At 37.7% G+C, this 72,089-nt stretch overlaps 2 protein-coding genes, 1 long non-coding RNA gene and 1 other non-coding gene across 6 annotated transcripts; 3 read left to right on the forward strand and 1 right to left on the reverse strand.

The window, feature by feature from the left end:
• Window positions 1-13,188: 13,188 nt before the first annotated feature.
• LOC124857757 (proteasome maturation protein-like) lies at window positions 13,189-25,716 on the reverse strand. 2 transcript variants are annotated; one of them, XM_047349175.1, is made up of 9 exons: window positions 18,882-18,961; window positions 18,352-18,410; window positions 16,494-16,577; window positions 15,171-15,278; window positions 14,755-14,852; window positions 14,563-14,623; window positions 13,958-14,059; window positions 13,747-13,840; window positions 13,189-13,485 (listed from the first exon to the last, which is right to left on the reverse strand). In XM_047349175.1, exons 3-9 carry the CDS (start codon window positions 16,542-16,544, stop codon window positions 13,418-13,420), a joined length of 582 nt encoding a protein of 193 aa, XP_047205131.1. In that variant the 5' UTR covers window positions 16,545-16,577; window positions 18,352-18,410; window positions 18,882-18,961; the 3' UTR covers window positions 13,189-13,417. The 2 variants fall into 2 exon arrangements, with proteins under 2 accessions (XP_047205131.1, XP_047205130.1); XM_047349174.1 differs by lacking the exons at window positions 13,189-13,485; window positions 13,747-13,840; window positions 13,958-14,059; ... (1 more) ...; window positions 14,755-14,852; window positions 15,171-15,278 and adding exons at window positions 22,988-23,118; window positions 23,203-23,406; window positions 23,486-23,539; ... (1 more) ...; window positions 24,882-24,982; window positions 25,604-25,716 and having other exon boundaries at window positions 16,488-16,577; window positions 18,882-19,052.
• On the forward strand, window positions 15,425-15,496 carry trnac-gca. Its single transcript has one exon. It is a non-coding gene; the product is annotated as a tRNA-Cys (tRNA).
• A 5,318-nt stretch (window positions 25,717-31,034) lies between the features above and the next one.
• On the forward strand, window positions 31,035-34,266 carry LOC124858339 (B-cell receptor CD22-like). Of its 2 annotated transcripts, none has more exons than XM_047350337.1 (7): window positions 31,035-31,113; window positions 31,304-31,687; window positions 31,875-32,177; window positions 32,252-32,509; window positions 32,611-32,686; window positions 33,221-33,260; window positions 33,361-34,266. In XM_047350337.1, exons 1-7 carry the CDS (start codon window positions 31,050-31,052, stop codon window positions 33,568-33,570), a joined length of 1,335 nt encoding a protein of 444 aa, XP_047206293.1. In that variant the 5' UTR covers window positions 31,035-31,049; the 3' UTR covers window positions 33,571-34,266. The 2 variants fall into 2 exon arrangements, with proteins under 2 accessions (XP_047206293.1, XP_047206294.1); XM_047350338.1 differs by having other exon boundaries at window positions 32,614-32,686.
• A 1,231-nt stretch (window positions 34,267-35,497) lies between these two features.
• On the forward strand, window positions 35,498-36,959 carry LOC124857699. Its single transcript, XR_007035656.1, has 3 exons — window positions 35,498-35,753; window positions 36,703-36,770; window positions 36,867-36,959. It is a non-coding gene; the product is annotated as an uncharacterized LOC124857699 (long non-coding RNA).
• Window positions 36,960-72,089: the final 35,130 nt, after the last annotated feature.

Consider the following 72,089-nt stretch of genomic DNA (forward strand, 5'->3'; position numbering starts at 1 on the left):
GATATATCAGGGGTAGAACAGTCAGTCGAGGATAGGCTTGGCTTGGCTTGGCATGGCTAACTCATCCAAACAGTCGAGTACATGAACAGGCTTGGCAAACAGTATACTCCAACAAGGAGTAAACAGAAGCGTATAAATGGAGTATGGCACAGGTGATGACAAGGAGATGGATAAATATGGAGCAGGTGGACTGAATGAAGCTTATTATGGGCTGACTGAGGCAGGGAGTGGTAACTAAAACATGAATGAACTGAACAGAGATGCAAGGAAACAATCTAACCAAAGGAAATCTTACAGATGTAAGAAACCAAACCTAAGGACAGAACTAATAAAGCAAAACCAGAATACAAACAATCTTGAGCAAGATCCAAAAAAAACTCAAAAACCTAAGAATCATGACACCAGAAACGCATCACAGAAGTAAAAAGATTGCTGTTCAAACCCCTTTCGACACCCTTTAATCATTTTAAAAGTAGAGGGCGCAGTCAGGCGTGAACACATCCTAAGGAGAAACAAAGACGGTAAAAATCAATGAGACGTGCTTCTGCAAATAAACATAATAGACAGACTGTAGGAAATTGAAGCAGACTGTTGTGTCTTCAAGGAATTGAGAAAAAAAATTATTTCTACACTTAGCAAAATGGTTTAGGTCTTAGAAATCCACTATAATGAAGTAACATCATCATGAAACCAACAGATCCATAAATGATCCTTTAAACTAATTAAAAAGACCTAATAATAAACCTAATTGGTTATGATAATACAAAGGGACTGTCTATTCTGCTTTACAGTAGGATGGACAGCTCCTTCTATTAAATTTACAATTCTTTATTAAAACGTTCATTTAATTTGAATCCTTTAGTTGTTTATGCACGCTCCAACCAGCATTATTCTGTGGAGATAAGCACGGCTTATTGCCTACAAATCAAATCAATGTAAATTATAGTAGAATTACAGCTCACCATGCAACACATTTATCATTCTAAGCATGTATGTATCATCATGTCGTTTTTAAAGCCGTACACTAAGTAAAAAAGAACCATTATGTAAAAACCACCATCTGCTGTTTAAAGAGACACACGAGATTTTACATTAAAGGTCTCTTATCTTCTCCTCTATTTGTTGAATGCCTTGTTGTAGCTAAATCTTCATTTGAGATGACCTTTTCTTCCAATGACTCACTGGCCTCTTTTTCTGCTCCTGGTGGGATGAGTCAGCAGGCAATCACTACTAAATTGCTCCAAATATCATCCTGTCATCAGAGACAGCAGCTTCTCTTGGGTTTGATGTAGGATATGGAAAAAGAAAATAGTTTATAAGTGTAGGGGGTTGTTTTTCACAGGTGTGATTTAACAACCCTAATCAGTTTACTAAGCGCATAATAATCTTTTATTAAGTTTGAAATTAAATAATAATCATAAAAGACTTATTAACCTTCATAGGGATTTTGTGTTGCTACTTTAGATACTGATGGAATAAACCTAAGATGAACAGCATCAGTGTAAAACTCTGCTAAAAACTCAAGAGCTATATCTCATCTGAACAAATAAAAAAATCTTCCCTTAACCAAAAGTAATAAAAATGCAGATGCCTGGTGATGAGGTTCAATGTCCCTGTTTGGAAAAACCTCAGCTGGTACACCAATATAAACAAGTCATCCTAACTGTCAAGCATGGTAGTAGAGCAATTATGATTTGGACTCTTTTTGCAGTGAGTTGACTGTGAACTCCTTCATATATCAAAGTATTCTAGCGTCAAATATTGCTTGTTCATTTTTAAAGTTGGAGCTCAATCTGACTGCAACAGGATGATGATACAAAGCAAATACAGTGGCTGAAAACAAGAATCATAGTTCTGAAGTTACCCATCAAGTACAGACCTCAACCTGATTGAAATGATGTGAAGGGATCTTAAGAGGATTGTGCATTATTAAATATTCACAAACCTTAATGAACTAATGCAGCATATTGAGCAATAATGGCCAATAAAGCGCCCCTGTGGTTCCGCTAAAGCATTGTGAGTTATTAGTCTTTGACAGACTGTTTGAGCATTTTGGGTAGGGTTAAACAATAATGAAACACAATGCAAAGCAATGTGTTTGCTGTTTTTGCTTATTTGATGTTGCACTTAAAAAAATGTCAAGACCTAATAATGAGCAGGTAATATTCATGTCATCCGAATATATAAGGACTTCCCCAGTTTTAATAAGGGCAAATTGTGATGGTTGACTGCTGGGTCACAGGATCTTCAGAGGCTCCCAACACTGAGATGTTATAGATATGCAGTGATGATAGCCTACTTAGAGTCCTTCAAGGAACGTTCTGTCTTTCTTCTGAAACTTGCTTCATAATTTACAAGTCAATCTTTAGATTAAGTCATTACTGTCAGTCAAAGTTTGAGCCCTAGAGATAAAGCTAATTTACAGGGATTTTACATTAAACGTGAAACATGACTTTATAAACGATGCTGCAGCCGATTCCAAACAAAGACAGTTGTGCTGAAACAAATACAATGTGCTAATCAACTAAATATAAAACTGTGTCATCAGCATACACATGGAGACCTGCATCAGGACACGTATGAGGCAAATCATTTATTAACTAAAAAGAAGCAGACCAAGAACTGATCCTTGGGGAACACCTGTTTGAGTTTTTCAAAGCCATAAATTCTCCCCACTTTTGACAATGTAGAATTGATGGTTCCCAAGATATTATTAAATGAGTGTAAAACTATCTAAAAAAAAAAGTATTTTGATAATTTTTTAAGAAGAATATCATGGTGAACGTGTAAAATGTCTTTACCCTCATAAAATTATGATTTAATCAACTCAATAAAGAATCATTTAGCAAGCACTGTAGGACAAGGAGGACAAAGTGCCTCATATGCTGGATTATATCAAAGCCATATCAAAAACAGATAAAATATAAGTTTATATCATTCTTCAGAGACAGACAGAAATTTATCCACTTCTTGTTTTGTCAAAACAAAAATATTGAATCTGTTTTTCAATCAGCTCCAGTATAAATTATTGCTATGGTTTTGCTGTTTTTCAAAAGTATTACATGCTAAATTAGAAGCCACAGAGATTGTTGCTTCTGTTTTCACTTTATGGTTGCCCGATTAGGTTTTCTATGAAAGTGTTAAGGATTCTTTAATCTTCTTTAATCAATGAAGGTACCATCGCTCAAGTGCAACCTGATATGTTTTTTAGGGTAAGGGTTCCAGGAGAGATGAACAGGAACTGAGTGTACTGTGATATTATTATTAGATTGGTTTCTTTACATGGGGCCTCTGAAAACCAAGAGAGAGTTTTAAAGGGATTCTTTAAGTAAAGTAGGAGATAGCTAAAGTCAGAAATTAAAAAAAGAAGAAAAACAGTCATCACGCACCACAACTGATAAACTGATGGTGAAAAACAGAACAGAGACGACACACCACAGGGGCACAGGATCAGTTACACTGAAACCCTCTCAGCCAGCCATAACTAAGCCAAATCAACAGACACATGAGAAGGGCTATGGGAAGCGTGGGAAGATCCTTACATCTGTATCTTGTCGTTTTCTATAATAAAATAGGGTATTTGAGGTTTATGACTTTACAAATGCATAAAACACCCATTAATGCACTACAATATCTTGTTAAAAAACTGTCTCTGGCCATGAAATGGAAAAGACATTCAGGGCTGTTTGTTCATGTATAAAGTCCACATTTGAACTTTACCGCCACATTAAGCAGCATTACTAGACTGCTGCTCTGGGACATATCTGACTTGATCCAGTGACTGGCTTTATTTACAGTCCTCAGCTCTCCACTGAATTTAGAAAATCTGCTTTTAGCTTTTTGTGCTACAGTGTTCACAGATCACACAGAAAATCAATTACTTGTCAGCCTGAAGTCAAATGGTGGCAAGTCTTTTTCACAGGTTCGGCACCTGCTCAACATAGATATATGTTGATATATATATATATATATATATATATATATATATATATTATTGATATATTATGCTCACAATCAACCTAGATATAAATAAGCAACTAGGGCATGGCATGGCATAACCTACAGTCATCCTAAAAAAGTAGGATGCCTCATTTGATCATTTCAAAAGAAATAATTGAATATTTCCTGCAACTGATATTTTTGTATTTATCTCTAACAAAAAAATTAATTAGAGGCAAGCACCAAAAGGTTACCTAGCTTTCTCATTAAATTAAAGAAATAAACAAATATGTATTCTACCTGAGGAAATAATTAGGACATTCTGCTTTCTTATTGCTATTGTTGCCATATTTGGCCAATATAACTCCTCTTGGTGCCATCTAATAGTCTCTGACATCAGTCTGAGGAAAAATTGCCTCATTCCTCACTTTCAGCTGTGAGATGTTTGAGCTGTTCCCTCATTGAACACCCCGATTCACGTTTCCCCAAATTATGGATTCTATGTTGGTGTGCTGTACCGGTCCTGCTAAAGCAAAGTATCCATTTACCAGGAAACCATCAGCTCTGTTTTACACAATTTCCTGCAATGCTGTATTTGGTTTATGCCAAACATGTCCTTTTCTATGGTGTCCAGATAATTCAAATTAAGACTCATCTGTCTAAAGAGCAATTTTGTTTTTAGAAAGCAATTATTTCCTTCTCACACACCTACGTGTAAAGGCACATTTCCTTAAGGTACTAGAGTGGCCAGTTTATAGAAAATAACTTATTGATTGTCAAAGCAAGTATGAAGCGCCCCCATGACAGGGACGAATTCATGAATGGGCTGAGTGAGGCGACCAATGGCAAACGACTTCATTTTGTACCTGAAAAGTTGTTTATGAAACATTCAAAACTACAAAGATTGGAAGCTATTACATATGCAAATGGTAGAATTGATGTCACATAACTTGTTTTTTTAGTGAAGTTGAAAGTCCTCAAAAGTCAAATTCACTGTTGGGTTCTCCTCTCTCTGTTGCAGAATAGTTTCCCTGCACCTCTCCATTACTCTCCATCAGTCACTGGCTCCTAACCCGACTCTGGGCTTTTCCAGGAAGGGAGTTGTTTTTCAGCATGGAGATAGTAGACACACTCTCATGAGTTTCTTTATCATGAAATGAATTACATGGCTGGGTGTCTGAACAGCTCTCTGGAGAGTTTGGAGGCTTATGTTCAATAAAGAGAGTGATTTTATTGATTACCCAGTGGAAATGTGGCTTCTGTAAAACTTTGTCTTCATGCTCACTTGTTGGCTCTTTACCAACTAATTTGGTCTTTGTGACGGTTCCTTCTAGAACACATTCAGTCCCTTCCCACAACTTTTCTCCTTATCAATCAGCTGTCTTCATGCAACTAATACCGACATTATTGTCTTTACAGTCTTTTCCCCTCAAGAATAATCAAATTACCTTCAGATGGATCGGGAATTCTTTAAAAATGATCTGACTCACCTAATGTTCAAGGTTTCTCCCAGCCATCCATATATTTGACTATAACTGCTTTCACGGTGCTATCATGTTACTGTTAGTACACGCCATATGGATCCATTCTGTCCTCAGAGAGGTATACTTAGAGTGATATCATCAAGTGAGCTTCTCCTGGATGATCAAAGCACGATTATTCATTTATATACTGGATCTGAAAAGTGCTGCAACCTGAGACCTTAAAGGTGTCTCACAGCTCCATGACATCACATATCCACAACTGTGAGCTATGACCCCATTAAAACCATCACTGACCAATACGTTCCTATGAATAAATATGGCTGAATGGCTAAGTTTAACACAAAAAAAATATTACAGCATAAATCCTTACATCGTACATGTTGACAGAACAGCAATAACACTTCCCATTCTGTGTCTTTCTCTTCTTACCCCCCTTTCATGAATGATTTGTCTCCTCCACGGGCCAGGAGTTTCATAAGGAGCTGCTCACAAATCTGCAGCATGTTAGCTCATCAACCACAGGCTACAAAAGGAGTAGCTTAATACTTCTTTAATTCCTCTGTGTCTGCTTGTGAACTTCCTGGTTCATACCACACTAATAAGCTTCTTTCACAAAACAGTTCTCTCATAAACCCGTAAAAACTGCTCCTGGCCATTCTTAAATCACTGATCAATTTAAAAACATCACTGAACCAAAGGTCATGTGGAGAAGAAGTCTGCATGGTTGACAAAGAGGTGTACATATAAAACAAGCACCAGACATCTCCCATTTTAATGGGTTAAACCATGGATCCTGGCCCTTGAGGACACGCCATGGAGACCCCTGGGTTGAACACATCGGTGGCGATTGTCTCTTATCAGTTTTGGCCTTTGTTCTACCTTGGGTGTCTCTGAAGAAACTAATAATACAACGACAAAGAGATTCTTCATAAGACACATTTTTAATGGAATATTTGTTATATTTGTGAAAATATAAAAATGTTAAATTCTTTAATGGTTTTTAGCATCAGACCTAACTTAGAAATAGACAAAACAAAACAAAATAGGAGCACATGGACTGGTCAAACTCTGGGATGAATATTCTGCACCAGTGTTTTTTAATCCTGGGTCTCCAGGCACATTGCCCTGCATGTTTTAGATGTTTCCCTGACTGGCATGAACTGGCATATTTTGCTCCAGAAATTGTAATAATCTGAAACTGTTATCTCAAGTCTGCCAGCGGGATACGGCCTAATGCCATCTATTCATGTTGTCTCAATTACAGCCACACATGTTTTAACACAGAGCTTTATTGGGTCATAAAGATGGCATCTTCTTTTGTAAAATAGGATAGCTCACAGGCAGAAGGATGTTGCCTCAAATGCTTGAGGAAGTAATTTAATTGAATTGTTAAAAAATTAACTATAATTTGAAAGGAAAAACATGACTAATCACAGGGTTCCCACACAATTTTGAATTCAAAATTTATTTTTAGATTGAAATTTCTGGATTGTTTGCTTAATTTGTGGTCTATTTTTTAATTTATAAACACAAAAGCTTATTTTTCTTCACTTTGTGCTGTAATCAAGCTTTAAATGCAAAGTAATAATGCTGTTAAAACCGCTGACAGCCACTACACATATGAGGGATTGCTGAAAAGTCAACCACACACTGCAAGCGACTGTCCCCTGTCGCTACATGCTTATCCAGGATGAGTGAAGGCTGCAATTCTGTGACCCAATGCAATCTGCTGGGGTTCCTTGAATAGAAAAACTGTTTAACAAATTTAAATCATAAACTGAACCTAACTGCACTGTTTGATAACAGGGATCAACTTGGAATGTATGTAATTGACTTGGAATCTAAATGACTGGATGGAATTAACTTTATTTTTATTGTAATATGCCTTAAGGCGATGTGTTGTGAATTATATAAATATATAAGTATATAAATAAACTCAGTTGAATTGGACTGATTGGCTCTGTTGAGAGAATCTGCACAGCATTAGTTGACAAAGGCTTTTTTTGTTAAAGTAAGCCAAATCACTGTAGATATGAGGTGATTAAAGACCCATTAGTTGGTTTCATCAGGATACACAGTTCCTAACATGTCAGACAAGACAAAACTGTTAATTTTTCCATTAATTAAAATATGTATTTTATTTATTTTGCGAGTGTGTAATCATCCTGTTCAAGCTGGTTCAGGTCATAACCTTCATTGAGCTTCGGAGTGGTACGTAGTGGCACTCGGCCGGGATGAGAGTCAGCTCCTCTATGTCTGAGGCAGTGATTCTCAAATACAGGAGTTCAAGTATCTTTGTGTCTTTTGCTCATGAGTGAGAGTAGGACGGAGCAGCAGATAGATGGACTGGAGTCTCGTCTACAGCAGCACTGGTGTGTTGTGTTGTGATGTAGGAAGAGTTGAGACAAAAACCAAAGTTCTTGATTTACCCAGCTGTCTACATTCTGATTCCATGAGATATGAATCATGACAAAAAGAAGGAGATCTCGAATACAAGTGGCTGAAATTTGCTTTCCTGCTCAGCCACAGGATTCAACCTTTGAGATAGGGTGAGGACCTCCGGGGGGATTTCAAAGCAGAGCCGCTGCTTCTCCCTATTGAAAGGATTCCCTTGAGGTGGTTTGGCGCATCTAATAAGAATGAATCCTTAACGCCTCAATTTAATGTCCCATTAATAGGAGACCCTGACGTTTACCCAGACCTGGTTGGAGGAACTGTATATACCTTCTGACCAGGGAACACCTTGGGCTCTTGCTCCAATGAGATGTCTGGGCTTCCCTCATGACCTGCTACCTCCATGACTTGAGCTCGGAAGAGATAAGCAGAACACAGTGGATGAAAGAATAAAGATTTTTCTAACAAACTCTGAACACTTTTATTTCTGCTTTACTCAGACTTGAAATGTTTAACAGGAAGGAAAAATTGAAGCAGCAAAGTGTAGCAGCTATGTGCAGGATAGGTCACTGAGTGAGCAGGAAAGTTTAGCTCCATATTTCTAGAGTACAAGACACTGACCTACATCTGGGTCTTGCCAAGTGAGCACTTTTAAACACTGACAAAGCCTATGTTTGGAGGCATGTGGGAGGACAGTTTGAATATGAAGCTGCAGGAGTTCAGGCAGAAGCTCCTCTCTCTACATAACATCATCAGCACAACCTGCGTTTTCTGCCCACTTTTTTATTTCACTTGTACCACATATAATGTTTCTAATTGCAAAATCATTACGTTTAGTATTCTGTTTTGTAAATTTGATGCCTTCAGTACTGTATTTTCTGTTTGTTTGCTCTTGCTCCCCAATTGACTACGATCAGGCAACACCTTTTGCCTCGCTGTGTTGAAAAGCTCTCTTAAAGAAACTTTAAACTCCTTTAATTCAACTGACAGCTCCCCTTTTTGAGATACAACAATGCATTACAAAAGTATTTATGCCCCTTTAACTTCTCTACATTTTGTCATGTTGCAACCATACACTTCAGTGTATTTTATAGGGATTTTCCGTGATAGACCAACACAATGTAGAGCGTCATTGTAAAGGAAATGGAAAATTATACATGTATTTTATATATATTAGTTTTTTTACAAAGAAAAATCTGAAAGTGTGGCATACATTTCTATTCCCCTCTATATACAATCTAGTGAAATTGATTTCAAAGGTCACATAATTGTAATGCGTGATTTATTTTAAGTATAACAACAACTGTTCTGTGAAAACCTTCGTGGTCTGTAGAACAATAATGAACAAACAGCATCACAAAGACCAAAGAACACACCAAACAGGTCAGAAATTATGTTATCAAGACGTTTAAAGCAGGTTTAGATCATTTAACAATATCCCAAACTTTGTTGGAGAAAGCAAACATATGGAAGAAAAGGTTTCAGTCAGATAAAGCAGAACCCATGAAATGGACTTAACCTGAACACACCATCCCCAACATGAAACATGGTGGTGTCAGAATCACGCTGTGTGGATGCTTTTCTTCAACAGGGACAGAAAAGCTGGTTGGAGATGATAGGAAGATGGATGGAGCTAAATACAGGACAAAACCTATTAGAGGCTGCAAAAGAGTCAGGTTTCATCTTCCAGCAGAATTGCCTAAACATACAGCTAGAGCAAAGAGGGAATGGCTTAGATCAAAGCATATTATTATGTTAGATGGGTCTTTTCAATGTCCGAACCTAAATCAAATTGGGAATCTGTTACAAAGCTTGAAAAATAGCTTGTCAAATAGGCTCTCCATTCAACTGTACTGATCTTTAGCTATTTGTAAAGATGAATGGGCAGCAACTTCAGTCTATAGATCTGCAAAACTGGTAGAGATGACAAGGATCACTGTCAGATTAAAAGTAGCTTTGGAAAATAACAACTTTTAAGCAGGTATTTAACATACTTTTCATTGGGCCAGCATTTTATTAAACAATTGTCTTTTTTCATTGATCTGATGTAATATTCTGATCTTAAATGTTATATTTTCATTAGCTGTGAGTGGAAAATCATCATAATTAACAGAAATGAAGACTGAAATGAATTAACTTCTCAATAACATTCCAAATTATTGAATATGACTGTACATTAAAATGTTTTGGTTTTATCATAAAAAATGTAAAGACGTTTCGAAAGTATAGCCTTGCAAGGCGAGGAAGTAACTCCTGTTAGAAAATCAGAGACAAGGCAGTTTAAAGTTGCAGGTATTGATTTTAAACAGCAGACTCACATATAATTATGGGTATTTTTTAGCTATGCAATGATTCTGATTAGTTCTATATATTTTTCTTTATGATTTGAAAAAGTTACCACCGTTTTTTTTGTTTTTGTTTTTTTGACCTGAACTAAAATCTGAACTTCACTGAGTAGAAACCGATAAACTTACAATACTTTTCTGGGATTATTGACTTTACATTCTGAGAACCTAAAAAGGCTGCTTTAGCACTGGACTCATTTCCTGTAAATTCATCTGAAAGGGGATTAGAAAAGACCTGAGAGGTCCAATTAAAACAGCCTAATGTGGATTGTTACTGCCATCTTGTGGCTACAAAGTAAACTGTCCCATTCACCCAAACAAAGATTTAATTGATAGGAAATATAAAAACAGGGAGTTCTCCACCCAAACCTACTTTGGAAAATGTACTAAATTACTAAGTTGTTTACTTTTTGTTTACATTTTTATTTAAGAGGAAAATAAATGTACCAATATAAGGCTGTAATACTTTGTTGTTAAGAAAAGTTTGATACGAATAAAGAAAATACCTATATTCTTTTTTGAGGATTTTACGATGAGATGAACAAACTGGCACACGTCTAAATAAAACAAATACTGACGTTTTTGGATATTATTCTAATATTTGGAAAAAACACAAACCTTTGGTCATTTTTCTTACACATTTAAATAGTGACAGACAGTAGATAGATAGAACCCATTTAATCTGTTCAGTGCATCAGTCCATCCTGCTGCAAAACACCCACACAAACATAATACTTCCTCCCTTGTACACCGATAATATATTAGTACTTAAGTGGTTATTTTATTCTAAAAAAGTTCGTTCGTTTCCACGCTTTCCGAAACGAACCCGCCACACACAATATGGTGGATGAGCTTACGTATGGCTTCTACGCACTAACGTGCAACTACTTTTACATATCACAGTTCCCAGCATGCTTTGTAACCTAAGAACAGGCGAACCTCGTGAAAATCGTGTGATTCTCATCATTAGAGGTCGTCAGTGTCCTTTTAAAGGAAATAAGTAAACTACGTTTGTGAATAACCTTTAGAAATGTGCTAAAAGCCTGAGTAAACACAGTGAAACCGTATGTTAAATATTAGTATGAAGTCGCCTCTTTATATATCTGTCAGTAACACTGAACTCACGGTTGGTCCGAAGGTGGTGAGGTTTCAATTGATTGCTACAGTGAGTAACAGAACTTCTGCGTTTCTTCTCTCCCCTCCCTCACCGCCGGCATCGACTAGCCTTTTAACATCCTGAAGACCGCCGTCTTCCCTTTTATAACAAAGATTACACCTACCGGTTGTGCTGTAAAGGCTGATGATTTGGAACAATATATATTTTCATTTTAATGTAAACGTCTAACAATAGATTGATTAACTTTATTTTAACTACAGAAAACACACATCAGTGGAGTTTATAAACCCAGTTAAGTAAGCCTCACAGCAAAAAAAATGTATGTCAGTAACGGTTGTAATTTAAAAAACTACTTAGTTAGTGCCTCCATACCTACCATGAGTTAACGCCTGGTGCGGAGGCTTTAATTGCTAACTTGACAGATTTGAATACACCATAATACTTTATTTCAAATTTCATCAGTTTGGCCCCATTGTCAGTGGGCCAAACTGGTGTAGTTGAAAAACACAGATTTATGTTTAGTTTGTTGCATAATTTGCTAAATAGTATGCATCTTGTCTTTGAAAACTGCCAGATTCTGATCTTTGACTGGGTCATACTACCATAGAAAAATGCTCCAATGTATCTCTGGGTGTATGTTTAGGGCCACTGTTCTCCTGGAAGGCAAACCTCCACCTCACTCTCAAGTTGTTTTCTTGCAGGAGTTTCTTGTATTTAGCCTTATCCATCCTCCCATCAACTTGGAACCGCTTCCCTTTCACTGCTGAAGAAAAGCTTCCTCACAACATGATGCTTCCACCACTGTGTTTCACCCTGGGGATGGGGCGTTTTGTTTGATTTCATCTGACTGGAACACCTCTTCAGTGTTTGCTGTCTCCTCTTTGTGGCTTTCTTTCAGTAATAGTTTTCTTCTTGCCACTCTTCTATAAAGGCCAGGTTTTTGGAAGCCATGACTAATAGTTGCTCAGATTTTTCCATCTTAGCTGTGAATCTCGGCAGCTCCTCTAGAGTTGTCACAGGCCTCTAGCCTGCCCCTGTTTAATCCTCCCTCTGAAGGTTTTCATTTGCATCATTCTGTCTCCATTTTTAGAACTGATCTCTGTGAAATGTTCAAAGCATTGGAAATTGCTCTGTAACCCAACCGTGCTTTAAACCTCCCAACTTTCTCCCTGATCCGTCTGCTGTGTTTCTTGGTCTTCATGACGCTGTTCGTTCTCTAATGTTCTCTAACATACCTGCAAGTCCTTTACAGAACAGCGGGATTTATACTGAGATGAAATGACACATGTGTGGAGTCCATTTACTAATTAGATGACTTCTGAAGGCAAATTGTTGCACTAAATTTTCTCTAGGAATATTTGAATAAAAAGGCCCAGATACATATTACCATCACACATTTTAGATTTCTATTTGTAAAATAAAGAAATAACTAAATCATGCATCCTTGTGCTTCCACGTCACAATTATGCAGTCAGTTGTGTCGGTCCATTACATAAAAAACGATGTGGAAACATTCAAGGGATGTCAATACTTTTACTCCACTTCATAGCATATGCTCTGAATATTGAAATAAAAAACAAAAGCAGTACATGTGAACTATGTGAAGCAAGCTAACGTAGCTTGACTTTACTCACTACTTTGAAATGTATTGCATCTCCTATTATATATAATAATAATAAAGTGATATATTAAATTTTTCATTTCATCACTTTTGTCTCCAGATTACTTACAGCTGTTTAAAGATGTTAAAACTTTGTTTCATTGTTTCTGATCGGATTATAAAGTTCTGCAGAGAACGGTTGACCTGATTAGTTTAATTTTAATGACTGCATAGAATTCTAGATAAATAATAGGAGCCAAAGTTCTGCTTCAACAGTTTTATAGTTAGAGAAAGGAAGAAGCCACATCATGAAGAACAATTTTATTTATTAGAAACATTAACCAGATTTAAACAACAAAAAAAGGAGCAATGAAAACAAGTGACTGCTCTAACTCACTGTCTCTGTTTAATTCACATCACCACACGTTCTGCCTACCACATAGCTGATAACCTCTGTTCTGGAATGGATTATCAAATGTATTTGGAGAAAGTAACCTAAGCATGTTTCGGGTTGGGTTTTTTCCATGTCCGGCAGCTTTTACAGCATTCCTAGTTTGTATTCTACCATCATGTGAGGCTCCCCCATCACTTCACTCTGGGCTGGATCTGCAGAGAAACCGACACAGACTGGTGGTCAGGCTTTATGTTAACACTAACCAGCGAACAAACAGCTACGCTTAGGCACAGCAATGTGGCCGATTCTGAACAATCAGCATAAAGCACATGTCTTGATTTTATTTGTTTCATCCATATAAGAATAAGAAGCAATCTCTTTCATAGTCAAGTCTTTATCAGGGTAACATTAGATTATATGTGATCATGTAATCATAGGTGAGGCCAGCCTAAAGAGAGGGATGAGGCTCTCACCGCAGAGGATGTCCTCAAAGCCGATAGACTCATCACTCCCTCGCAGGGTGTCGAGAGCAAGGTTGGAGCTTGGTAAGAAGGGCAGACGCTGGATCTGGAACACAGAAACATTTTCTTTAGGACAGAGAGACAAGACCTAAAACTGAAAACAAGGAAAGAAAAGCAGGGAAGTGAAAGGGAATGGGCTATCAAGGTCGTGGACTGTCCCTACCTGTCTGGCTGCCCTGTACTCCATCTGCAGTTTGAGTGGAGCATGAAGACCCTGGATGTTTCTGAGCGTAGAGAAATTCATCTTGTCCTGGTTTAGCTGGAACTGCGAAGTGAGGAGAGACACCACAGTAAGCATCCTGCAGGCAACTGTACCCTCTTATGGCTCCCTGACACATAAAAGTAAATGCTACAAGAACAATGTTAATTAATTATATCCATAGGCCTCAAACTGTGGTACAAGAACCACTGGTGGTACACCAGTTGCATTTAGTGGCACTAAGATGGAACAGTTAAAGTATTTGCAAGATAAATGCAAACAAAGGGATGTACTTAATGACAGTGAACCAAGAACCATCATCCAGTATTAGTGTAGCATAAAAAAAAGAGATTATAAATTGTGTGATCATAACTATGATCTACATAAGTGGGTATCACTGAAAACATATTTTCCCCTCTGTCCAGTAATTTAATGCTCATTCATGAAAATATATTTTCCACACATGTACAGACATTTGCTGAGCTGTCTATGAGTGGGTCTCATCCTTGGTATCTATAAAAGCTTGGAGCACGAAGATGACATTAAAAGACACAAACTAGATAACTTACATTCTTTTCTGACAACTCCAGTGGGTGGCTTGGAAGAAGCTCATTCTTTATACTTGTAAAGCTGTCAGTGAAAGCCGGACAAATAGTTAGAACCATAGTGAAATCATCAGCTTAACTAAATATGATAGCTCATTTGGCAGATACAGTAAACACATTAAAACACACATAAACACATCTCTCACAGTTTCTTACCCGCTCCGCAGAGAGTCCTGCAGCCCATAGGCTCCCTGTGGACACAGTCCTGCCACAGGTACACTGTCTTTGAGCTGAGAGCGGAGTCCGCGGCTGTTCTGTGTCACACACACATATAAAACACATCCGGCCTTCATATCTGCTCATAATAAACTAATGCGAACTGTATATAAGCACTCAGAGCCGACATTAACTGTCAAAATCTAGGAAAACGTAGATGCTAACATAAGCGCTAATTTAGCATTAGCTCGAGTGACTAATCAAATTCACAAGTCAGTTTTAGAACACGACCAGGCAATACGCCACATTAAAAAGAAGATAATACTAAAACATATACAACTTATTAAATAAATCAGTGGACTAGAATATGTTTCATAAAGGAATTTAAAAAATATGATATAAACATGCTACAATACCATTTTGTCTCCTTTCGTTACACTTTCCCTTTGATAGGCTCGTACTTCCGCTTGCGTCGTGTAGTAAGACGACACATCCGGTGCAAACCCCGCCCCTACAATCTGCTCCTGAAAGTATTAAATATTGCCACGATATGTGGTGGTGCCGTCATCACACGCTCTTACTGTGTTAAATGCCATTTCATCGCCATATATCCACCACCGTGCCGCAGCTTCTATCGATTAATAACATGGAGGCGACATGTTAGCTGTGTGGGGGTATAGCTCAGTGGTAGAGCATTTGACTGCAGATCAAGAGGTCCCCGGTTCAAATCCGGGTGCCCCCTCTTTTACGTTCAGGTTTATGTTTTGTGACTACAGAACCTTTAAAAAGTATTTGGAAGACTTAACAAGAATTCTTCGTTATTAACCAAATATAATCTTTGAACATAGACCACATGTCTACATATCTGGACACTCGGTCCAAGTCTCCTCAGAACATAATCGAGACACCATTATGTAACAATGTGCAAATCTCTTTCACTTTCAGCCTAAATGCTGTTTTCAACATTCATTGTCATTGTTGTACATCTAACTAAAAATGGTTATGGAGAAACAGAATTAGCAAAAACATGAAACATATGCGAAAACACTACTAATTTACACTAGGTTAGGTTTGGGCCTGAATAAGCAGCCCTCCAGTCCAGTTCACAACCTGCAGAAACAGAATCAGGCTGAATTGTCTATTCATATCTTTTCAGCCATCAGATTCAAACTGTTGAGTCCAGCGTCATGGAAATATGCAAAATCTCAAAACTTAAGTTTGAGGAACAACCTGCAGACAGGTTGTAAATGAGTCATTTGCAACAACAGCACAGCAAATCAGGTTATGTGGCAAAGTTGAAAATTACAATTCCAGTGTTACTGAGATGCTTATGTGATATAAACTAAACAATACCTAACCACTGGCTCACTATATATTTCACCATAGAGACATTTACATCCTCAACTGGCCTCAGTGGGCTGTGGAAAATGGTCCTCGTCGCCATCTTGAAATTAATCTGCAAGATGTATTTCTCTTCTGTCACCACCAGATGGTAGTGTAAGTGTTAAAAGTAAGTGACTTATTCTGCCATGTTTGTAAATTTGACTGCGTCAATGTTATCTTTGCCTGTGGTTTTTCTATAGCAAAAATCTAAATACACTGCAAATGTGATGAACAACCTTATTTACAACTTTTAGATGATGGATTTAAACCAGTGTGATCACACATGATCACATTTGTCAGTAAATACTCAATATAGTATTTAAGACATAGCTCAGATAAAACAGCCACAATTTTACCATTGTTGATTTTATTCTGTTGGTCTTGACTGCTTTCAGCTTCCAAGTCATGTAGATCTACTATCGACATAGACATTGGATGATCTGTTTGAAATAAAAGAAAAGACTGAGAAAGAAGAATGAGATTTGTATCCTAACATTTGAGAGAAAATAAATGTTGTGGGGATACTAACAGAATCATTCCTAAAACTGCTAAACAAATGTCAGTATAATTTATCATCAATATATACTGCTCAAAAAAATACTTGGAGTTATATTGTGTTGTTTAAGTGTTCCAAGTAAATCAAACTTCTGAGAAATCAAACTGTCCTCTTAGGAAGCAACACTGATTGACAATCAATTTCACATGTTGTGTAAATGAAATAGACAACGGGGAAATCTTTGGCGATCAGCAAGACACACTCAATAAAGGAGTGGTTCTGCAGGTGGGGACCACAGACCACCTCTCAGTACCTATGCTTTCTGGCTGATGTTTTGGTCACTTTTGAATGTTGGTGGTGCTTTCACACTCGTGGTAGCATGAGACGGACTCTACAACCCACACAAGTGGCTCAGGTAGTGCAGCTCATCCAGGATGGCACATCAATGTGAGCTGTGGCAAGAAGGTTTGCTGTGTCTGTCAGCGTAGTGTCCAGAGCCTGGAGGCGCTACCAGGAGACAGGCCAGTACACCAGGAGACGTGGAGGAGGCCGTAGTAGGGCAACAACCCAGCAGCAGGACCGCTACCTCCGCCTTTGTGCAAGGAGGAACAGGAGGAGCACTGCCAGAGCCCTGCAAAATGACCTCCAGCAGGCCACAAATGTGCATGTGTCTGCATAAACGGTTAGAAACCGACTCCATGAGGATGGTATGAGGGCCCAACGTCCACAAATGGGGGTTGTGCTCACAGCCCAACACCATGCAGGATGCTTGGCATTTGCCAGAGAACACCAGGATTGGCAAATTTGCCACTGGCACCCTGTGCTCTTCACAGATGAAAGCAGGTTCACACTGAGCACATGTGACAGACGTGACAGAGTCTGGAGACATCGTGGAGAACGATCTGCTGCCTGCAATATTCTTCAGCATGACCGGTTTGGCAGTGGGTCAGTAATGGTGTGGGGTGGCATTTCTTCCATGTGGTACCCTGACTGCCGTTAGGTACCGAGATAAGATCCTCAGACTCCTTGTGAGACCATATGCTGGTGTGGTTGGCCCTGGGTTCCTCCTAATGCAGGACAATGCTAGACCTCATGTGGCTGGAGTGTGTCAGCAGTTCCTGCAAGATGAAGTCATTGAAGCTATGGACTGGCCCGCCCGTTCACCAGACCTGAATCCGATTGAGCACATCTGGAACATCATGTCTCGCTCCATCCACCAACGTCACGTTGCACCACAGACTGTCCAGGAGTTGGTGGATGCTTTAGTCCAGGTCTGGGAGGAGATCCCTCAGGAGACCATCCACCGTCTCATCAGGAGCATGCCCAGGCGTTGTAGGGAAGTCATTCAGGCATGTGGAGGCCACACAAAATACTGAGCATCATTTTGACTTGTTTTAAGGACATTACATCAAAGTTGGATCAGCCTGTAGTGTGTTTTTCCACTTTAATTTTATGTATGACTCCAAATCCAGGCCTCCATTGGTTTATAAATTTGATTTCCATTGATGATTTTTGGGTGATTTTGTTGTCAGCACATTCAGCTTTGTACAGAACAAAGTATTCAATGAGAATATTTAATTCATTCAGATCTAGGATGTGTTATTTGAGTGTTCCCTTTATTTTTTTGAGCGGTGTGTTTTTTAAGACATACACAATACATGGAAACTAAAAGAACATTCCTAACAAAAATGGTGTGATAAAAACATATATGTAAAAACCTTAAGAGCCCAGCTCAGAGGTGTGACTGCAGGCCAGAAGTTGCCACTCCTCCATGTACCTGCAGGCAAAAACATTTATGCAAAACTCTACTAAAGGGAGCTTTCACACCAGAGCTGCTTTTAGAATTTGTTTTCCTAGATAACCTTTCTTATTTGGGTAGATGTGAAAGGAGTGGACCAAACCAGCAAAGCGTATGCCCATCTGAGAAAAGTTAAAAGTCTTGGTTCGCTTGGATGTGAACCCTATTAGCTTTACAGTGAGAAAGGAAATGAACTATATGGTGAACCAACGAGAGTATGTAACATATGATTTCTAAACAAATATGTGACCTAAAAACCTATATGAGTAGCTGCTGGAACTGTGTGATGCTGCCAAGGCAGTTTGGACTTCTTTCAGAAGTGAACTGAACTAAATAAGGAAGGGAACCTTTTGTTATTCCAATCCCCCGGTCATCCTGGTGTGAAAGCATCCTAAGTATTACAAAACGATGTAAAAATGCACATTGAAAAGAACTGTCTGAAGATCTCACTCCTCAAAGTTAAGACTGTTAGTCCAGGCCAACAGCTCATCCAGCTCCCAGTCCAGTATTTCATCATCTCCTTTCTCTTCGATAGCCTCCATCACTTCCTGAGCTGAGCTGCTAGCCAGGGTTGCCAAGTGAGCCTGATCTGAATGAGCCTGCAGGCAGCCGTCCCTGTACCTTTATGTAGCAGGAAGATAAGAAACATTTACCTCTATTAGACTAAGGCCCGGTACACATGTAGATTTTAGAAGAGACATTTTTCTACATCTGCACCTTCCGGGACTTCATAAACAGAACATTTAGGGAAAAAAATAAATAAATAAATAAACCTGCTTCTTTAGATTTTCAAAGGCCTGATCTTCAAAAGGTTTGAATGTACAAAAGCACACACAAACCTGTTTGCGTCTGAAAAGCTGATCTACAACCCAGGTGCTAATCGAATTGCATGTGTAAAATCAGTAAAACAGCCACGCAAACATTTTAGCGTGTTTACCTTCATAAATATGCAAAACATATGACAATGACCCATTTTATGGGAGGGGGAAATGCAAATATAATTCCTTACCACCCGCAACGCGATTTATCAAACCTGAAACGGATTGCAGTGCTGTTTTTGCGTCTAGATTTAGCATGTTTGAAATGCGGGTGCGAACTAGGACGGAAAATTATTGAAACAATAAAACACGTACATCGTTAAAATATTGGCAGAACAAACAAAACGAATTCAGTGAAATCATTGGAAAATATTTTATTTTTATCTACATAAATGTACAGTATAAATTCTTTGCAGGAAAGTAAGGTGACGTTATGTTTTAAAATTAGCAACGCTATGATAAACTGATTAACAGATAAACCAACTCCTACAACAAACAATTTTTATGTTGCTAATCTTACTTTTAGGCTTAAATATTGTGGCTGTTTATGATAAACTCTGAACTCTTCAAACTATATACTGTAAAAAAAAAACGAACACAGTGAGTCTCTGAAAATAATCTAAAGTTCAAGGGAACTTCAGATTATTTTCATCTGTCATGTAATAAACTATGGAAGCAAATCGTTACCATATTTCAAATGAAAAAGCATTTTCAGAAATGCTTTTTCATTTTAAGATTGTGGCTGCATTGTTTGCTCATAAATTAAATTAGTTATCAATAATCCTAATCAAAAAGAAAACAAAGCCGACATTGCTTTTTCGTTTTCGTGGTCTGCCCGCAAAGTACTGCCCAGAACTCGAAAATGAAAAAGCATTCCGAGCTGCGGGCGCAGCAGAGTGACGTCAGCAGCCGTTCTTCCTCAGCTCCCTGCTGACCGAGCTACCCAGCTTGTTCGGTAGGGGGCGCTGTGCATGTCTGCATTGCATTACATTGCAAACGTGCCGAGAAATTGATTGAATTGCAGCAGGGCCGAGCTCAATTTGTGGCAGTGGCAGGCAGAACTGGTAGTTCCGGTGGCAGCCTTATGGCCTGGGACATCCAGCGTGTTTTTAAGCATTTATTTATATTTTTCTGTGAGTGACAATTCAGAATAGCCGCTCATGCTCTATAATAAACCAGCTGTTTGTGCAATAAATTTTCGTCATCCTTTCAACACGTCACACATACACATAGTGCTATTTATTTTCCATGTCAAGTAAATACAATCACCTTATGTTATGGGACTAAAGCTGTTTATTAAATAATAATCAATAATTAAATCATTATTTAAAGGTAACAGGCTATAACAACAATGACATCACGTTTGCCGATAATCAGCATTGGCATCACTTCCGGTGGCAGCTCCACAGACACTATTAACAATAATGACAACCCATTTGCCGATAATCAGCATTAGCTTCCACAAAAACAGCGGCAACCGCATTGTCAAGCTTTTACGGCCGGTCTGGCACCTTCTGGCATCCTCGCGGAATCCCCTGCCACCCTGCATTGGCTGTGGCAGCTCCAGTGGCAGCTTCGGTGGCAGGCTGTGGCGGAACTGCCACAGCCTGCCACCGGAACTACCAGTTCTGCCTGCCACTGCCACAAATTGAGCTCGGCCCTGCTGCAATTCAATCAATTTCTCGGCACGTTTGCAATGTAATGCCATGCAGACGTGCACAGCGCCTCCCACCGAACAAGATGGGTAGCTGAGGAAGTGCGGCTAATGACGTCACTCTGCTGCGCCCGCCGCTCGGAATGCTTTTTCGTTTTCGAGTTCTGGGCAGTACTTTGCGGGCAGACCACGAAAACGAAAAAGCAATGTCTGCTTTGTTTTCTTTTTGATTATGGCATAAAATGTGCAGTCGTGAAGAAGAAATGCAAATAGGATGATTGATTACTAATTTTATTTATGGGTCAAATAATGCAGCCATATTCTTAAAATGAAGAAGCATTTCTGAAATGCTTTTTCATTTGAAATATGGTAACGATTTGCTTCCATAATAAACATGACAGATGTGTCTTTTGTATTATTAATATTAATTGGCCAATTTCAAAGATGCAACTGTTGCCAGTTACATCCAGAAGTGAACAAGCTCATAATGTTGCAACGCAACAACCCCTGAATGTTCAAGCGCCACAACTTTGTTCACTTTCCTTTAATCCAATGGGGTCAGTGGCAGCCAGCCAGTAGCACACGCATTTCCTCATTTAAATAGGACGGTCAGCAGCTTTTTCACCTGTTATCCATTGGCCAGGCACAATCTTAAATATTTTTTTTGGAACCCCTCATTTGGGATCTTTGAAGATTAGGCCCTAAGTTTCTTGTGTTAAAGTGTGGACTTAATGTCTTGAGATTTTTAAAAAGATTGACATAGAGGATCACTTTGCACAAGCCTTTACTTTACAGAAGTAAAAATGTGTTTTGAAGCTGCCCTGTGGTTGACCTCATTTACTTGGTATGCCAAGAATTGCGGTCTTTATTTTAAAACCACAAATGTTCGTCTGACAGATCATAAGCAGAGTTATTATTTTATATCAACATAAAAATTCATTTTTGCCGTGTTATTAGAGATGTGAAAAAAGGGTTCTTATTTTAACCTTTACTATAGGAATGATCTTAGCACGAGACAACAGCATTCCCATCCACCCCCTCATGGATATGATAACAGGATTTGAATCAGTTGCAGGTTAAAGGTTTGCTTGTTATTTCTGTGTTTTATTGATTACATGTTTCTCTGCTTCTTCATAGCATTCATTTCACAAGTTATTATTGATAGATTAAAACTGTCCTGCTTTTAAAATATTTTAAATTTACAACCATCAGGATTAACTTCATGTATACTTGCTAACATCTCAGCTGTTTTGTGAAGATGTTCAATCAGTCTCAAATGAATAAAAGCTAAGATTTTGACACAGGCAGGACATGAGGAGGTCCTGGACTGTCTGAAATGTAACCCAGTGACATGTTTTACTTCTGGTAGAAGCAGACAAAGTAAAGAACTGCAGGCAGAGATGATTAGAACCGAGAAGAAGCTGGACAAGAGTTGAGCCCTCCATGTTTGACATGTTGTCTTTTCTTTTTTTTTCTAAACCATCTGTCCAAAGGACATAATTCCAGAAGTTTGTTTTTAAAGATCAAGGTCTTTCTCCTTCCATTACTTTCATTCAAGCCATACAATATTCAGTCCGTAATATTACATTTCTCCGAGGATTCTGACTACTGGGTAAAATTTGCTGTGACATCCAACGCAGATTAAATTGGCAGCTGTCTTTTATCTAGTGAAGAAGCTCCCTCACTTTCATGTTATGAACTTAATTATGTGGCTTAATAACTCTTCTCAGTCTGATGGACATTGCTGATGAATTTCAAGCATGGCATTGTGTAAGCACACACCTGTATGGTTCAGACCTGGAAACTGCCAAAACATTTCGGCTTTTACATTAGAAAATCACACCAGTTCATAATTGATTAAAATACTTTAATTATTGATACTTTGCTGTTATTTACCCACCTAAATCCTACAAAAGCAGCCAGGGTGTACTTGTTTTTCATACACAGCTTTTCTGTTTTTTTCTCTATTATTGTGTGACAAAAAACAGAAAATAAGTTAAACTGACAATCCCTTTGGAACCCAGTAAAGTCCAGATAGAGAGATCTGAAAGAGGGTGCACTTTGTTTTCACTACTAAAACTCACATCCGCTTCAGCCACTCAATCTTCTTCCTTTTCTTCCATTTGATCACATCCTGTTTCCGCTGCAGCTTGGACGGATGAAAGTCTATTCTTTTGTCGGCACAGATCTCTGTCTGTTCATTCCAGCCGACCACCTTTTCAGAGCAGTGAGGTACACGAACATTGCTATTTCATTTGTTTCAAGTAGCTAAAAGTGGAATTTTCTCTAATTACCTCACCTTGCAACAGAATAGCCTCCAGTTGTTATTCTCTACACGCTGGTACCAATCCGATCGCCCTGTCTGATTCAGAGCTGTATCACTTTTCTGAGCCAAAAGCTTCTTACGCCCGAGCTGATGGTAGTCCCTCGGGCTGCTTGCACATACATCCACAATGGGCCGATAGGTGAAGATCTTGTAATAGACCCTGGGAGGAAAAGTGACCTGAAGAAAAAGTAAAAGCTTAATTTTTTTTACCAATTTATAGAGCTTTTTACAATTTCTTTCATTCTTACAATCTTACCCCTCCAAGTCGAAATCGGATAAACACCCCTGCAGCACTGTCCAGCAGCTTTGCCTGTAAAACAAAGTCTGATTCATATAGTTTTGTGTTTGATTAAAATATGTATATTTCACTGAGCTCAATTTTTTTGGCTACCTCTCGAGGATTAACAGTTCGGAGGACTGTCTGAGGATTCTGTTGATTGCAGTGGGTGATCAACTTCTGGACATGCCTGAAGACCTCTCTGCACTGCATTGTTCATAGAATACCGCACATTGCAAAAGTATTCATATCTCCTCATTTTTTTCCCCCCATGTTTCAAGTCACAGTCACATAAATTGTTGCATTTGCATTTGTTGTTAATGTGATAGAACCACACAAAGTTGAATTGAACGATTCTGAAGTGGAAAGAATCTGATTAGATGGTTTTCAAAATGTTTTACAAACAGAAACCTTAAAATATGGTGTGCATTTTTATTTAGCCCCATTTACACTGATTTCCCTAAATAAAAGCCAGTGCAACAAATTGCCTCTAGAACGTCTAGTAACTTTGGAGAAAATACAAAGATCAATAAGTCATCCAGGACAACTGGTTGACAGATAACTGTTGATCATGCACTCCACAAACATACCATCTCCATAGTGACGCGTGGTGATGACAACATCATGCTGGGTGTTTTTTTTATTTAGCACAGATGAGGAGGTTAGTCCGAATGAACGGGAAGATTAATGGAGCTTAATGCAGGGCAATACTGGAAGAAGGCTGCTGACGACTTGAGACTGGAAGGGAGGCTCATTTTACAGTAGGGAAACCAGTCTAAACAGTAAGCCAGAGTTACAGTGGAAATGGTTTAGATTAGGATTGACCAGTGTCAGTCTCTAAGAACTATTATCTTCCAACTTTTAGAAGCATCCCTTCTCCAACACACCTGAATTAAATGGCTAAATTCCCTCATCAGCATTCAGTCCTTCAGCTCTGCAGAGGCCTGGTAATGAGCCATTCATTAGATTCAGGTGAGGTAAGAAGGGATGCATCTAAACGTTGCAGGATAGTAGCTCGAGGACTGGGCTCTAATGGGCACCTCTGGTTTTTACCATCGAATGTGCCTAAGCTTGAGCTCTTTTGCAAAGCAACATTTTTAGCATCCAGATGTACAAACCTGGTAGATATACCACAAAAACACGCTACCATAGGTGCAGCAAAAAGTGGTTTTACCAAGTATTGACTCAGGCGGGCAAAATAAAAATGCACTCTAATCCTTGTGTTGATCTGTCCTGTAAAATCCCAATAAAATACATTAGGATTTTTGACTGTAAAGCAACAAAATGTAAAAGAAAGAGTTAAACAAATATAAAAAAGTTTATTGTATATATACACACAGGCAAATTAGTTCCCCACAAAGACTGTAGAACATACCACATATCTTCTCCAGGCCCTCTGAATAATTTTTGCTGCTATTATCTGCAGAGCGTCCTGTCGGCCATCCTGGGCCTCCTCTTCCTGTAAGCTACAGGTTTCTAGAGAAACAGGAGGGGTATATTTACACAAGCTGCTAACTTACAAGGCCTGGTCTTTTCATAAGCTTCTATTTAGTTGGAAGATTTTGCAGTGGTTATAATCACAATAGGAAAATCTTGTATGCATATTATGTTTTCTTTTAACATCTTGTTTATGAAATTTGTCGGGAAATTAAACATACAGTAGCAATGTTTTCTCTGCTTCATTTAAAAAACTGCTAAAAGCCTTTTTGAAATAAGCAACAATATCAGACAAAATATACAGACTCTCAATAAATATGCCCAACATGAATGAATGTTTTTCTTTTATTTCATATAAATACAAAATATTTAACATTAAAGAAACCCTTGCATTTATTCAAAATAAACTAACATTTCTAGAGATGATAAATGTTATATTAAATGTGATGTGTAGAAATGTGACATTGTTATCAATATTATTAATGGTTATCTTCCCAAACGCAAAAAAAAAAACAACTAAATTACTGCAGGAACAGTTTGGGATTTGGCTTGATTAAAGAATGTAAAAGTAATTTTTATAGGAAACCTTTTAGGTAATTAAATAAATCACTTTTGGCAAATGTTTCAGCCTGACATTTTTTTTTTTTTATATCGACTCACCCATGAAAACCGCTCTGAGGCATCCTTTCTAAAGCTGTCATTTACTAACAAAACACAGGACTTCCTCACGGGGTGAAAAATATAAATGACAGAAGAGAGCATATTTTAAATCTAATGGTTACCTGGCAACAGGGCAAATCGGCACGACAGCTGGAAGTTGCTGAATACGTATTCAGTGGAAAACATTTTCAAAATTAAAGCAGTTATTTGACATTTGCACAAGCTCTCCTGTTTTATGTCGGTTGGGATTCTTCAAATATTCTATTCACTAAAATTCAGATATAAGTAGAGAGGTTATATTCTTCTATTTCTTCAAATTAAGTTCTTATGCCAAAACTATAGTGTATTTAAATAATTTGCCCAGATAATGATGTCATGGCTTTATAAGCTTCTGATAGGTTAATTAACAACAGTGATGGTGAATAGAGGCACTGGAGGGGATGTATTTTAAGGCAAAATTCCAAACACACTGCTCAACAATCTCCTGGATCAAAGACTACCTGACAAACAGTCCACAGTTTGTGAGACTGAAGGGTTATGAGTCTAACGAGGTAGTCAGCAGCACAGGAGCACCACAGAGGACTGTACTCTCACCATTCCTTTTCACTCTGTACACCTCAGACTTTCAGTACAAGACAGACTCCTGTCATCTGCAGAAATACGCGGATGATTCAGCAGTCGTGGGGTGGATCAGAGATGGACAAGAAGCTGAGTACAGGAAGGTGGTGGACTTTGATTAGCCTGTTGTGGAGAGTGTGATCTCTTCTGCCATCATCTGCTGGGGAAGCAGCATCAGAACCAGGGACTTAAAAAAGCTCAACAAGCTGATAAAAAAGGCTGGTTCTGTTCTGGGGACTCCTCTGGAACCTCTGGAGATCATTGTGGAAAGAAGGATTCTTCATAAAATGAAGAACATTATGGAGAACCCTGAGCATCCTCTTCATGAGACTGTCTTACAACAACAGAGTGTCTTCAGTCAGAGGCTTCTTCAGATCTGCTGTAAGACGGAGCGCTACAGGAGATCCTTCCTGCCCACAGCCATCAGCATCTACAACGGCTCTTTGAAGAAACCTGCATAATATAAACTACAACAGCATTTAATTTCCTTGTGGGATTAATAAAATATTTTTGAATTTGAATTAAATTGAATTCCTAGTTTGACATCACCTGCTGGAGATAGGCACCAGCTTCCCCGGGACCCACTATGGAAGAAGCGGTAGAAAATGACTGACTGACTGAATTCCTAGTTTGACATCAGACGAGATTAAGTGAATTGTGTACCTGCATAAGTCTAGTTTATCTATGGGTAGAATTTCCAGATGCCTGAAGGCAGGTTAATTCAATAAAAAAAGGAAAGGAAAGGAAAGTACCAGCCGGGGCTGCACGGTGAAGCAGTTGATAGCATTGTTGCCTTGCAGCAAGAAAGTCCTGGGTTCGACTCCCAGCCTGGGGTCTTTCTGCATGGAGTTTGCATGTTCTCACTGTGCATGCGTGGGTTCTCACCGGGTACTCCGGCTTCCTCCCACAGTACAAAAACATGACTGTTAGGTGAAGTGGTCTCTCTAAATTGCCTCTAGGTGTGCATGGTTGTTTGTCCTGTATGTCTCTGTGTTGCCCTACGATGGACTCGCCACCTGTCCAGGGTGTGCCCTGCCTGTAGACTGCTGGAGATAGGCACCAGCTCCACTGTGACCCACTATGGAATAAGCGGTATAGAAAATGAATGAATGAATGAATGGAAAGTACCAACAGCATGAGGATGTCCAGCCATCATATAGTTTAGGAAGGACACCAGGGATGTGTTTAGAATTGTTTTTATGGTTGACACGGCAGGGGCAAAGGTGGGAATGGGGTGACACATGTAAAAGACTCAAAGTTAATATTACAAGAAAGTGATTTGTGAATCATGTGGTATTATACTGAAAGTTGCTATTTTATGGTAAATAGAAAGCCAGATTTAACAAAGCATTTAGCCAAAAGTAGGCTACTTTTCCATCAATCTCCATTAGAGATGATAATTAGATTTCAAACTGTCTTAAGACATTCAATACTCCAGAGAGACTGAGATTTTTCAAACATACTTCAATGCAAATATATTTAGGTGAACAGCAAAATATTAAAACAATCACATTCACTTAAAAAAGCTTTGGTAAAATGCTCTCATTTTAATCCGTGTCTCTGCTTACGGTGCTCTTTTTAGTATGAGTTGAACAGTTAAATACGAATTGCTCCATAGTATTTTTCAATATTACTACATTTTTATTTACCCAGGAAAGGTTTTTAAAGCTTTTACTACAGTGTCTTGTTGAATACAACAAATCAGCTCAAGACAGAAAGAGTTATAATAGACACCAGTGTGTAAAATAAAAATTAATACAGCTGAAATGAAAGTGATAAAAAGAAAATCGTATGAAAAGTATGAAAATAGGTAAGCAGAACACATTAGACTATATCTTCATGAATATTGATCATTGTAATAGACATCATTAACAGTATTAGTGTCATTTGGCCAAAACATTTACATATAGACTATGTAGAGTATTTAAAATTTGTTAAATTCACACACTATCATGGGCTGCATCAGACTCAATCGAGCTGAACAACTCATCAGCATCCTGTGCTGAAGTGCTGCACCAATAAGAGCTTGGCCAGGGTATAGTCTGTAAACTGAAACTGGCAACATTAGTATAAACAAGGAGTGAATGTGATTTAAGCATTTTTTTTGTTGTTGTGATTTAGCTCAATGATGACATAAAGGAATTTCTACTCGTGAAAACTCGAATGTTGTTGCGGCTTTACTTTCGTCATGTGGCTCCTCCATCCATATAGATATGCCTTCAACATTTTCACTCTTACATTTTGACACGTACCTTACACAGCAGAAAAATAGTCGATAGAATAATCCACAACCTCAATCTGCTTCCCAGTTTTGAGTTTATACGCTGGACCTTTTGCTCACACATCGCCTTGAGTGTAAAGAAATAAAAATAATTCCTCATAACCCTGTCCTCTCTGGCCATTTTTTAATAACTTTTGAGTTTAATTTAACTGTGGACTCCACACGGGAGAGACATTTCTTCACAACGCTGTAACACACTTTAAAGAATCTGTTTCATTTTTTATTTTGTCATTATCACTGACCAACACAGTGGAGGGCAGTAATTTCATGTTTTTCCTTTCACAAATTGATTTTCTTGTTCATGGTATTACTTACTCATTACGCAGTACTATAGGCAACATAGCCCCCTGGAAAATGAATGTAATTATTCAGATGAGGTTGGCTCCCTGGTTTAATTTAGAGCCGCATACTTTAAAGCACAATGTTACAAAATTAAAGAGAAAATGGCTCAGTATAGCTAAAGAAGACCAGCAAACTGCTGCTGCTGTCCTAACTAGTTGAAGTTGGCATACAATTTGTTACCTCAAATTCAGAAGCTAAAGAGCTGTTTTACAAACCACCTAAACTGCAATAAGTTAAATTATTTAAGTACCACACATTCAGGCTCTCTGCTTGTAATAAACTGTAAAATGTAAAATAAATGACACATGGAGTTGAAACAAAAATTCAACATGGAAGACTCACCACCCCGTCTCATCCAATCACTCCTCACTGGCTGCTCCAATCAATGGCAGGTCCGCACTCCTCCTCAGCCAATCATCTCCCAGGGCATCACTTTTAAAGATCCTCTGCATGGAAGACGCCGCTTTCTGCTGAGCTTCACCTCCACCCCTTCTTCACCATGGGCTCCCAACTCCTTCCAAGATCGGATCCCAGGGGGAAGACGTACCTAATCATAATCATAAGATGTTTATTCAAACTCATTTTCATCCTCAGCGTTCACGTCTCCCTCAGGGGTCTAAGCGCCAACGAAATAATCTTTCATTAATAAACTCTTTAACCGTCTTCCTGTTGTTTCTCCATTATGTGAGTCTTTCCAGGTTGAATTGTATAACAACATAGAAATTTATTGATAAAATTGCTCATGTGTTGTGTTTTTTTTTTATGTAAATGACTAAGTAGTGTTTGCTGGCTAAGAGTTAAAAATAACAATAATCAATGTGTTGTGCAAAAAACTAATTATGGTTTTCTTTTCCAAATATTATCTTTCAGATATTTGATAGAATTAATGTTTTTGTTTAAACTGTTTAGTAGCTGTCTACACATTTATTCTGTTATAAAAATAGTTTTTGAGATCTAATCACCAGTCACACTGAAGGCAAGTATTTGTGAAAGTTCACTTCCTTCACAGGAAAAAGGAAGAAAGAAAAATTGGCTTTTAGTTTAAATCAACTGTGAAAACTTTTATGTTATTAGTATATTAGTTTACAGTTATTTTTACCAATGTTTCAGAATGTTGCTTCTAAATTGGATGGGATTTTCATCGTGTTGATCAGATTTTTCTGTTTCTTGTCCCATTCTGCAGCTTGTTCTGCCACTACACCTGACTAGAGAGCTCCATGAAGCGCCAACTTTGTTGTGTTTTGAAACTAGAACAAGTGTTCCTGTTATACAGTCTAAATTTACTCAAATGACAAGTTATATTAAAAATAAAAGAGCTCAGATGACAGAAATGTGGAAATGAAGTCATAGAAAACTCAACTACTAATACAACTGTTTTATAACAATACAAAACAAAGTAGTCTGCATACAATAACATAATGATAGTTATTTATAACATCCCAACTCTGAGCCAAAGTTAGTTTGTTTTATGGAAGTGTAGATGTAGACGGAGGTGTCAGAAAATACTGAGAAAAACTTGTAGTAAAAATAGGATAGTGATTAGTTGGTTATGCTGGTTACTCATACTGATGGCTGCTGCCTGTTTTTGTCAAATTAAAGATCTGAATTTTTAACAGACGACTAGAAAAACGTACAGAACCAGCTTCAGTGTTTTAGAGCTGCATTCAGAAGATTCCATCTGTCGTTCATCTTAAAATAGATTTTCGTGAGTTATTTATTTAGAATTAACCTTTATATGATGACACCATGATGTTGAAATGAACGATGAGTAAAAAGTGACTTCCTCTTTCCTGTGGTCTAAGAGAAGTTGGTACAAGTCTTGTTGCCATCCCCAAATATTTTCTGGGAAACAGAGCAGGAGGTGGTCTGATCTACTGCCGACTAACTAAAATTAATTGGTTTTAAAACTAAACTCTTTCTCTTTTTGCTGGACATTAATTGGTAAGTTAATCTTTCATATTTATGTGTTTTACCATTATGACAAACACATTATGAATTAGAGATTTTATTGTTTGGAGGTTTATCTATTCAGGTGTTTTAAAAAGAAAAACTTTTTTAAGTATTTATTTTTGTAGATATTTTCAGACATTGGTCTTATTTTTTTTTTTATTCTAACTTCTTTTTTTATTTTTTATTTTTTTGAAAACATTGCTGTTTTATTAAGAGGAATCTTTAAACCCAGTGAAAACTAAAAGGAAGAGCCTGATGGCAGCTCTGTCTGAGAACGTGTTGACAGTCAACATGTTACTGATTGTCTTCTTTCTTCCAGGTGAGCTGTTTGTTCACCTCCTTTCATTTGGAGACATCACATAAATAGTTTCTGAAATATTTGATCCTGATATTGTTTAAAGGCTCCACATGTAACCTGCTGCAGCTGAACTCCAGCTTATGGATCATAAATTTTCTCTGCAGGCAGATTTTGCTCCACATTATGTTCACCATTAGTCTGTCTTTTACAGGTGTTTCGACTGGTTCCTGTAATGGTACAACACCAGCCCTCTTAATTACTGCACCACGGGAGATTGAAGCACTGAGTGGAACTTGTTTGCAAATCTCATGTAGCTTTAATACAAATGAAACATTTGACAGCAGCAGAAGAATCAGTGGAGTTTGGATGAAACATAATTTAGATTTTAAATCCAATCCAAGCCTTGTCATTTTCAACAGCAGTAGGTCAGTTAACACCTATTCACTGAATATTACTGGAAAACTTAGAGAGAAAAACTGCACCACTCTGTTTCCTGATTTAAACACAAGTTACACGGACAGATACTTCTTCAGAATTGAGAACGAACCTTTCAGAGCAACAGCTTGTAGGAATCCAATTCAGATAAATGTGAAAGGTAAAATAATTTATTTAATTTATGATACCATTAAATCCATTTTTTGTTTTGTTTTGTCTTGTTTAAAGACTTCTGTAATATCAGTCCATTGTTGAATAAGATGTTTTTTATATTTTATGTTGACTGTCTTACTGTAACTGTAACTCACTGGGTCACTTTGTAAACTGTCTCTGATGTGAATCCCCAGATTCTCCTTGGAGTCCCAGCATTAAGATCTCTGGTGGTGATCTGAAGGAGCATCAGTCTGTCACTATAACCTGCTCAGCTTTGACTCCCTGTCCACACTCACCTCCTGAACTCACCTGGAATCTCCAACAAGACTCTCACAGACAAACAGAGAAAAACACAGATGGAACCTTTACAACTAAAATCCAGGAGAACATCACTCTGTCAGACACACATGATGGATACAACATCAGATGTTCTGCCAGATATCCTGTGAATGGAGGAAACAAGACAGCAGAGACAGCAGTGACTCTCAGTGTTTCATGTAAGTGATCCTGTCAGCACGTCATGGTTCAGCTGTTTCTGATCAATAAACTTAATGTGTCCCATTTTCCTCAGATGCTCCTAGAAACACCTCAGCATCCATCAGTCCATCAGGTTTGGTGTCAGCAGGTAGCTGGGTGGAGCTGAACTGCTCCAGCAGAGCCAAGCCTCCTGCCAGCTTCACCTGGTTCATGAACAGCAAACATGGAGCCATTAATGTATCTGTGGGGCAGGTTTACAGCTTCAGTGTTACTGAGGGAGGAGAGTTTTATTGTGTGGCTACAAATGATCTGGGTAATGAGACGTCATCAGAGATCCTTCTCAGTATTGAAGGTAAATATTTAAACTTTTTGTAGTCTGTTTCGTTATTTAATGTTGAAATTCATTACCTTTGTCAGTGTTGAATATATACATTTTGTTTCACTGTGTTCCAGCAGACAGCCCTGTATACTGGCAGGCTATTTTAGGGGGAAAAATCGGGCTCATCTGCCTGACTGTTGTTTGTGTTTGGTGAGTATTGAAGATAATACATCTAAACTTAATGTAGTTAAGAGACAGCAACATTCTAAATGAATCACATCTGAAACTGAGAAATTATGAGTATTTGTTATTTCAGTGGGCTGAATGTTAGGCCAGCCATTGGTATTATTGCCTCTGAGTAAAAAGGTCCTGGGTTGAAACAACTGTCATGGGTCTTTCTGTGTGGAGTTTCCATGTCCTCCCCATACATCTGTGGAGTTTTGATACCCTTGCTGTTCACCTTTAAGAAAAGACAAAGTACCAAATATATAGTATGCTACATGGAAGACACACCCCTTTGATTCCACAATCAGTTACATTAGCTAAAAGCTCACTTGGTACGTGACATTAGCAGATTGCCTTGATATGTAAAGACAAAGGGATCCATAATGAGTGGTTGGTCCTTAAGTATTTATTGCGGAACAATGATGTGAAAGGATCTTTGGTTTCATCCTCAGTTGTCTGAGTCTCTGTGTCACCTGAAACTGAGAGAAGTTATTCTGACAGCTCTCTAATGTCTTCCAGGATCTTTAAGTCCAAACATCCAACTCCTCAACAGACTCAGGTGGGGACATCTTCAACCTCTGTGTGTAGCACTGCATAGTTTAATTGTAAATCAGTGACACCATCAACATGAACAATAAAATTAGATTTTTTTTCCACAGACTCAAACAAGTGAGAATATTTCTGTTCAAATACCAGCCAATGAAAAAGAGCAAGAACTTCATTATGGAGACGTGAACTTCCTTCAGAGGAGACCAGAAGCTTTCACCCTCCCAGCACAGCACAGTGGACAGCAGGAGATGGTGTACTCTCAGATTAAGGTGTCTGCTGCCCCTCCAGAGGATCTCTACGCTCAAGTGAAGAAAACATAATTTCTGTTCTGTCATCAGAATTTTTCTTTTTAGTTACAGGAGATTTTGGCTCAGGCTGAATCTGTTGTTGATTCAAAAAAAGGAAGTTCTTAGCCCGCAGGACTCATGATTTTATCACAACCATCATCATTTTATCATCTCTGTTTGGACCTTAAACTGCTGTTATATAAACTCAGGAAAGATGTGGAGCGGATTCATATTATTGATTACAATGGATGATTTAGTCCTGCTTCTTCTTAGTTTGATGACAAGGACATTTAGCTTTGCTTAGACCCAAATCAAGTAGCGAAGCTTTGCATCCTTCATTTCTTTTCTAAAAAATCTTTAGAATTTGAATCCACAACTTATTAGTTGTAATACATATATTTGTATTGTTATTTCCAAGAGTTTTTCTTATATTTCATTTTAGGTCTTTTTGGCAAACTTTCATTTTAAATATATCAGACTCCTTGTTTCATTTTTGTCTTTAGGTTTTGGAGCATTTCAGTGTTTTGTTCAGACATGATAAACATCTGATGTTCTGTGTTTTTCACATCAGTATTACATGACGTAATATTTGTAACCAGAGCTCAGGGATGTTTCTGCTTCCTCACACAGGAAACTGTTTTTTCTTGATAATTATAAATTCGCAGCTTATATAGAGATATATTGTGTTCTTGTTTTAAACGGGAAATAATAATAAAAAACTTGGATTTATCTATTGAATGTTTTATATTAATGTTTGTTTGTTTTTTTAGTACCGTGGGTGACTTTTTATCTAAGTAACAAGATAGAGGAAAGTAAAATGCTTTTAGATGGTATGTTTGTATGTTTATAAAACTAAAGGCCTTGACAAATGTTTAAAAACGGTGTACATCTGTTATAAGGATAAAAGTGAAAATACTATATTACATATCCATTTATGTCAAAGTGTAAAAGGTGATGTTATGCACTTCGGCATACAGTTTTCCATCTATATAGCTTTTGTGATTGCGTTGGCATGTAATTTCGGCGGGTTTACAAAAAGACATTTGTTCCATCAAATATTTTAGATGAAATGTTTAGATAACTTTTAACTAACACGACAATGAAGTAATTGTTGGCTGCATCTACATAGTTACGTTAGTTATTTTGTGACATTACTGTATTATAACCAATAATCTCTAGAAATCATGATGGTTTAAGACGACCTATGCATTTCCATATGAGGGGTCAAAGTAACAAAAATTAACTTGAAATAAAATGAAGGTGCGAAATACTGAACATGGCAACATTGAGTGCAGCAGCCCCCGCGCGACAGCGGAGTTTTGTAGTCCGTGACCCTAAATTCCCCATGATTCATTGTGGGTCGATTGGTCGAGCTCGGGCAGCAATTGCTAACGATGGTGGCAGAAATTGTGAAGAAAAATGTAAATAATACGCTTTCTGTGACCCCAAATAAACGTCTAAGATGTTGTTAGGGGAGAATGTAGGTTTATGAACTCAAATATCTACTCAGTTTATTAAGATTCTACTTAATTTAAAAAAAGATGTTCGGTGTTTCTCGGCGCCAGCTCGCTTCGGCAGGCGCCTGATTCCCGTCTCATCGTGTTAAAGAGAGACTGATGGCCAGAGTCTGGAGACTCAACCTGGGGGCTCTTCGCTTATGACTCCCCGTAGCTCCCCCTTGTGGCCAACGAAATCACTGCCGTACTATTGAAAATGCTTGCGAATGGCTATGGACTACAAGTACTCCGCTGATGCGCCGGGGCTGTTGCCGTATTCCGATCTACCGGAAGTAACAAAAATTACACAGTAAACGCGATGAACGATAAAACTGGTAAAAATGGTTAAAGTGGTAAAAATGGAGGCGCTAAAATCAAGGCAGCGAATGAAAACAGGCTGCATTAAATTTGACAACCTTAATGTTTCTGATCAATAAAGTTAAAGTGTCCCATTTTCCTCAGATGCTCCTAGAAACACCTCAGCATCCATCAGTCCATCAGGTTTGGTGTCAGCAGGTAGCTGGGTGGAGCTGAACTGCTCCAGCAGAGCCAAGCCTCCTGCCAGCTTCACCTGGTTCAGGAACAGCAAACATGGAGCCATTAATGTATCTGTGGGGCAGGTTTACAGCTTCAGTGTTACTGAGGGAGGAGAGTTTTACTGTGTGGCTACAAATGATCTGGGTCATCAGAGATCATCAGAGATCCTTCTCAGTATTGAAGGTAACGCTGCTTGTTGTTTTAGTTGTTCCTCTTTTTTAAAACTGTTAAAGGTACAGTCCTTTGCAATGTATTTATTCCCACTGAACGTTGGTGTTATAACTACAAAATTCAATATATTTCATGAGGATTTTGTATTATTTATCAGCGCAAAGTATTGGATAAGATTGGAGCTGCTCAAGTCAATACTTAGTACAATGTTTTGCTTCAATTACACCTGCAAGTCTTTCACCCTATTCTCATCTAGAGACTGAAATTTTACCCATTCCCCTTTGCAAAATACATCAGGCTCTGTCAGATTGCATGGAGAGCCTCTGTATGATTCACTTATCAAATTTTGCTGCCACTTCTAAACTAGATTTGCTCTGTGAAATGTTCAAAGTTTCGCTAATGTCACAAACCTCTGAGGCCTTCGCAGGACAGAGTCATTCATACTGAGATGAAGTTACACACCAGTGGAGTGTAGTCACTAAAGGCAATTTGTTACACAACATTTTATTATGGATATCAGAGTAAATGAGGTTGAATGCATATGCATATCTCCCTTTTTTATTTGTAAAAAAAAAAAAGTACAAAAATGTGAAAGGTTCAAATGGTGTAAGCACTTTTAGAAGGCTCATTATGTATTATTTTTGGGACCATGTAAGGTTGTTTTGTAAAGAAGTGTAGACACAACAATGGATACAGCAATACAGGGACTTTCCATGTTAAAGATATTCTATAATTAATATAATGTTACTCTCTCAGAGTCTGTTGTATTTTGTGCTTCATTGTCTTTATTAGAATTTCTTTATGGGTTCAGATCATGATTCATAAAATAAAAATGCCTTCAAGACATCAACTCAGATGTGACTTATCTGCAAACATGAGGTAGATATATAATATATAGATGATGATTTAGAGCTAAAACATTTTCCCTTCAGGAGAAACTGATCATGCTGTTCTGTTGCAGGGCATCAAGTGTTTGGACTCTATGTTACAGCAAAGATCCTGGGAATTATAGTGCTTTGCAGTACAGTGGTGAGACTCACTTTTCTATGAGGTGATACTTTGGTTTCTGTTACACGCTGGGGTTTCACGTTTGATATATTAAGCAGTCTCAATTTTATCTTTCAGCTGGTTTAGATTCTCCAACAAACAAAAGAAGGTAACCTAGATGATCTCCCCAACATTCAAATCATTTCAACATATTATTTGAAAGTAGATGCAGACAGTGAGTATTTCTCTCATCTACTATTGATGAATTTGTTGTAAATCTAGTCAGACTGAACCAGAAGTGATCGTCTGACTGAAGAAGGTTCAACATTTCCTCTGAAACAGTTTGAACTGCAGAGCAGCAACACTTTGTTGTTTCATGTCTACCAAACTCAGAAGATGCAGATGATGTCAACAGAGTGGTGGGGCTTCCCGCATCATGAGCCACAAGGAGACGAGGACGATGTTTACTGTCAGTTGGAGGGTGTCTTCTTTTGTCTTCCTGGTTTCTGACTGCACATGTTAGTTCTAGTTAAATGTAATGGTTTGCTGGATCACAGAGGCATGTAACGTTCGCTAAAGGTTTAATCTATAAGACACTGGGCATAGAAACAATTTTAAACAGATCTTTCCTTCCAATTACTGAGTACCTTCAGAGTATTTACAGCAACGGTGTCCAAATTGAGGCCTGTGTGCCATTTGTGGAATGATTTTGTTCAGCCTTCAACTGCAGTTCACCAGTACTAGAAATTTTACCTGCCAGCAGAGACTGTTGATGCGAATGGCCACTTACAAGTTTTAGGACAAGGTTTGAACTGAGTTAGAATCTTCTTAAAATGGAAACTATTAGATTAAATATCAAATGGATTTCTTCTGTTAGCCATGTTTTAAAATTATTTCATAGTAAAAAGGAACACAAAAATCTAGCGAGAACAGTTATTCACTGAACTTGACTAAACGCAGCAAGCAATTTGAAAGAGCAAAACAAGCGACCTGTATCCTGTTGTTGCACAGAATAGATCAAATATTTTTAGACCAAGAGACCACAAACCATTCGACCCAAAGAGTTTTTTGATAAGAAAATGTGTAAGACTACCAAAGTCAAGCTAAACAAAAGATGCATTTAGTTTGTTTAGCAGGTACAAAAACAAGAATTTCACCATAAACATGGCCAGTACTTTCCACTTGGTCTCATGGCAAAACGTTTTGTCACCACTGGTTTAAATGAACCAGACCATGTGCTTTGCTACTCCCTTCTTACCCCAAACCTCTGGGACCATGTGGAGCTAGAAATCAACTAGCGCTACCTAGTGTTTGGTTAAAAGAGTACCAGGCACTCTTTGAAAGTGATATACTTAAAGATTAAAAAAATAAGGCAAGCAGTGTAATCAACTAAAAGACCAAACCAATAAAATGTTTTCAAATACGACAAACTAAAAACTATAATCGGGCCCAAACAATAAAAAGATACACTAAAATGTTAAAATCTTAGAAGTCCATGAAAGGAAAGCCCAGGGAGAAGATGGTTTGGCTGGAGGAGTCCCGACAGGATGGTTCGGTCCGCTCCCTTTTTCTGGCGGAGCCTCTAGAAAATACAGAGACCCAGAGGCAGAGCTCCAAACTCTGGCCAGCTGCTGTGATGATCGTCATACTCTAGATTTACTCTATCTCTGCTGCTGCTGCTGCGTTGTCAGCTCTTTTTCAAACCCTCTCTATGTCTTGATTGGCTCCTGCCACCAGCCTCTGTGCTCATTGGATAAACCTCGGCCATAGGCACAAAAGCTCACAGGATTAGAAACAAGATTTAAAAACGCACATATTGAACAATAAAAAAAACACTTCAAAATAAAAATACACAATAAAACCAATATACAAAACATGCAATGCAAAAAGTGCAGCGCATAGTAGTCATCCTGTGACACCTACATCATAGTTCAGCTTTCAGTTTGGGTTTACAAATTGGAAACACTTTCCTTCCACAATTATAAGTTATAATTGTTTCGTGATTATGAGAAAAAAGTAAAAAATCCCATAAATCAGGATTAAAAAAGTTGAAGGAAGTATTCTGTTATGTAGAAAAACGGCAGTAAAATGCAGGTTTTCAGGTATGACTCGATAATGTTGAAGTACTGCACTATATTTAAAAGATGCAAAAAAACGTTTTGCTATGCAGTGAAAATGCACCAATTATTAATGACTGTAATTCATAATGTCTGTGGAAATATTGGGGGCTTGTGGTGGTTTGAATAAAAGTGACATTGACTGAGATTTTGTCTGTAACTTTCTAATTTAGGTCATTTTCTTTATAGAAAATCATTTCTGTCCAGAATTATTCTTAGTTTTAGTATTATTTTGTGAAAAAAAATACTTGTTTGTAAAATTATTCCAGTGAGCAGCTAGTTGGCTTCTGTTTATTTTATTTTGGGTTTATTTTGCACCTTTGGTTATTTATAGATTTCATTATAATCTTATATTGGACACTGGAAGTCCATTGCATATATTTATAAGTATTATGCTGTATTTCTCTGTATTTGGTGAAGCTTTACAATGATTGCTGTGGTAAAGCTATGTTTGGATATTCATCTTTGTGTTGGCCGGCCAATAGAATGAAGAAGAAATGTTCTCTCTGTTCCTTAGTTCAGAGAAATCACAGAGTTGGTCTCTTTAATGTTATGTTTAGTGTAGCAAATCTTTTATTTTAAATTAGCCTGAATTTTGTTTCTTAGCTTATTGACAGATGATGATTCATAAAACCGATGCCTTATGGATGGTGAAAAATATAGCCTCAAATATACTTTTCCACAGCAAGATGTGAACAACTCCGTGTTCTAAGTATTTGCATGTGATTTAAAGAGTATTTAGCCATTAGCCATTCAGTTGATAGATTTGTGAGGGAAAATGTGAGAGGACACGGCATTCTTTTCTGAAAGCAAACTGTTTCTGATCAGTGAAGTTACTTTGATTATTCCTTGTGGACCTTTACCACTTCACTACCACCACACTTCACCAGAGCAACACCCAGATAGATTTACGTTGTTTTATTCCTCAAGCAGTTTAATGTAGTACATAATTACGTTGGACAACACTATTTTTGAGTAATCATATTCATATGCTCTGTTTCACCTTTGAAGACAAATATGTTTTGATTCACTGCTAATTTCTATTATACATCCCAGGTCTGAAGATCATTTAATACTTATCCAGCGAGCTTACTGCATTAAAAGCTGGGTTGAATTGGAGTATGTTGAGGGTAGATCATAGATATTTACAAAGCCTTGTTGTCATATGAAAATATTAGCCTATTCTAAAAGGTTTTATTAAGGTTTTTAAATTGTTCTAGCCAAGTACCACTATCAGTTGCTCACTTGGGACATAGCCGCTATAGAACTTTATATTAAATAAAATTTGCTTGCTAAGGTGTTCACCTCTGCCCATTGTAAACATCACCTGGAACTTACATTTCATTCATGTCTGGCAGCGAGCAAGTACAAATGGGCTGAGAGCTGTATTGTCCTGCCTATAGTTTAACAGTACTTTATATAATCTTAAAAAAAAAAAGGCAACATTGAACATAAAAACCCTCCTTCACTCTTTTAGACACTGAGAACAAAGAATATTGTTGGACAACATGTGTTACAGAATAGAAAACCGTTTTAACATCAGAGGACTGCAAGCAACCACAAACACTACAAAGGGGTCCTTGAACCATGGATGTTACTGACTATGCTCACACTTCACAAGACCAGCAGTTTGTTCTTGATGCAGCAGTGAGGGCATACAGAAGGCTGAGGCAGCAGTATCAATACCACGGAACGGAGCCCGTTGGCAACTGAAGTGCACTTTCCGTCCACCCGTCTTTACTCTACTCAAACAGCTGTTACCACTTCTGTTATTCTGATCCCTGGGACACATTCTCTCTGAAGACACTTGCATTAACAGTGAGGCCCTGACCAGAATACAACAGGCAACAACTGGCTTTAGGTGGCTCGGAAACTGGTTCTATCAAAAAAAGAAAGCCCAACAAAGTGTCTGATTAGTAAAGCTTCCCAATAAAGGCTCAAATAGTGGCTACATAGGAACTTATGGGAAACTACAGAGGAACTAAAATCTAATAATTAATGGACACTAATGTAACATATACATAATTTTGCTATCATACATTAAAAATTTTGACTTGATGTTAATTTTGTTTTATTGATTAACTGAAATGCTACTTGACTGAATTTTCCTTGTTTTATATTTCGTTGGCTTTTGTTGTTAAATTTAAAAGAGGTTTTATTGATTCATGAATCAACTTTGGGACTTATCAAAGATGCTGATAACTATTTTTGTTTACTAGTTTTTTTTGCTTGTGCTGTATTTTGTGTAGATAAATATAACTTTTAAGAACATACACACAAATAAAATAGTCTTGGTTCCAAATACATTCATCTTTCAATGCTCTGTCACTTTATTAATTCGATAAAGACATACTCTTTATTTGGCGAGAATATTTTAAAATATTTTTTCATATTCTTTGATAAAATGTAGCAGTCAACTGATCTATTTATTTTGGAATTTTGATTTTTAAGAAAAACGTGCAGTTTTAACTTTTGCCCATTAGGTGGCGCGCTTGACCAACTTACGCTGGCTTGTTTACGGTGTTAACCTCTGACGCAGCTTACATTCTTCCTTCATAGGGCGCCCATATTCCAACCAACCAGCATTGAAAAACATGTATGTTAATTTAAGACATGGTGGATCTGTTGTCTCTCATCTTCTTGACTCTGATCCACAAAATCCATTTAGTGTTTATCTGAGGATAGTTTCCTGGCCAGTCAAGCCCTGTGATACCATAGTCCCTAAAGCATGTATTGGTGCTTCTCCTAGTGGGGGCTGCTCCAAGTCCTTCATGTAAACGCAATCAACATCTCCATAAAGCTTTTCAGTGGAGGGAAACATGAAGTGCTCTAAAATTTTCAGTTAAACAGTTGTGCAGACTTTAGACTTGATAAAACACAGTGAACTTTCACCAACAAATGACCTGGCTCCCCAAAACAATCACTGAATAGTTTTGGGGAACAGTTTACCTTCTGTGACCCAAAGATCTGTCCAGTTTACCTGATCGGAGGCACCTGCTCTAAGTTGTAATCTTTAAAGTTAGAGTTCAGGACTTTAAGAAGCTTATAACTAGCACACACATTGTAAAGGTTGGATGTCTGGTGTGAGACGTGTGGCGTAGCAGGTAGAGAGTGTGACCCATATATGCAGCCATCTTGGCTTCGAGTCCCGACACCTGAGACCTGTCTTCTACACCTTCCCCAATACCACGAACAAAAATAAAATATAAAGGCAACTAATGGCACAAAAATGTATATAAAATAAAGAGTGCATGTCTGCAAAAAAGCCTTCACCCTACACTCACATAAAACATTCATTGCCATTAATCTAGACTGTGTTAAAATGAAATAGATAACTGTCTTCAGGGCTCAGGCACTAAATGATAAGAAGTGTTTCTTTTCAGAGATACACAAAATACATGTGAAATGTTGCAAAATGAAAAGGTTCCTATTAAAGATCTCCATCAGAAGGGCATTGATCATTCATACCTACAATGAGTTTTTCCAAACAAGTGGAACTGTACATTTCTGTAATCAAAGGCCTCTTGTTCTGTTTTGCAGACCTCAGATGCTCCTAATTCCAAACCACAGAAGTTACCGATATTAACTGCAAGGAAGCCTGATGCTCATTATGCAAATATGCAAATGTGAGTAAAATGCATTTCCTCTAAGCCTGGAGCCATCCAGGAAAAAGAGGTCTTGCTTTTCTATACAGTTAAGGTGTTTTTGCAGGGCTGTTTTGTTAGTTGTTGTTAATTTTCAGAACAGGCCTCCAAGGACAGATATAATCCTAACCCTGACCCTTTCTAAATGGTTCATGCATTTGGCTTTGCTATCATTTTTTACTGATCAGTGTTATGTTGGATCCACTTAGAATCATTTTATGTTTATTAGACACCACCTGTACTTTGCATCTATTACACATTTTCACCTGTTTGTTTTTATTTGTTGTTTTTATTCTTATATTTATGAGTGTTATTCTTCTACTGTACAGCACTTTGTTCCTTTTGAGGGTTTTTGAAATAAAATTGGATTGGATATTGTCTGTCAATAGAAGTTCCCAATGGTATAAAGGTAACTGCCTTGGGCCATGAAATATACAAATATCTATTTTTTAAATATTAGCAGGGGATTGGGTCCCAGTTAGGAGCTCTGAAGAAGTAAGTAAGCTGACAAGATTATTTTGGAAGGCATTAAGTTTTAGTTTTTTAAAGCAATGTTTTGGACATTTAATAAAGATAATATACATTCACTGGCCACTTTATTAGGTACACTTGTCCAACAGCTCGTTAACACAAATTTCTAATCAGCCAATCACATGGCAGCAACTCAATGCCTTTAGGCATGTAGACATGGTCCAGACGATCTGCTGAAGTTCAAACTGAGCATCAAAATGGGGAAGAAAGGTGATTTAAGTGACTTTGAACATGGCATGGTTGTTGGTGCCAGACGGGCTGGTCTGAGTATTTCAGAAACTGCTGATCTACTGGGATTTTCATGCACTACCATCTCTAGGGTTTACAGAGAATGGTCTGAAAAAGAGAAAATATCCAGTGAGCAGCAGTTCTGTGGGAGCAAATGCCTTGTTGATGCCAGAGGTCAGAGGAGAATGGCCAGACTGGTTCGAGCTGATAGAAAGGCAACAGTAACTCAAATAACCACTCGTTACAACCAAGGCATGCAGAACAGCATCTCTGAACACACAACACGTTGAACCTTAAGGCGGATGAGCTACAGCAGCAGAAGACCACACCGGGTGCCACTCCTGTCAGCTAAGAACAGGAAACTGAGGCTACAATTCATACAGGCTCACCAAAATTAGACAATAGAAGATTGGAAAAACGTTGCCTGGTCTGATGAGTCTCAATTTCTGCTGCGACATTCGGATGGTAGGGTCAGAATTTGGCGTCAACATGAAAGCATGGATCCATCCTGCCTTGTATCAACGGTTCAAGCTGGTGGTGGTTTTGTAACGGTGTGGGGAATATTTCTTGGCACACTTTGGGCCCCTTAGTACCAATTGAGCATCTTGTCAACGCCACAGTCTACCTGAGTATTGTAGCTGACCATGTCCATCCCTTAATGACCACAGTGTACCCATCTTCTGATGGTTACTTCCAGCATGAGTCATCTCAGACTGGTTTCTTGAACATGACAATGAGTTCACTGGACTCAAATGACCTCCACAGTCACCAGATCTCAATTCAATAGAGCACCTTTGGGATGTGGTGGAACGGGAGATTTGCATCATGGATGTACAGCTGACAAATCTGCAGCATCTGTGTGATGCTATCATGTCAATATGAACCAAACTCTCTGAGGAATGTTTCCAGTACCTTGTTGAATCTATGCCACGAAGGATTAAGGCAGTTCTGAAGGCAAGAGGGGGTCCAACCCGGTACTAGCAAGGTGTACCTAATAAAGTGGCCGGTGAGTGTAACTATTAAATAAATCTTATATTTTAAGCACATTGTACTTTTGCCTAGGTGCTTTTACATTTTTTTTTTTTTTTTGGTTTTCAAACCATTTCAAAGATAGCACTTGTAATATAACATAACCACTTATTTATTGAATAATGATAACGTTTGTTAGGTCATTGTTGAAGAAGCTGGCTGTTTGCAGGGTGCTGTATCCAAGCATATTAATGGAAAGATCAGGTGAAGGAAAAGGTGTGGCAGAAAAATGTGCAACAGGTATAATGGCAATGTTGAGAAGATTGTGAAGCAAAGCCCATTCAAGAGTTTAGGAGAGATTCCCAAGGAGTGGACTGCAGCTGGAGTCAGTGTTTCAGAACCCTCAACATTCCAGAAATTGACTAATACTCACATTCTTGGTGCTCAGTGGTCCAAAGTCCTCTCTTCAGATAAAAATCGCCTCGATGCCACCATGCAATGATGCAGTAATGCTTGTGAGAAGAACACCAACCAGGTATTGAGTGCCAGTACTTTAGTACATGGACAATGTTTTTCAGTAAGCTGGCATTTTTGTATTCTAACTTTTTTATTGGTCAGATATAATAATCCATTATCATTAAAAAGTGACCTTCTGTTCATTAACTGTAAGCCATAATCATCAAAACTTAAAAACACTTGAAATATATCACTCTGTCGGAGGAAGGCACTGCATTAAAAATTAACATCTTTCAGAAACAGATATTACCACATGGACTCATGAAGACTTCAGAAAACTATAGTCAGTTAACACAGTTCATTGCTACATCTACATGTGCTAGATCAAACTCTACCATGTGACAATGCCAAGCCACATTCTGCACGTGTTACAACAGCATGGCTTCGTAGTTAAAGAGTGCTGGTACTAGACTGACCTGCCTGCAGTCCAGACCTGTCTCCCATTGAAAATGTGTGGCACATTATGAAGCACAAAATACGGCAACGTAGACCACGAACTGTTGAGCAATTGAAGATGCAAGAATGTGAAAGAATTCCAGCTACAAAGCTTCAACAATTAGTGTCCTCAAAATTGGGGTTTTATAATATAGTATAAAATTGCTGAAATAAATTAACTTTTCAGGGTTATTCATAATTTCTTTCAACTTCAGTAACTGATTAAATAAGGTCCAATCCTATTCCAAAAGTCCATAACTATTAGGTTATCTAGTTACTCTAAATTGCCCTAGGTATGTGTGTGGATGTAAGGTTGTTTGTCCTGTGTTTCTTTGCCCTATGATGGACTGGCAACCTTTCCAGATTGTACCCCTTGTCTTGCCCTTATAACACAGGGTTACACCCTGGACCTTGCAAGTATGCAACGATAAGTGGGACTAGAAGAACATCAATGATTGGATTAATGGCCCATATAGTTTTAGGATTCTGTTGTTCAGCCTTTCGACCTTTGGGTTCTGGGAGAGATGCCCAGATGAGATCTGTGTGGTCTTCACTGTAGTCACAAGCCATTACTTCAACTCTTATCTTTAGCTTCATAAGAAATCTGCTTTTTTGTTCTCTCCAAAACGACTTTTTGCCGAAGCCCACTACAATTTCAACATCACTAGTGTAAAATACTTTAATAAAAGAAAATACATCAAAAGTCTTCATATTGTTATTTGCAAACTTTTGATTCAAAGTGTTTTGGTAACTATGCAAGAAACTGTTTTTCTAATTACTTTAAACTTTAACAAAGTCCCTGTTTATGCACCAACCACTAAAAAGCCAGATGGATTTGATCTGCATATATAAAAAACATCCCCACCTTTCACCCCCCAACAGTTCTTTAAGAGCAGTTTTTTAATATTCAATTGCTAGACTTCTTAATATTATTGTTGCAAAATGTTTTTCAGCCGTGTTCACTCCAAAGGTCGCTGACTCCATCAGACTGAATTAAAATAACACTAACTGGCTTCAGCACAAGCTCCATCAACCGTCATTACATTCCAGCCTCAGGGTTAATTATTTGATTCGATTTTTGTTGTTTCCTCTGCTAATTATTTTAAGATCACATATGGAAATATATTGCTTTTTCTTTTACAGACTGGCTTGCTGCTCATCTCTCTTTTTTTCCTGCAAAAATAACCTTTAAAGACTAGTATGGACATCTATATAGGAATAGGAGTTTTGTGAGAGACGTTAATTCAACACAATAATCTTTAGACACACTTTACTGTTTGCTTTTGAAAATGATCTGGTTGAGTCTTTTAAACGTGACCTGCTAAGTCCTCTGGCATTTCTCTGCAAATTTTTTGACATTTCATTAAGAGTTAGGAGACATGTGTTTGTCAGGCCACCAAGGCAAAGGCCTTAAGATCAAATGGAGTCTGAGAGTTTGCTTTGTTAAATGTCAACTTCAAACCTACCTTCATCTTAATGGCTCTCATAAGGGAATATATTACTGTAAACTGCTTTGTATTTAAAGAGAAAGTCTAGAATTTTTTTTTTTTTTTTTCATTTTGCATTGTGCAAAAGAAGAAACAAGAAGAACCTGCCATATTTTCACACTTGACAAGAGGACATGCTTCATGTCAAGAATGCATTTTAAGTAGGTGGGCTAAATTTAGACTGCCTATGTGTCACTAAATGATGCCGCCCCCCACAAACAAACACGCACACTCCTCATGAGCCACACACTGAAGCTTTGTCATTTCGTCTGGTTACAGATTGCTAGCAGTATCTCAAGAGCAGCTGAAATGAGTTTTTCCTCAGGGTCTAGCAGAGAGATGTTGCAGATCTCTTGAAAATGATTTGTCTTTCTAGACATTTATCGACGACATTTTAGTCTTGAGCTCTGTTCACAGAGGAGGACTTGAACTATTTCATGTTTTAGGACATTCAGCTCACAATTTCTGATAAATGTCTGTTTCCATCCATCCATCCATCCATCCATCCATCCATCCATTATTCATCCAAATGTGTTGTTTCTGCACATCTCAAATATGCAAAAAGAAATTAAGCAATAACAAGTAATTTATTTTCTGCGTCAGTGTTTCTGTAGCCTGTAGGGTTTATATCAGTATTTGAGAGAGGAGCATTATCTGCTCAATCTCTTCACAATCATGCATCAGGAGGACTCACCTTAGAAATCCATGTGAGTCTGTCGAAATTATGACATTTCTGCTCTCTCCTTGTAATGCATGAGAACACTGTTAAAGTCCATTAAAGGGCTATGAGTTTGCACATCTTATAGACTGATGGTATTTCTTCAAACTTTGCAAACATACAGTTACTGATGTACAATTTTCTCTTAGAAATACTGATATGGGTAGTCTTGTCTTCTGTGCATTAGTGTACATGTGATGACCAAACTGTATTGTCTCCCAGACTTTGAAGCTCTGGATCCCGGCCAGCATAGCAGTGACAACATCTATCTCTCAGTGGCTGTTCTCACATTCAACAGGATGTTTAAAACTGCTCAAAAGACCTTTGACTTTGCTGACTTTTTTTCCTCTCTCTGCTGGATCACATAGCTTTCATCAGCTTTATTTACCACAATCTCGCTCACATATGGTCTCATGTGAACAAATGAACATAATAATTACCAATACAACGACCAATAAGCTAAAGTAATGCACTTGCTGGCACACACACACACACACTCCTATAGTAAATCAACCAACGATTTGCTTTATGTCCCCTCAATAAGCATCTAAATGCTCCCAGACTAAAACCTTTTATAAGGATTTTATATGTAAGTTCCTCGTATGTAAGCAAGACACCTCCATTAAAGAGGCATCTACTCGCCTGTCACTCTCCATTACCTGCTACTCTGCCTCACAAGCTTTCTGCATCTCTCCTTCAGCCCAAGGTCTTGCCTGCTCTCTTTGTCTTTGGCAGTTTATCTGCTTACCTGCTTGCCTTTTAAGTTCCTCGACTCTTGTTTGTGCACTAAGCTCTAAAACCTTCCTAAAATCTGTGTGCACCATTTGTCTCTGTTCGTCCAAATTAACATTATGCATAGGTTGGAGAGTAACTAAGGGTTTAGGTGGTAATGTAAAATACATTTAGCTCAAAAATAAATTATACAAAACTATAAAGACAAAATAAATTAAATTACTGTTTGTGTATTTCAGGCAGAAATTGATTAACCCACAGGTCATAGAGGCAACATTTCAACAAGAGAACAGGGTTCAATTTGTACAACCGACCAGTTGGGGGCAGCAATGCACCTGAGCTGCAACTACCATTATCAGTAGAAGAGGAACTGATTACTATAGTGCCATCAAATGTCTGCTGAAAACCAATAAAAAAACAGACCTCTCTAAAGATGAGCATGAACTTAAATTAAATAGTGTTTTAATATAAGAAATAGAAAATAACTGACAATAAAAGCTATTATATGAGAAAAACAACCTGTCACCAGTGGTCATTTCACTACTTTGCCATACAGTATATTTGCAGTTTTGCTCTTCTCTAACATTTTCAAACCTTTTGTACCCACATTGACAAACAATGATTTAAAGTAATTTTCAATAATCCTTCCAGGTTTAATATCAGGAAATAACTTCAAGAAACATTATCTACCACCAAGAGGTCAATTTGAGTTATTCTGGTTTAATCAGTGATCACGATCTGTACCATTTTATAAAAGTCACCTGATCCAAACAGGGATCTGAATTACAGTCAGTGTAATAAAATGGTAATTTATAATATTGAGAAAATAATGTTCAATTTAATGAAATTCTATAAGACCTTAGCAATTTTTATGTTTATTTTTCTCCCCAATTAATCCAAAACGTAAGTAAGAAGAGAAGCAGAAGTCAGGGACTGACAGACTGCATGTGAGAGGAGTTTCTCAGTACTTATCTTTATTAAGTAATGGCTCAGAAGATAACCGGTCTGGCACCAGTTTGAGATATTCAGTGTACTGTGCTCAAAAAAGGAAAACCTCAGGTCCAACAACTCAATAAAACAAAAGTAAAAATAGAGCAGACACCACAACGTTCTTAATGCCAATCTTTAAAGCCCAGGATGTCAGATTGAGGTACAGAAAAATTGGATTCAAATGCAGAACTCAGACTTGGTTCAAACACAATTAATTGAACAAAGCTGGTACCCAAGTCAACAGTCCAAAAAAATATTCAAAAGCTGTTCACTGATAGAGTGGGGGGTTATGACTATAGGGAAAATCTCAATTTCAGAACCTTGAGGGTTCGAACCACCATGAAGAGAATGTGCATTTCAGTCAGTGGTGTGAAGGTCTGGAATAAACTCCAAAAAGAGCTGAAGCAATGTCCAAGCATGAGTCTGATTAAAAAAAGACTAAAACTGATGTTTTTCAACATGTACTGGGATGAAGAGGTGAGGTGAATGGTATCTCATCTGAGCACTGTATGTATGTGTGTGTGTGTGTGTGTGTGTGTGTGTTTCTGCTGTGTGTCTGCATGGGGTGCATGGGGGTGCTGGGCTCTCTTCTCTGCTTCTGGTCCTCTGTGGCTGCAGCCTGACACTGCAGTTGTTGCAGCCTGGCTTCTCTCGCTGCTCCTCGCTCTGTGCCTCGTGGTGGTGTGAGGCAGGTCGGGGTTCAGGGGACTCTTGTGGACGGCTTGGTAGTTCAGGGGGGTCCCGGGGATCTTGTCCGCCTCTTTCACTTCTTTGTATGGTATTTGGATATTTGTTTGTTTGTTATAAGCATTTCTGAAATTGATTTGTTTATTTACTGTTGTTTGTCATTGTCTGAAATCCTTGTCTGAAATAAATAAATAAAAAAAATAAAAAAAATAAACTGTCAGATGTGCAACAATATTAGAAATGGCACATTCATGTGCTGTCCAGGTCTTATAGTTGTTCGAAAATTAACCGATGGAGTTATGATTAGCTCATCTTCCAAATCAGCCTATGACACAAACTGTTATGCAGCCTTGCACCACTCTGACAATGTATTTTCTTTCCCAGCAAACTCATTGTAATATATCTTTTCTACAACGTGTAAGAGAACTAGTACCCAAAATAACTTCACAGAAAGTCACTTCAAAAAATCCCAATGAACCCTTTAAGATCTTACAGATCAGGGCCCTGCAAAACAATGATAGCCCTTACAAGTTTTCACACGTTGTTGGGTTCCAATCACAAATTCAAACGCATTTTGTTGGAGGTTTATGTGATAGACCTGCACAAAGTAGTATTACCTACTACTTTGTGGAGTAAAAGGAAAACTGTACATGGTGAAACATGGTGGTGGCATTATGCTGTAGAAAAACAAGGAGGAGGTTCACCGCATAGCAGAGCAATGACAATAGAACTTGGAGCCATGCAGTGGACTGGTTTGTAGCAAAATATCATAAAATACATAATTCATTGTGGTCAGTAACTTAAAAAGCTAGAAAAAGCCTCAGTATTTTTACAGAATTCTCACCTTGACCTTTTATTAATGGATGGATATGCTGATTAGTATGGCCAAACAAGCCTCATTTGAGACAGGGATCCCCATCTCTATTCAGCCAAATATGTTGTATTTCTCTACTTTACATATCCAAAACTGTTATTTTTTAAAAGAAAGATGATGTTTAAAATCAGGCCAACCATTCGCTGATCCATTTAAAGCTAATGGCTTTATGATAGGAGAAATGTTTCTTATGTTCATGTTATTCTGTTGGTGGGTTTAAGCACCACAGCTCTCTGAACACTCTCAATCATGTTAACATTGTGGAGCACCTGTTTTCCTTCTTAACACACATAAAAAAACAGTTTGCATAAAACTTAGGTGCAACGACAGTCACCAGGTGGTTTAAGCAGAAACAGAGGAGGGAAAAAAGCAGACAGCCAACAAATAATAGGAAAAACGAACCAACAGTTTGGCAGAGAGCCTAAAGACAGATGATCACATTATAGATTGTGTTTATTAAAATGAAGCTTGAGGAGGTGTACATTTCATATTCTTTGAAATGACTAAGAAATACATTGAGGGTAAAAATGTAATCTTGACAACAACGGCAAATGACAAATTACCTCTCAGTTCCTTGGTCTATTTAAGATGAAATGACGTGAGCTGCTTCAACACAAGAGGAGAAACATCTTATTAATGAAGGTTCTCCATCAAGACGAAGAAGCATTGCATGTAGCAATAAACCACAGCCACCCACACACAAGGTAAACACTCAGAGGTGAAGGAATTTCTAAAGATGTGGACACAAATGAAGGAGAGAGGGGCAGCAGACCCTTCTTGATCAAGATGGTGATACGAGATAAAAAGAGAAACATTAGAATCAGTGGAGAAGAGTAAATTAAATGAAAAAGCAAACTTACCCCACACACCCTCATTTTATTATGGCTCCTATTGGTAGAAGCTGTGGCTAATATGCCACATACTGATATTAGTGTGTATGCACTGCAGTGCTCTGATGAAGTAGGTTTTTTATGGGCTCTACAATATTTTAGAGGTCAGTGCTGGAGGATGTTGCCTATTTCTCATCATAGTGATTTACAGGAGCCTCTAAAGGGGTGCCTAGGCTTTATATTTTTGATTAACTTGAACTACACTCCCTTTTGGCATAGCAGCTTCGTTCATTTAAGGTACCTTGACCTCTGAGAGTTTTTAATGTCTCCACTGTCCGCCTTCATTGTTCCCACTGTCTTATCCTATTTGTGCTCTTTATGTTACCCTGAAGCTGCTGTCTCACTGTTATCTTGTCATGTAAGTTGCCACATCCAAAAATGTGCCTTTCATGGGTCAAAGTGTAAAGGGAAGGAAGCACATTGTATGACATTAATTTCCATCAAATCTTTACAGTATGAATGTTTTGAAGTGACCCTGTTTTGTACAATAATCCACAGTGTTCTGCTGCGTCAAGACAGATAATAAATTTTCTGTGCATCCTCCTGAGCCATTGAAACGCAAGGCAGATAAGACATAATGTGACAGGGGCATAGCCATTTTGTCAAAGGTCACTGTTACTGGAAACAGGTCAGTGTTAAGGTTACTGGAAATAGCACAAATTAAAACAGAAATCTTTTTGTCACCTGTTCTCCAACAATTATTCTACAAGTTTCTCCTCTTTAAGTCATTTATTGAAGAAGAACCTATAGGTGCATTGGGCTACACGAAGAGAACAGAGAGCTCACTAGCTAGGAACATATGAGGAGCAGCTGATAAATGGTTTGTAGACAACAGGCAGGTTAACAGGATTAGAACAGATGGATCTGGAAAGGAACTGACTGAGGAAAGCAGTATTTAAATGCTGGAGAGGGGATTACTATGAACAGGATCTGGTGAGTCTAATTAAAATACATGACAGACGATTGGGCACATGAACGGGTTAGCTGAGATGAAATCACTAATTGACAAAGAGCACTATTTATTATCCTGTACATGTCAGTTGGGATGTTCTACAGTTATAAGGTTGTGGTTCAGTGTTAAAAAAAAACTAAGGTAAAATTATGCTTAAAGCCCAGAAGCCGATTGCATTACTTTGCTTAGGAAAAAATTATATTGTGTGGCACCAGAGCACTGATAATGGGAATTTAATTTCATGCAACATAGACAATAAATACCAACTGCTGAAACAGAACGACATCTGAAGGTAAGGCATGACTTTATCTTGCTGTGTGAAGCCAGGGAGAAAAAATATTTATTTGCTTCTTTGAATGTGTGTCAGGTCAAGTTTGTTTTGAATTGTCCACATATACTGAGAAACCTGCTTAGTCACACAGATAAACACACACACGAACACATCTCTACTCCTATCTTTGATTGGTGCCTTTTTGTCTTTCTGTTATTCATTTAAAAATGAGCCTGATAGAATTCAGAGCTTCATTAGGCAAAGCCTTCCTGTTCCCCATCTGAATAATGAAATGTAAACAAATAACCGCTCGTAAAGTGGCCTATGAGGGTCTCTGCTACAAAACTCTTTAGCCAATTTGTAATAAATTGTTGTGGTGGTATTATGAGAAGGAACATAAAGAGACAGATGATACAAAGAACATAAAGAGACAGATAGAATAGAGAGGGAAATAATACGGTATCACTCCGGTTGCTAAATGTGCCATGTAAACAAAATTTCCCCTGTGCAAATTTCTTCTGTTTTCTTTTCTTTCATTTTCTTTGTCACAGTTAAATATTTCAGATCCAGACACATTTTAAAATCAGAATCAATACTAAAAAAGAGTTATCAAATTATGATCTGATTTAGTAAGAGAAAAAAAGTTGACCCCATGTGTCAACTTTTTTTCTCTCTACGAACCTGGCCCAGAGGGTCCCACAGATTGCCACTCAGGGTCCCTGAGCAAGACCCTTAGCCCCAGAATGCTCCCCGGGCGCCGCACAATGGCAGCCCACTGCTCCCTATAAGGGATGGGTTAAATGCAGAGGACAAATTTCGTTGTAATGTACATGTGCAATGACCAATAAAGATGATTATTAAAAGTAACTGCATCTCCCACCCCAGCCCCCTTAGTAAATCATGATTTACCTTTTTTTAGGGTAGCAGAATTTAGTTCCACAAGCCACATCCAGGCTTGATAACAACCAGATCAAGGACCACTCTGACAACATGAAATGGACTCAAATATCTCAAAAGGAACAGATCATACCCTTATGAAAAGAAATAGAACAAAATATGAAAAACAAGATCATTGACTTTTAGCAATCTGGACATGGTTACAGAGCCATAAAGGCTTTGGTAAATGATGGAGCCATGAACTCAGGATTTCCTGCATCAGAAAGTGCTGAAGGAGAAGTCAGGCCAGCAGTTCTTGACCTTAAGCTTTAGCACAATTGGTTATGCAGAAGCATAATGATCTAAAGCAGAACTGCAAGTCCATCTATTTATTGTTCAAACAAATATGATAAAAAATATAAAATAAAGGTTTTCGAATTGTATATGTGAAGAAGTCTTTACCAGCTGTTTCAGAGGTTGTGGCCATTATGGATTAAGTTGTAAGTGTAAAAAGGTTTGAGTGTATTATATCAGCCTAGATCCCCACAAAGATACCGCTACAAAAGCGTGTTATGAAAAGGCACAGGTGTTTCCTCCCTTTGCAGCTTTTCTCCAGTGACTTTTGCTTCAAGGAGAACTTCACATGTGCTGATATCAATAGCATACACACATCCAGATATTTTTCTTCTTATTTTTAGGCACTTGACCCATGGCTGCCTCCACTGTTTAGGATTGAAACTAAATAGTATATTAGACTCTTATAATTCCCTAAAACACAGAAATAGCCTCAGCTGGTGTTTTTGTTGTTGTCGTCCCTGGCTTATACTTTGTGTTATGTTAAACACAGATTTGACTGGGATAATTTTTTTTTTCTTACCATACCAAAGGTTTATCTGTAAATTGATTGTATTATGTTTTCACGCTGAGCTAATTGACAAATGAGCGGAACATTAGAACCTTTGGATGATGTTCAAGCCAAACCAGTGCTGTAATCAGAAGGTAACATTAGCATTTTCTTGAACTCAAGCAGTGAGTCAATAAGTTCCTGATTAGAGGATTATAATCAGTCAGTTATATTTGCACAGTCTGTTAATCAGCTCTTGATAATACATCAGCAGAATTATAAAGTGCAAAATGAACACTGAAGCGCTAAACTTCTGTTCAAAAACTATTATAGGAAGCAAATAACAGGGGTTTCCTCAGAATGGGTGACCAGGTTTTTGGCACGTGCAGGACCACCATATGTCCAGCCTGTTAAGATGCTTGGCCAGAAAAAATCTCCAGCCAACACAGAGATGCTAGCTTTTGTTAAAGATATAACCAATCTGCAGACGGCCAATAAAAGAGGAAGCAGGAACACATCTTTAAAAAGCTCCAGGTGGTAGGGTCGTTAAAGGTCTATGGTCTGAAAGGCTTTACAGCCAATAAGGGGAAGGGACTCAATCTGGGGAAAGAGGAAACTGCTATGTGGTTATTTATGACTGCCATATCACCAGGAAGAATGACAAACATCCGCAAGCAGAAAAGTAGAATGGCGATCATTTTATATCATCTCCTAAAAATAACTAGCACATTCTAAAATAAACACAGAGTTGCAACATAACTTTTTTCATATTTTTCCTGTAACAACCACATAATTTGTTTTTTTAATTTATCATTTTATATAATAGACCAACACAGGTGCATAATTGACCTGTGCATAAATCAAATGTGTCCAGATAAAGACCTGGAAAGTTTACCATACAGTTTTATTCACCCCCCATCTCCAGAGTAACTACTAAAATCACCTTATCTTCGTTACAGCTGAGTTTTGGGGGTATTTTCCCACCCATTTTGCACATCTAGACACTGATATTTTTTCAAATTTGTTTGTGAAAAGTCTGATACCTTTTTAGATTGTATGGAGAAAGTCTGAACAAGCAATTTTCAATCTGAGTAAAGGGGCCCTAATACTTTACTAAAAATAATTAATCAGATTTTATTTGTAAAATTGCATTTTCTTTTCATTGGACAATTCTGCACTGCTTGGCGTCGGTCCATTACATAAAATTAATTAAATGGACTAAACTTTGTGGTTGTAAGGTGACAAAATGTGACAGAGTCCAAGGACTATGAATCTGTTTGCAAGTCCCTAAACAAAGGGATATAGATGAAAACTATACAAAACAGCTCTAAGGCCTCGTTGATTATGTTCTTCTTCATCTGAATAGTCCTCTGTTGTGAAAGCTAGCACTGACACATATTTCAGGACACAGAACAAGAAGCTAATTACTTCCTATCATTTCTATCCATCAGTGTTTCTCTGCTTTCTAATTGGAGAACTAACTTTTCCTTTTTTTTTTTTTTTTATCCGGTGCGACGTTTTAAAAGTAGCTCCAGATAAAGGAGGGGATCCTGGGAGAGAGCAAATGTATTCCTTTAAAGGCCTGGTTGAATATGTCTGTTTAAATTAGAATTAAAAAAAGGAATCTTGATGAAAAATCTTGACATCATACACTGAAGCTTCACGGACTTCAAACCCTTCATTAGATTATGGAAGCAGAAGTGTCGCAGTGATGGAAATAGATGTACTGTGGGAGGTTCTGCCAATCATTGTTGGAGTAATTACAGCTTTCTCTCTTCCGTTATTGGATTTGACCCCATGATTTTGAATCCTACAACACATTAGTGAGAAACAGGATCGTTTCATGACCCTGGTGGATACATGGAACATTACCACAATTCTGTTTGTATTATAAAGTACACTGGATAACAGATTTCCATGTTCTTTCTGGGTCATTCAGAGGAGAATGTCTGTGTGATTTATATAATCTTGTGTTTCATAAAGTGTTTCATTCTTTTCTTTGTCATCAGTAAAAAAGAGCATTGATGATTTTAGCAATTGTCCCTCAGACTATCACAAGTGTCTCTTCAATTTGAAAGACATGTAATCAGATCTAACGATGAAGCCTGAGGACTGATGGAGTCCCGTAAAGGGGAAGTGTCCTTTATGGTGTCCTCCATGATATCCAAATTAACTCTCTCTGTCCTTTAGATGAAATGTTAAAGTGATTAAAATGATTTGGGATGAGCTCTAAGCAAACACATCTGACACCATGTTTCAGGCTCAGGACTAGTCCTTTAAAGTCACAGCATCAAATTGGGTGTTTTTGCTGTATTTCAGAGGTGGAAAGATTTTTTTTGGCTATTGATAAGAACACCTTATCAGCACTAATATCCTTTCACTAAATGAACTAAAAATCCACCAGCTGATCCAGTACTTTTTCTTTTGCTTTATCATTTTAAGAATAGCAAATTTAAGATTTCTCATGATAAGCTACCCTTCCGAGGAATCGCGGATAATGCAACATGCTTGTTGATAAAACAAATTTCCCGGTAAGCGCATCTAACTTCTTGTGAAATTCTCTGGGATCTTGCCTTGTCAGATAATGGATCTATGTTCCCATCTTTTGTCAGAAGCAGAATCAAAAGCCCTTAGAAGCACAACACAGGAACTTACTTATTTCAACGGCTAAAGTGCTTCCTGACAGAAAGAAACATCAACAGCAGCAGCTTTCTTCTTTCAATAGGACAGACACAGAAAGGTTGTCTGGTGATGCTGGTGAACTATGCAGATGTTGTCCATTGTCAGACTCCAGACAGACTTACTACTGAAAATAAAGAGAGAGAAGCTTACTACACTACTGGTCAAAAGTTTTAGAACGCCTTCCTCACTTAATGGGTTTCTTTATTTTCATGATTTATTGAAATTGTAGATTCTCACCAGACACAACAAACCTGTGAATGATCACACATGAAATTATGTGGTAAACAAAAAGTGTGGAAAAAACTCTAAACATTTTTATATTTCAGATTTTTACAAAATAGCCACCGTTTGCTTTGATGACTGCTTTGATCTCTTGGTATTCTCTCCATGAGCTTCATGAGGTGGTCACCTGAAATGGTTTTCCAAAGAGTCTAGAAAGCACTTCCTAGTATTTTAAGGATTCTAAAATATAACACATTTAAAGTTATTTTACAATTTTTGGTTTGCTATATAATTGCATTTGCGTTCATTCACTGTTTTAATGCCTTCATTGAGAACCTACATACAAAGTAAATAGTCATAAACATAAAGAAAACCATTAAATGAGAAAGGCGTTCTAAAACCTTTGACCGGTAGTGTATAAACTGCTGGACTTGTCAAGTATTTTCCAACATCTGGTTTTGAATAGGACATCACGTAGACACACATAAATGGGTGTATTTCACAACAGTTACATATAAACCTGAATTAAAATTGCTTCTAACTAAGAAGAAAGTTGTAATAACCCACATATTTGTAGTAATTAAAGTTTCTAGGTTGTAATCCAAAGGATCAATAACCACCCACTCAAAGCAGCAGATACTGTAGCATGTCTGCTTAAAATCTGTTAAGTACGTAAGAAGCAGACATGCTGGCATCATAAACTTTGCAAAATAATGCAGATGTTTTAAATTCACTGAAAAACCACTTCACATCTGAAGAGATTAAAATAGTATTTCTACTCAGGTTAGATACATTGTATTAATGCATTTCAGTGTAAGCGTAACACATTGCAATATTCAACATGAGTAACTTTATTAGCTCCTGTTTTATGATTTACAACTATCGGAAAATATAAACTGTAGAGGAGTCTAAACTGGTTTAACATCACCTATGCTGTAGGGTCCATCACAAAAGCACTCCCTTCCTAGAGGGTCACTTTCTGGGGCAGATTTCAACCATGATATTCTATTTTGGCCGTGGGTCTTGCTGTGGAATAGACAGTGGTAGAAAAATGACCACAGAAAACTGGTTCCCAGAAAAAGTTACTGCAGTGAAAATGCACTTTTAGTTGAACTGGATTTGGGATTTCAGCTTGCACTGACACCTGTGGAACTGTAATAATAACCACTGAATAACACTGTAATGAAGAAAACTATCCTTATATATCCTAAATATGGCTGTATCTAGCAGCTCATCGATCATATCTTATATTTACAAGGTAACAGTTTTAAACACTAGGATGACTGAGCTACATAGAACAATAACAGTGCTGTTATTTTGTCAAATTTAAGATGTTTAGCTTGAAATGATCTTAACTGTTTTGATGGAAAATGGAGCTGTAGAGGTCACATCACCCATAATCCTTAAATTGTGAAGGGAGAGTTTGATCATTATCGCTCTGTCTGTGTGTGTGTGGGACTGTGCCTTGGTAACAATTTTAAGGCGTCATTTCCTTAAACTAGTCTAGCAGCCTATAATCTCTGCAGCATGTCACCTCACCAAACACACCAATTACTGCTTGTCACAGAGCACAGAAATTGACCTCAGCAAGGATGTGATCAATAATTATCTTTGCCTGTCTTACATTTAAGCAACTATATGGAAATTGTTGATCTTTTTTCATAAAGTCTTTCTGCTGTACAGCATCCATAGAAATAGCTTTGGATTCAGTAGATAGGATTCTAGTGTTATGAAATGATGAGTAAGCACTTTTCAGTGGGCAGACAGTTTGCAGAAAAATGAGTCATCACTCAGCCTAAATGGCAGGTCGGTATTGATGTATTAATTTAATGGTAAATAACAACCCACACTGAGGTACAAGCACACTTCATTCAGAGCTGACTCAATGTTAAGTCTATATGTAGCCCCGATTTAGACTTCTATGTTTTGTCAGTTTCTAAACGAAGCTGAAGTGCCTGATTTAAAATTAGTTTAAGCCCAGACTTTAAAAAGAAATTCAAAAAGTGCTGAAAAAGTATAAATCATTCAGTGATGCAGGAAAGCATGAATCAAAACTGAAACATAACCTATTTTGATTCACCATAAATTAATTTCATCCATTATAATTTATATTTGTTTGTTATCCAAAATTGAGGGAATAATGTTAAATATGAAGATATGTTGACATAAATATTCTTTACTGGCAGATGGAAACAACACTCATTTTAAAGAGTTAATCATTTAAGGTGTGGAGCCTGTGCAGTGATGACAAGATGCTTTCTATTGATCATCTAAACGGAGGTTCAGTTCAGCTTCACCAAAACAAACTGACAGCTATCCATCCATCCATCCATCCATCCATCCATCCATCCATCCATCCATCCATCGAACCTAATCAGTACTTAGTCAAGTAGCTCATCTACTAAGAACATTTTGACTCTTAACAATTCCACACAAGCAACTGAAAATCTGTTCAAAGCACAACTCATGGAAACATGTGGAAAAGTCTTATTTTCAATCTCTTCAAATAAGACAATGCAGATAATAATATTGCTTTGTTCAAGTGAGAGTTAAAATGTGGAAGAGCAAATATGCAAACTTGTCTATATGTTGATATTGCACTTGTAGGTGGAAACAACCCATAGAAAGTGTCATGGCAACATTAAACTACAGAGGCTGTGTATAAACCACGAGGTGCATCCTGGATATCATAAAGGACACAATTGATTTCATTTTGGAAAAATGAAATGCCACATGTTTCTACACCTGAATGCTCATAGGCTTACACCATGGGAGCACCATGCATCAGCTAAACATGTAGCTGGTACCCCACTGACACGGAACACTTCCTCTGTATGGTGAAGGATTAAGCTGAATTTGTATTTGTAAAAAGAAATGTCAGTAATTTAGTATGAGTTATATTTTCTGACCTCAATGAATATACCCCACAATGTATACATTAGTATGGAAGCAAATCGTTACCATATTTCAAATGAAAAAGCATTTTTAGAAATGCTTTTTCATTTTAAGAATGTGGCTGCATTGTTTGACTCATAAATGAAATTAGTTATCAATAATCCTATTTGCATTTAAATTTTCTTCTTCAAGACTGCTCATTCTTTCACTTAATTAAAATGAAAATGAAAAAGACATTTGAGATTTATTTTTCAAAATATGCCCCAGCAAATAGATACCAAAATTCAATTTGAAATGTAAAATTTGAAAATGAAAAAGCATTTCCAGAAATGCTTTTTCATTTTAAGAATGTGGCTGCATTATTTGACCCATAAATAAAATTAGTAATCAATCATCCTATTTGCATTTGCATTTTCTTCTTCACGACTGCACATTTTATGCCATAATCAAAAAGAAAACAAAGCAGACATTGCTTTTTCGTTTTCGTGGTCTGCCCGCAAAGTACTGCCCAGAACTCGAAAACAAAAAAGCATTCCGAGCTGCGGGAGCAGAAGAGTGACGTCAGCAGCCGCCCTTCCTCAGCTCCCTGCTGACTGAGCTACCCATCTTGTTCAGTAGGAGGCGCTGTGCACGTCTGCATTGCATTACATTGCAAACGTGCCGAGAAATTGATTGAATTGCAGCAGGGCCGAGCTCAATTTGTGGCAGTGGCAGGAAGAACTGGTGTTCCGGTGGCAGCCTTATGGCCTGGGACATCCAGCGTGTTTTTAAGCATTTATTTATATTTTTCTGTGAGCGACAATTCAGAATAGCCGCTCATGCTCTATAATAAACCGGCTGTTTGTGCAATAAATCTTCGTCATCCTTTCAACACGTCACACAAACACATAGTGCTATTTATTTTCCATGTCAAGTAAATACAATCACCTTATGTTATGGGTCTAAAGCTGTTTATTAAATAATAATCAATAATGAAATCATTATGTAAAGGTAACAGGCTATAACAACAATGACATCACGTTTGCCGATAATCAGCATCAGCTTCCACAAAAACAGCGGCAACCGCATTGTCAAGCTTTTACGGCCGGTCTGGCACCTTCTGGCATCCTCGCGTAATCCCGTGCCACCGTGCGGCAGGCTGTGGTAGTTCCGGTGCCACCGAAGCTGCCACCGGAACTACCAGTTCTGCCTGCCACTGCCACAAATTGAGCTCTGCTGCAATTCAATCAATTTCTCGGCACATTTGCAATATAATGCAATGCAGACGTGCACAACGCCCCCTACCGAACAAGCTGGGTAGCTCGGTCAGCAGGGAGCTGAGGAAGAACGGCTGCTGACGTCACTCTGCTGCGCCCGCCGCTCGGAATGCTTTTTCGTTTTCGAGTTCTGGGCAGTACTTTGCGGGCAGACCACGAAAACGAAAAAGCAATGTCTGCTTTGTTTTCTTTTTGATTATGGCATAAAATGTGCAGTCGTGAAGAAGAAAATGCAAATGCAAATAGGATGATTGATTACTAATTTTATTTATGGGTCAAATAATGCAGCCACATTCTTAAAATGAAAAAGCATTTCTGAAAGTGCTTTTTCATTTGAAATATGGTAACGATTTGCTTCCATACATTAGAGGTATACTGATGCTATAAATGTGCAGCAGGTTAGCTCCATCTTAGTCATGATAATATTGGCTATACAGACAAACTTGATTAAGACATCTACTAAATTTTCAGTAATAGGCTGAAATTTGCTTGATTTAAGCCGTTACACTGACAATTAAAAATTAATTTCAATATATTTTACTCAAAAAATGCTAATCAGTGTCCATATGTATTTGAAAATTCATTAACAGTTGTGTGCATAGTCTGGGAGTGCGGGGGTCTAGAGGGTACAGTTTTAAGATGCATCAGCTTAGCTGCAAAAGTCTATGAAGGATCTATGCTGACGGGTACAGATGGCAAAATATGCATCCCACTAATAAATTATGTTTATAGCGCATGCTGTTCTGCTTTCATCATCCCATCTTATACTTAAACGGAACATCTTGAACACTCAATCAAAAGTTATGCATTACTGACTTCTTGCTGTTCAGATTTCAAATGATCATGAGTTACAGCAGGTGTAGCAGCCTATTACTAGTCAACACTCAGTGTGTTATGCTGGAATACTGCTGAAACCTGCTGACAGCATGAGCCTACAGATTAAACAAAGCATTAGTATATCCACATTCATTTATTCAGCACATTTACACTCTCCATGGTGTCAAAACTGAGGCCACATGGAATACGATGCGTGCAGATGCTGCAGTGATAATATTCAACAGCCACTAGGGGATGATGATGCTTTACATCATTTCATGTAAACCTATTTTGACTGAGCTTTATGCAATAAAAACAGCATGTCAGCATTAACAATTAATCATTTGAACTTAGTTGCACAGGGATGATTACCAGGCAGCTGGGACTTTACATACACATATTTCTTTTTTAAAGAGGTGCTGATGCAATGGTTTATAAGTAGCAAGCGGCTTTAACTTTTTTGATGATGCATCCTGAATGTTTTGAAAAGTTCATCTGTTGTTTCTAGTTTTAAAAATTGCACATGGGGAATTGTCAGCATTACAGAATACCATCATATTCCTGCTGCAGCACAAAAAAAAACCAAAGAGAATGATTTATGTGAGTTTTAAGATATAGGGATATTTTCATGAATTTGTTTCTTGCAAGACTTAACAGAGTGTTTGTTTCATATTTTAGGGTACAACTAGTTGTTACACTATGTGTAAGAGCAATTGCAAATTGCTGTAAGGCTCATTGATGTATATTTTAACTATCAAACATATCAAGCAAGCAGAGCTTTCTTTGACCTAGTTTTTATCATTTTAACAAAGCATAGATGTCTATAGCAGAACGTTTTCATGCAACCACAATTACCGGAGCTCATCCTTATGTTTCAACCAACAAGGAGTCAAATTTGGGCTTTTTTCTTACTGTATTATGAGCTAGAATTGCTCATCCCATCAATTATGTAGCGATATTAAGCTGTGATGATGTACATCATTGTTTGAAACCAATTAGTCCTTTTTTAATCTGACGGATAAATCTTATCCCTCCAAGGAGCAATCTTTATTACATAAAAAGAACCATGGGGAGATTTCATGATTAGAATTTATGCAATTTATTTATTCAACAATAACATTAATAACTTACAATGAGAAATAGTAACATAAACACTCAATTTTAATTAATAATCAAACTAATATCTATTCAGTAAAGATCAAGAGAACAAATTAAACACAAACAACATGAAATCCAACAAAGACAAACAATTAAAGAATGTACACACAACAACAAAAGACAATGTTGAACTGTGTGAATCTAAAATTTAACCAGTTTTTCAGTCTCTAAAGTGCCTAGAGAAATGGGTTTTAAGTATTCAGTAATTCAGAGTTTGAATGCCTACTTTTCATCTGAAGTGCCTTTTACAGCACCACAATAAACAACCAAACAGATTAAGACTCACTTGGTTCTTTCACATCAAGTCTGTCCATCAAGATCACTGGGTCTCTGTGCTTCCAGTTCATAGCTGCGGCTCCAAATGCATTCAGTGCTTTAAATACTAGTAAAGTTATGGCACACTGTTCTCAGCATTTTATTATCATCAGATTCTGCATCAGATTCTACTGATAAACATATTTGTCAGATTAGAATAATCGGATCAATGATTTGTCGTAACTAGCTTGCGTTTCTATTTAGTTTGGTTGCCTCCTAAGTATGTCTTGGTTTAAGGAATAGTCAGTTTGTGCTCCAACTGCATTTCTGTCTGCCAGAGGTCACCCTGACACTGACAGGCAGTACTGCTATCTCATGGCAGAGAGCTGTGGATATCTGGAAGTCCCACATCAGATCACTAAGGAACCGAGTTATATACAAACAAAAAATGTGCACGAGGAAAGCTACACGGGAATGTTAAACACTTGTTCGAAGAAGGAGGAGAAACTTTATGTAACAATAGAGAAATGTACCATAGTAGGCATTGGAGATAAAAAATGCTAGTGCAAAGACATTTAATGTAATCGAATCTCAAATGGTAGATCAGTTGTCTCTTTGACTAGGTCAGTGAAACTTTTTTGAAGGCTTTCAAAGTTTCATCTGAGTCTGACCTCAACTCTCTGGTACCCCTTTTCCACCAACGCGGTTCGGAGTCCGTTCCAGTTCCTAAACATGATTTGGAACTGCTCTGATTCAACTCGGGCACAGCAGAATAATTGTTTTTTCTGCATGAACCGCAATGCACCTGTGGGCGGGTCGAAGCTGCAGATAATTAAAGCAACAAGTACAGTGGTGAAGACAATGAACATACCATACAATATTTATATGTTTGCAAAAACACACTAAACATTGTATAACTACTTGTTTATGCTACACTCACAGATACTGAACACATGCAAATTAAATATTGTACGTCCATTGTTCTTGCACTGAGTTGCTGTCTCCTTTTTCATATTAACCGTAGTTTATGGATTCTCTCTTTTTGCATTAAAAGGAAGATTGCAAGCAGTTCAGCAAGGTCCGCTGTCTTGCTGCCAGGCTGTGTAAAGCCCACTGTGGTTGAGTCATGCTTGGTTCCCAAAAGTGGTGGAAATGCACGTTGGTGCTCAACAAAACACCAAAGTTCAATTCAAGAATGAGAGTTCCTTCAGTGGAAAAATGCTAAGGGGAAACTGCACATTGGAGAGAGGAGATATAATTTGCAACTTATCAGCCAATCAGAGATTAACATATGAACTCGTGGTAAGGTGAGAGGCGCCTTTCTTTTGCCAGCCAATAAAAAATGGATTCTGGTGTTTTTCCTAAGACAGTCTCTTTAGAAATTGTGTAAGTCTAAGAGGCGGTGACCTCGCTAGGCTCCAAAGAGGCCAACAGTCCATCACTGCTGCCATAATATTTTTCTCACCACTGATGTTTTCACATTGAAAATTTCAAACATTTAATCATGGCACTGAATAAACACATTCAAGTCTGACGAATGAACAATCAGCTCTGTTATAACAACTTATGGATTATTTCAAAGCCTTCTTTAAATTTCTAAATGAGCTAAATAACAATATTAATATATGACAGACTTTGACTTGTACTGAGAGATATTCAGTTAAAACCTTTTTTGTGTATATTAACTTATCATCGTCAAATACTCCTCATATTTTGGCGATCCCAGAAGGCTACCTGTAGGAGTAAGAGTTGTTTTGACTAAATCCTAAACCTATGGTTCTGAAAGGACATTTTGAAGCAACCTGGGAAATGTAGTTATTGTTGATAAAACCTCAAACCCAAGGAAGGCAGGCCTAACACAAACGAGGAATCAGGCTTTCCAAGAAAACCTTCTGGTTCATAATCAGTTCTGGTTCATAATAAATAGTTTAGATGATAAACATTGACTTGCACAAATATTCTTAGCCCCTGAACATTTTTACATTTTGTCACACTACAATTACAGGCTTCCGTGTATTTCATTGAGATGTTACACAATAGACATAATTGTGCAGTGAAAGGAAAAAGAGTGACATGTTTAAATAAAAACATTTTAAAAGCTATAGATGCATTCATCAGGACTTATTCTAATACCCATATTAAAAATCTAGTACAGCAATTTCTTTTAGAACTCACCTAATTACAAAGAAGAGGTTATCTGTATTCAATGTAATCTCAGTATGAATGCAACTCTTTGGTTTTGATTTGTCAGAGGACATTTGGAAAGAGAATGGCGCAGCTGCAAAACTACCAAAAAATGCTCAATCACCTAAACTGACAGGGTGGGCAAGGGGAACATTGTTTGCAACAATGTAAAAAAGTTTAATATTGAGTTCAATAACAGTTAAATACTTTTGCAAGGCAATGGAAAAAGAAATGGAATTGACATTATATCTATTTACATAAACTGATATTCTGAATATTTCAAACATCCCTCATTGTGACCTCAAATTTAGGGTGAAATATTAGGGCTAACAATAGGAAATGTTTTTTTTTTTCCTGTTTAACTTTCTAGCAAAGAAGTTAATGAATTTGGAAGAAGAAGGGTAATTTCATAAAGTTAAATTTGAAAGACAAACTGAAGAAATAACTGCCTCGAGACAATCACATTCCAACTTGTCAGCTGGGACTTGGGATAACATGAAGAAAATGAAAGGAATCACACCATAATGGTCCATATCTTTTTGCATCTCAGTATGAATCTGTGCAAAGCGTGCATCTTCCTCTTTTTTCAACTGCCTGTACTCTCGTCTTTCAAATCATGTACTACTGTCTCCCATAATAGCTCATACGCCCACTCATCTTTTGCGCACTCACTCCTTTTCTTGGAGGGACTCTCGGTCACTGTGCTCCCTCCACCTCCTATTCTATGGCCTGCTTCCATTTCTCTTCTTCTGTTCCCTCTTTGTACTCTTTCCCTCTAGCATGCGACATCCTCTCTGCTAATCCTCTCTTTTGGATGGTTTTTGTTTTTCTTAGTCTGAGGAGCAGTCTCAGTAAATCCAGCAGGAAATCCAATTACTTCTCTTTGTAAAGCCTACATCCTCTGAGGGCAAAATAAAGATCTATGAAAGGGAACTTTAAGGGACCTGTTACCTTGACAGCTTGTGTGTGACAGAGTATAGAATGCATAACGTGCCCTATATGAAGACAAACGGGGTTGTAGCTCCATCGACTACATGTGCTGAAATAAAAATGGCTCCAGTCGTACTATGCAACACGGCTGATACGCCTGGGAAACTCCAGTGAATCAATCACAACACTGTTCTGCAGCTGTCCCTGAGAACTGGGCAGTATGAACTTAGCCGTTGCATAAATTGTAAAGCTAAGAAATAATTTCACTGTGGTTTGCATTGCCAAGCATCTATCATAATTATGTCAAGCTTCTGTGGATGTTACACTCCAACAGGTGAACGGTGATAAAAGATTGATATCCACAAAGAATGTCCTACTTCTATCACAACATAACAGTCATAACCAGCTTTTATGCTGTCAACATATGAGCCTTCTACATTTATTTCTCACAAACAATAAAAACCTTGTCAAGTGTGTAAATGAACTTGTCAATATCACTTTTCTTTGTAGAATAGTTATCTGAGCAAGTTGGCATGAAAACCAAGTGAAAATGATACTAAAGACTTTAAGTTATGTAATAAGCTTTTATTTTGCATGCTTGCAGCTTCATACAGTCTTGGAAGGGTAGAAAGCAGATCAGCTGATAACTGATGTCCTTTTTCTACCCCTGATCATTTAAATTTCAAGTACCATGCTGCCTGCAGTGTTTCATCTTCAAAAGGATAAAAGAAAGTGTAGATTATGTTGCTGTTACTGTACAATATTATGTTAGTTGCTTCAGTGACCTGATTTAGCTACAACACTTGTTAAACTGTTAATATCTGACTAGTTCTACAATTGAGTTATTGGACTGTCTGTCCCAGAACCCGGACAGTAATATATTGTTTAAAATCAAACTGTAATCTCAAATGGGGGTAAGTGTAAAAAATGTGCAGTAAGTTAGCTGCAAAATGGTGCACATCCTTAAATTAATACCTCTTTAAACCACATTATAAACAGACAGACAGACAGACAGACAGACAGACAGACAGACAGACAGACAGACAGACAGACAGACAGACAATATAATTTTTTTTTTTTCTTTTGGATGTTGTAGTGGAAATTTCTAGTCCTATCTATCTAATTAACCATATTTTTTGGCAATACATGATTTTAGACTTTTGGTCGAGTTTACTCAACCTATAGTCTTGATTTCTTTTCAAAAATCTTTCCTCAAATTATAGTTCAAAGCTAACAAGTTCCTAGTGGCAAGAACTGTGCTGCTTCATTGAAGTTAGATTTGTAGATTATCACCCTTTGCTGACAATATACTTAAGACTAAGTAGAAACCCTCTGAAAAAGCAAAAATGGATTCCTTTGGGACCTTTAAAATCTCCACTATAGAAATGCTAAATTAGTGTGGGAGAGGATTCTTTAAGCAGGACAAACTACATGGATTTGAAAGACTGTTGATTAAAATCAGCCTGCAATGCACTGCATCAATTCACTGAGCTATTTCCAAGAAATGCCCAATTATAGGTTGCTCGATACTCTTGGGAGACCTTTTGCAATCCTAGTTTCTCTCCCTACTCATCAATACACTATACAGCTGCAGTTTTGTCAGTCCCCATTTACTAGCATTACCTTTCAGACCAACTAGTTCTTTACTACATCCAAACACTTCGGGTCAGAATAGTTTATCTTTTTAATAAATGTGCCCTGTATTATAAATGTTGGTCTCAGATATTTTGTTTCATTGTCATATTATTCCAACATATGCTTTTAGGTATTTTCTATTCAAGCAGCAAATTGTGTTTACAATTCTGAAAGCTGCCTGCTCATGTGCAGCTGTATATTTGTTTTGTTCTTGTTTACAGTTTGAGCATTGTTTGGGCCATAATAACTGGCCTTTACCTCCAACAGCCCCGTCAGGCAAAGGCCACCTGCAGTGAGAGTCTGCTTCACATTAACATTTCATTTACAGCTCCAGTTTACCATCACACTGTCAGAGAAAGCGCCCCCGGTGACCAACAGAGTCACCACAGGAGACAGTGTTTGGTGCTGTGCAGCCATTTTTCTTATTACTTTAAAAGGACTCACCAAGGGTGGTGTGCCACAACGATGGGACTGTCTCTAATTATCATTACTATGCTCAGATAAAAATAAGATAAAACATGCACAATAGGCTTTGCTGCATATTTTAACACCATCATTGACAAATTAGTAAGATTATAATCGTGCTATTCATGTATTTCAGCTCAGCCTTTAATACTTATTATTCCACAACATGTGGTGAAGAAACTGACTACTCTGGGTTTCAACACACAATTTGTGCAACTGGCTGCTTGAAATCCAAACAAAACATTTCTGCACGTGTCATCACTCAAAGTACTGGTTCTCCTCATGGCTGAGTTCACTTGAATTTACTCTGATGACTTGTGAAAAGTGCACAATGTCCACTCCAAACTATGTTGTGAGGTATTCAGTCGACACCACAATGGAGGGGCTCATGACGGATGATGACCTGGCCAATGGGGAAGAGGTAAGTCTTTTGGTGGACTGGTACCACACTAATAACCTAGCACTAATGTCAGCAAACTTAAGAAATGCCGCCTTTCTCAGAGGCTACCACCGAACCTCTTTCTACCTTGTCTATGAAGAGGGCTCTAGTTTTGTAGGCATTCAGGTTACATCCAAAGAAGACCCTTGGGTGAAGGCTCACTAAAGATATCTTCTTTGTTGGATATGTTTAGCTAAAATTGCCACCTGAGAGCAACTTGATTGTTAGGGTATTTGGTACCCCTTTAGCATAAATGTGTTTTTCATTAAATAACTTTATGGCAACAAAACATTTGTTTTAGTTTGCTAATGGGAAATATTACCTTAAAGCAGAAGTAGCAAGCAGTAGCTTACAGCAGCTAGCTTAAAATAGGACTTTAAATTATAAATCACTTGTTCTAATTCCTAGACACTAACTATAGAAGTAAGAGTGTTTTAAAAATCAGTGAATTACAAAATGATAATTTTTTTTATTGTTGACAGTGTAAACAACAGGTTTACATGGTAGAAGCATAAAATTACCTTTCTGAATTAAGAAAAAGCAATATAAACAAGATTTGTTTTTCAGTCTTCTTTGGGAAAAAAATATTTAGAATTTATTTAGAATTGTTGCAAAGTTAAATAAAGAAAAGGGCTCCTAGAGCTCCCTGCACAATTACATACATTGTCAGCTTGCCATACCTCTGCAGAAACTCTGCTGGCCTCTTAAGAGAGAGATTAAATTTGTTTTCACATTAGGTGCGAGTCTGCTCTGGCTTATAAAACAAAACTAGAAGAACTGCAGAAGAAGTGCAGTCCCAAAAAATTTAAAAGAACAACTCATATTTAAAGTGACTAATTGAAAACTAAAATTCAATAATATTCCGCCAGTGTGAAAACGATGCTTAAGATATTCATTTCCATGTTTATGTTTTATATTTGAAATGAGGTGCTTTAAAGTTGTACATCTTCTGTCTCATCAAACTGAAATTCATTGTAGCTTCAAACACCTGTGAGACCTAAGGGTATGTCTGCTAACATTCATCACAGTAATTCATTATTCCTTTTCTGCAGGAGGATGATGAATGTATAGAACAAGCAGCGTTGATAAAATGCCAAGAAAATGAGTGATTTCATAGGGCTTGTGTTAAAAGGCAGAGAGAATGGAAAAAGCTTTTATGTCAACATATTCACATTTTCTGGTAAAATGCTCCTTTATACTAGCTTTGAATTTCCATGTCAGTAGAAACATTTCAAACAACAAAACTTATTCTGTTTTCCACAAATTATCCTTCTGATTAATATAAATCATGTATCATTTTTCTATCTTGGATGTTGTTGGATTATTGTCCTCGTTAACAAATGATCCCACAGAGCCACGCGGAAAAAAGTTTGAATGACTGTAGCTGTTTCTCTGTTGTCTTATGGTCTTTTATGGATCAATCTATCAGTCAGACTTTACATAAAGAGCATATTTCATACAGTTGAGAGGAACACAGTGAGCATTACATCAAATAAAAAGAGAGCAACAAAAAACTGCCAAACAAACCCACAACCCCAAAGCAAAATAAACTACAACTGTACTCATTAGGGATATCCTAGTCCCAAGTATCAAATCTGATCCAGGCAGGGCATTTTTTCAATTATCAGTATTAAATCACAAGTTATCAGTGTCACCGACTGACACATGCACATGATGTCTGTGAGTTTGTCAGCCGCGCCCCCAACGTGTTAGTTGGCATCGACAAATGTCAAAAGACACAGCCTGTTTCTACGTGCATGGATTGCAAGTCTGTATTATAAGCTGTGCAACATAGTTCATCAGTTTAATGAAGCTGGGTTATCCCTGACAAGCATTTTTCATGTTTTACAATGATAATCACAGTTGAAGAGAAAATGGATTTGCTGACTCAACTCCCTGTCGGTCTGTGCCCGTCCTGCTTGCTGTGCTCAGACAACTGTCCATCTGAAGGAGATTAACACAGAGTGCAGCTAAAACAATAAAATCGTAAGATCAACAAATTCTTAATAACTATTACATCTTTACTCTGTTTAATACTATTTAGAACTTCTCTAGTCACCAAACCTCTCCCTTTTTATAGTAATTTGTAGGAAATAAAAATTTGTTAATCATATGTTTCTTTAGCTTAATGAAATAATTAGAGAACAGATCTTAATGTGGGTTAAATTTTAAAAATCATCCCGTTTATTCTCCTTAAACAGTTCATTAATCTTTTATTCAGCCTGAATACATTGTGTTTTTGTGAGAAATATACAGAAATCTGCTTGCCACTTTATAAGTGGTAAAGACTATTCAAAGGATAGAAGAACAATTCATCCTTCAGGTTGATTTATGACAGATTACTGATTAATGAACCCTAATATCATCTAACAAAGCCTAATGAGACTACACACAGGTCACTGTCCAGTCTAGAGCAATGAGCAATTAACTTGTAATGACTTGGAATGACAATGTCACCTTATAGGTATCTTGTAGGAAAGGAATCTTATTGGCTGCTGTTTATGTTGGATATACAGATTGATTGTTTGTTCTAGTGAGCTTTTTGCTGAATAATAAAGACTCTCCTCACAATTTGATTTTGTATGGTTTTGTATTGCTTCCTTGTAAGAAGACAAGGAAGCAATGTAAACTCACCACATCCCTGGAATAATCTGCAAAGAGAA

The sequence above is a fragment of the Girardinichthys multiradiatus genome, chromosome 21 (genome assembly GCF_021462225.1).
Source record: "Girardinichthys multiradiatus isolate DD_20200921_A chromosome 21, DD_fGirMul_XY1, whole genome shotgun sequence".
NCBI lineage: Eukaryota > Metazoa > Chordata > Actinopteri > Cyprinodontiformes > Goodeidae > Girardinichthys > Girardinichthys multiradiatus.

Coding starts and splice junctions, on each gene's coding strand:
- LOC124858339 (XM_047350337.1), top strand. CDS start 31,050: ATGGCAGCTCTGTCTGAGAACGTGTTGACAGTCAACATGTTACTGATT. Junction 32,178..32,251: donor AGTGACTCTCAGTGTTTCAT/GTAAGTGATCCT, acceptor CATTTTCCTCAG/ATGCTCCTAGAAACACCTCA. Junction 32,687..33,220: donor CTGACTGTTGTTTGTGTTTG/GTGAGTATTGAA, acceptor AATGTCTTCCAG/GATCTTTAAGTCCAAACATC.
- LOC124857757 (XM_047349174.1), bottom strand. Junction 23,714..24,881: donor GGGCCTGGAGAAGATATGTG/GTATGTTCTACA, acceptor TGAACAATGCAG/TGCAGAGAGGTCTTCAGGCA. Junction 18,411..18,881: donor AACAGTCTTAACTTTGAGGA/GTGAGATCTTCA, acceptor TTTTGCCTGCAG/GTACATGGAGGAGTGGCAAC.